The sequence below is a fragment of the Lampris incognitus genome, chromosome 2 (genome assembly GCF_029633865.1).
Source record: "Lampris incognitus isolate fLamInc1 chromosome 2, fLamInc1.hap2, whole genome shotgun sequence".
Taxonomy (NCBI): Eukaryota; Metazoa; Chordata; class Actinopteri; order Lampriformes; family Lampridae; genus Lampris; species Lampris incognitus.
In genome coordinates, this window is record NC_079212.1 from 137,966,549 (window position 1) to 138,027,496 (window position 60,948).

The following is a 60,948-nucleotide window of genomic DNA, read 5'->3' on the forward strand; positions in this document are numbered from 1 at the left end:
TAGTGTGATCCTCCCATGTGCTATATCCCCCTGGCGATACCCCTAACTGTCAGGCAAAAAGAAGTGGCTAGCAACTCCACATGTATTAACGGAGGCGTGTGGTAGTCTGCAACCCTCCCCGGATCGGCAGAGGGGGTTGACGACTCGAAGAGTGGGGTAGTTGGCCGCATACAACTGGAGAGAAAAAGGGGGGGGGGGAATCCCCCCAAAGTTTTATTTTTATTTCCTAGATAAAATACTTTTAAAGCAAGATGGCGAATTCATTTTTTTAATCGTTGTAGCAAGATTGATTTCTTGTGACTGTAGGTCAACTTGGCTTTGCTGTCATAACCCGTGTGTTCTTGGTAATACAAATGTAATGTAGTTGTGGTAGCAGTAACAATGGAAGTCAGTCAGAGATGGGGTAGCTGACATAAAGTCTATATAATGATGTCATATTAAATGCAGCGCAACATTCATGATTTTTTGAATGGCCAATGACATTTTACATCAGTTATAGAACCCAGAAAGTTGAATCAGTTCATCTGGACACAGCAAAACATTTCTGCACTCATCTAAGGGACCTCTTCAGTCTCAGCTGACTGCAGGTGTCCCCACCCTTATAAACAATATAGTGGCATAACGACTGAAACATCGATTGGTTTCGTATGCAAATTGCCATGACCATTAACTAGAGTTACAATGGCCATGTGTACTATTTACAGAGGATTTGGGAATGTTTGCAGTCACAGCATTGCAAGATGGTGACAGATGTACTCTTAGCCCCCCCCCCCCCCCCAGTTCAGGGATGGTTGTTCCCTCTTCACATAGATGGCCTCTTCGACGTCAAGAATTCATGGGGGACATTTGATTGTTGATGTTTACCGTAAACCAACACATACTGATCAGTGCTTAAGGTTTGACTCTCATCAGCCACTGGAGCACAAACTAGGAGTCATCAGGATGCTGTACCACCGAGCTGACAACGTCCCCACCGACACAGTGGCCGGGGAAGGGGAGATATCCCACATTAAACAGGCCCTGGTTAAGTGTGGTTATCCTAAATGGGCGTTTGTCAAAGCCAGGAAGACACCCAAACAGTGCACCAGCCGACTGAAGAGAGGAGAAAAACAACAGCTGTCTAAGCATAAACCAGTGGTGATTCCGTATGTGACGGGAGTGTTGGTAGAGTTGAGACACCTGTTAAGTGCCAGGAGGACTGCCGTGACTTATACACTGGGGAAAGCAAACAGACGCTGGCCAAGAGGATGGAACAACACAGGAGAGCTAACACGTCAGGCCAGGACTCCACAGTCTACACCCATCTACAGGCCAGTGGCCACTCAAGGATTAGGATGCCTTGATAGGGAGGAACACTGGTTTGAACAGGGAGTCAAAGAGGCCATCTATGTGAAGAGCGAACAACCACCTCTGAACTGAGGAGGGGGCCTAAGAGTACAGCTATCACCATCTTACAATGCTGTGATTGCAAACATTCCCCAATCCTAGTATGTAATGGATATGGAAATATGTTAAAAATGTACTCTCCTCTTACAGAGGCGTAACAAGTACACGTGGCCATTGTAACTCTAATTAATGGTCATGACAATTTGCATATGAAACCGGTTGCTGGTTTCAGTTGTGATGCAACTGTATTGTTGATAAGGGTGGAGATACCTGCAGTCAGCTGAGACTGACCAAGTCACTTAGATGCGTGATGAAATGTTTCTCCCACTAAATGTTGTGTCCAGATGAACTGATTCAACTTGCTGGTATTTCCTTTCCTGGATTATTTGTCACAGCAAGAGCACAGAGAAGGCCCAAGTGCAGACAGCGGAGACAAACTGGGCCAGAGCAACCCTTTAATTTAACAAAACTATAAACAGCAGGAACAGACGGCAGCTTCAGACAGAGGGGAAAGCTCACAACATGATGTGGCGCATCCGGCGACCAAGAGTCTCTGTAAGAGTCTCTGGGAGTGTCTCTGTTAGTGTTTGAGATGAACCGCCAAGGAGCCCAAGCAACCACGGGGCATATATACCTGGGGGGGGGGCAATCAGGGGGAATGGGCGCAGGTGCGCAGGAACCGTACGACCAATTGGAGAAAGGGGAGGAAAACTGGGCACAGGTGCACAGAAACTGCACAGCCAATGGGAGAAGGGAACAGGTGAGTGAAGCCGGGCAATCAGGGTCACTCAGGCACATGGGCGCAGATGAGCTGAAACACCAATAAGGGGATGGGGATGGGCGAGTCCCGACGACCCAAATCCCACACCCACGACATTATTGAGCATCCATCAAGACAGTTTTAGAATATTTTACACTAAAGCATACAGCAAACTTGAACACCAACATGCTGCATGTCAACGCAGTTTAGTACCATATTCAGCCATTGACATGTCGCACGCGGGATGCAGGTTTATTCCTAATCCAAAAAATTATTTATTGATGACTGAGCCACAGCTACACTATACAGGTAGCAACAGAACAAGGCACTTGAACTTTGTGACACACACACACACACACACACACACACACACACACACACACACGATCAGCAACCGAAAACAGCAATGAGTAACTCGGAACAGGCCATAGGCAGTGCTTTACCAACAGGCTTTCACTGAAGACCACCCTCCAAAATCTCTCTCTCTCTCTCACGCACGCACACAAGAACAAACATACACAGAGCAACCGAAAACATTCATATCTCTGAATTCACTGAAGACCGCACTCCAAAACGCACCTCATTCATACGTTTCATAGCATGCTGCACCACCAGACTTGTGACAGAAACAAGAAATAACGTAACTTACTAAACTAGAAGAGTGCACTCAGTAGAGAGCAGATCCCTGCCAGGTGTATCTCCCCTTCTCTGGTGCTCGGACTTAGGCGACAAACCCGCTGAGGAGTTAGCACTCAATTGCAGTATAAAACAGATTTTTCAAAGGTTTTGAATTACCGCAACCACGAAAGGACCTTGATCCTACAGTCATAACTGTGCACAGAAGTTATTAGGCTGACAGGCCCAGTAGTGTATGAGATTAGCAGCAGATCCATGTACACAGACCGAAAAAACCAGTTTTTCCTGCCATTATACCACTTCTGCACAACGCCCAAGTCAATTAAATGGAAATATGGGGAAAAAAAGTTGTTAATATGCAGCGCTCAAGCTAAAAAAAAAAATCTACATGATAAAAACAGTTTGCCTATTAGTCTGTGGGCGTACAGTCTCCTAGGTGGACCCTCGCACGAGAGCAACCAAGTCTGACATGAAATGACAGAAATCTGGCTATCATGATTTCAAATCCCTTATTAAAAGATATCAAATGTGTTTAACTGGATCGGATCGAATCAGATCCCGGTTCGAATCTCGCTGTTGCCTCCAGCTTGGTCGGGCGTCCCTACAGACACAGTTGGCCGTGTCTGCGGGTGGGAAGCTGGATGTGGGTATGTGTCCTGGTCACTGCACTAGCGCCTCCTCTGGTAGGTCAGAGCACCGGTTTGGGGCGGGGGGGGGGGCTGGGGGGAATACCGTGATGCTCCCACACGCTACATCCGCCTGGCGAAACTCCTCACTGTCAGGGGAAAAGAAGCGGCTGGCGACTAAAGCTGTATCGGAGGAGACATGGTAGTCTGCAGCCCTCCCCGGATCGGCAGAGGGGGTAGAGCAGCGAACCTCAGAAGAGTGGGGTAATTGGCCGGCTACAACTGGGGATAAAAGTGGGGTGGGGGATTTTGTTTAACAGTCGTGGTTTTCATGATATAAAATGAATAAAAACGAATGGCTGCTCTGCTGATTGACCTTCATTCATAGCTCAGCCATGGGAAATGTTTATTGTAGCTACTGAGATTATTTCCAGCTGTGACTGTAATCAACCCTACTCTTGAAACTCCATTTTTATAGCAGAGTTTTAACATTGGCGACTATGGCACTTCCACGTGGCGGCGAGGTGAATAAGGCAAATTATTTTTGGTTCATCCAGTGTTCCTCCAGTTCTCCTGTGCTGGGATGAGCAGTGAATGATCTGCTGGCTTGGGAAATACAATCGACTTCTCCTTTACTTTCAAAACTCATAGCCATATACATGTTTTGGTTTGGATCGCTGCTCGATCTGACTGGGCTGTACATGTGAGTCGTGCATGTGCACGGTTGACTCAGATCGGGCAGCGACAGAAAGTGGCGTTGGTTGAGCGAGCTAGAGAGTGAATGAGGAGAGTGAGCGGTGATAGTGAGAACAAATGTTTTCTTATGGTTATGAATCACCACAACCACAAGAGGTTCCCCATCATAGTCATAACTGTGCACAAAACACTTCAGGCTGATAGGTCTAGTAGTTTGAGAGATTAGCCCCCTGTGGACCCCAGTAAGACTAGCGGTGCTTTAGGGCACAGCTAATGGGGATCCCGATAGATAAATAAAATAAACAAATTAGCCGCAGACAGAGAAAGAGAAACACACACACACACACACGTGAGCACAACTAAATGTATAATCCCCTCCAGGCTACTGCTGGGTGGAGATAATTATCCAACCAACGAAAATGACTGAAGAGCCTTACACCTAGTGGGAAAACGATCCAAAACAACTGAGCCCACTCAAAATAAAAGAAAACGTCTGGTGAAGAATTTCTGTTCAGGACAGATCGGGGGTTAATAAACGGATTAGAAACTTACAATGTCCTCAAATACCCAACAAAAACAGACATCACCACTGGATGCACCTCTGATTACATTGGTTTGAATGAAGCCAGAGATTTAAATTTCTCTTTTCACATGTAGCCTGAGCTAGTAATAAAATATGTCTGAGAATGCCCTTTCATAGTTATTTCCATATGATGTGTTTTTTTCTACCTGCTGTTAGCTCAGTGAGAGCGATACAAAAGATGGCTAATAGATGGGGTCATTTGAGAAGGAAAACAATAAAATAGACCCCACGAGTCAGTGTCTGCCAAAATTCACTACTAAACAAAGGAAATTTGACTACATAATAAAAACCCACTGTGTTATATGACATTATACATCTTCGCAACAACTATTTTAGCTTATATGCCTAGTTGTAATTATGATAGGTAACCTATTATTATTATCAATAATAATAACAATAGGTATTTTGTACTTTATTGCTCTTCAACACAAAAAGAAAAAAAAAACTCATAAAAACACATCTGTCTATATGTCTGTGAATGACCAATGGGATTTGTCTGTACTACTGGCCATTATTCTTGAGCAGAACAATTAGTGGCCAAAAGCCACGAGTAGGGTGGATGTCTCCAAACCTTTAAAGATTACTCATGGAATTGGCAGTCTCAGAAAGGAGCGCAAGGATTTCTGCAGATGCATCATCGTATGCTACAGTAGGCACTAATAGAGAAGGAACTCTTAGCCAGCACATATTTATTCGAAAGGCCCCACCAGTAAATGTATGGACACCCCAGGGAAGTGGAAACGAACCATTTGTTTCAATCATGTCCAAGCAGAATGAGTATATTGTGCATGTTAATCAGACTGCACATATAGGGTGTGAAAAATATCTGTACAGCAGACAAGTTCATATTTTCAGCTGGCACATTTTCTTGAGTAGTTGACAACATGGAAAGTGCAGTTGAGAGCAAAGGGGCATGAATAGAGGCACATGTTGACATGATTAAGAAATCACTTCCTGTGTATGTGCTTGAAAGGACAAGGCAGATCTTAAAAGATAACCTGCAAAATCTAAACCCGTCCTACATAAAGACAAGACTAATTGATGAGCTGGGCAGAGCTAAGTGGTATGGATGGCTTCATATTCAAGGAAGTAAATTTGCTCTGGCTCCTTGTTGAGAAACGCTACAAAAGATACTTGAAGGTCACCGAGGAGAGGAAAAGTACAAGTGTAGAACAAGAGAAATAATACATTGGCTGAGAAATAACCAGGATATCAGCCACACAACAGCGAAACCGTAAGGTGTATCTCACCTACAGACCCAAGCAACAAACTTCGACATTTATGCCTCATCCTGTGCCTTATCCATCTTATCACAATGTGGATGTGGACACGTTTAACTAAAATAGGAAAAGTTGCATAGTACTGGCAGACTTATTCTTACTACCCAGAGGTGCCTCGTGCACTTTGCTTGAGATACTGTACTGAGCCCCGTAGGGAAATTACACTTTGCATTTTACCCATCCTAGCTGTGTAGCTAGGAGCAGTGGGCCGCCGTGCAGCACCTGGGGACCAACTCCAGTTCATCTTGCCATGCCTCGGTCAGGGGCACAGATAAGAGTATTAACCCTAACATTCATGTCTTTTTTTGATGGTGGGGGAAACGGGAGCACCCGGAGAAAACCCACTGCAGACATGGGGAGAACATGCAAACTCCACACAGAGGATGACCTGGGATGACCCCCAAGGTTGGACAACCCGCGGGTTTGAACCCAGGACCTTCTTGCTGTGAGGTGACAGCGCTAACCACTGCACCACCATGCCGCTACCGTGCTGCTTGCTTAGGAATGGGTATTACAATGTACAAATTATCAACTCGAGCTAAGGCCAGGAGACAAAGTCTGCCTTCCTGACCACGAAACAGGACCAGGGAAAAATGAAGAGAAATCCAGAACACGGAACAGCGCCGAGAAGAAATCATGATGATGTTCAACTTCAAACCACAGAGACTTCCACAAGGTCACGTTGTACTTCCAAAGTAACAAACACCAACCGTGGAAACGGTGATGCCAACACCTTGAACCATTGTCTAACAGCTGAAGCCAACACATATCTACAAGTTCTAGCCTTAACTAAAGTGATGCATGGTAATGGAATGGTTTTAAATGCCTTTCTTCACTGTGAGGAGCATGTTGTGATCCAAGTTGATATCAATGAAAACTGTCTTATTCCACAAGGCTGCACTTCGCACAGAACTCGGGGTTTCTCAAGGTTTTCCTTCTTCTTTATGTGTTACTTTATAGGGGGAAAGCAGAGGGAGAGGATTTTTTTTGGGGGGGGGTGTTGTGTCAACACTGTTCACCTCTCCAAAGTTAGAAAGAGCAGCCTGAAATATTACACATGGCATCTTTAACGGAAATGTAACCTGAGTTTTTTTATATATATAATATGCGGTATTCTATTTCATAATTATATTGTATAATTATGTGAGAAACTAACACACAAAGAACAAGTATATATTATTTTTTCATTTACAGTAATTCAGTTGCCTCATTCTTACAACCAACTCATAACAGTAGGGAGAAATTTCAGAAGTAAACATGACAGCTCAGATTAAATTGTAGTGGATGGCAGAATAATTACACCTGGTGTTAGTACTTTACAAAGGAAACATTGCTCTTTTCCCAGTGGCTGAATGTTATGTGCTGTGTTTATATAGGCAAAAGTCAAGAGTTGGTAAAAGCATTCCGATGATTCAGTACAGAAAAATATCCTTGGGAAAGTATTGCCCTCCCCTTTGGGTTAAATTGTCCTCATGGATTTACCCTAAGGAGTTTTTATTGTGGGGTGAAAAATTATTCCCCTGGACTGTGTATGAACAGTTTAAACTCATGACATAAACTAGCTGCAGTCTGTGGCAAAAGTATTCTGGCAATGGTTAAATTTGAACTACGATTAAACTTGAATTCTGATAATCACAAATGTCACAAATCACAAATACACCAAGACAGAACAATAACATGAGAACTTACTAGCCATTGACTCTGTGCGCTTTTTATTTATTAGTTGTTTTGGTTTTTTTGTGCATTTAAACTTTTTAAATTCATTTTTAAGATAGCCTCCATTTTTTATTTTCCCCATTAAAATAACAGGGACAGCCAACCCTGTAGTGAGTGACTACGTGATCACATAACACCTGTACTGGCCTCCGTTCATTGGCTTCCTGTCTGTTTTAGGATCCAGTTTAAGATTTTATTACTTGTTTTTTAATCTTTAAATGGGCTGGTACCATCTTATTTATCTGCTCTAATACATCATCATACACCAGTCAGAGCACTCAGGTCAACAAACCAGATGCTCTTACATGTTCCGAGATCCAGGCTTAAGAATAGGGGCGACAGAGCCTTTGAAGTAGCTGCCCCTGATCTCTGGAACAACTTACCAGTACACATAAGATCTGCTCAGATCCTAGAGACTTAAATCCTTGTTAAAGACCTACCTCTTCTCACTGGCATTCAATTCAAGTTGAGCTTGACACTGTGATTTTACTGTGCAAATATATTTTTACTCTTATGTTTTATTGTTTACATTTTATATTCTTTACCTTATTATGTCTTCTTTACATATATTTTATATTCACATGTGTCACTTATTTTATATTGTATTTTAAGCTTGTGTAGCACTTTGGTTCAGCTGTGGTTGTTTTAAATGTGCTATATAAATAAACTTGACTTGACTTAAGAAAATATCAGGATATTTACACCAAATTCCAGCAGCCAGTTTGATAAAATGAAGTTGTCTTTTGTCACTTGCTCATTAGAGATTCTATGGAAATTCTTCATACACATAAACTTGTTCAGGGCATGGACGTTTCATCACTCAAAGAGCATTTGTTCCATTAGCTGACATCTAATGGAGGTCCATCACAATAGAAGACATTAGATTTTGGACTTGGCAGACTGTTTTTTAAGCAGCGGTCTGACTTTTCTCACGGTTTTATCCATCTGAAACATGATGACGATGAAGTGATTCTTCTAGACAAACAATTAACATTACAGAACAATGTTCCGAGAAATGGACCTGTTGATTTACTTGAATTACAAACAAGGTGTGACAGCCATTGCCTCTTGAGTGCCGTCAGCTCACCAGTTGTAGTCAAATGGCTCCCTGAGGCCAAAGCTATGGAGGCAGTCTAATGTGTTACAAATTTCATCAAACTACATTGCTACATTGTTCGGTAACCCTTTAAGTTACAGGGAATTCATTACACAGAAATAACTGAATAATATACAGGTGTAAAAGACGTAGTTGAACTATGATGAGTTGTAATTATTGAGTAATATCATTAAAATAGGGGCTTTTCTATAGCTCTAGTTTGCTTCTTTGCATTTACAGTGTCTCTACATCAAACACTGATAAATTCACAGATTACATTCTGTCAAACGTGCTTTGAATCCTTTGTGTTGCAGGGATAAATTGTAATTAGCTGTTGAACTTCTATAAAACGAATATAAGGTGAGTGTCGAATGTTGTGCTATCTTTCTCCTTTGTTGTGCTATCTTTTTCCTCCAATTACATCTATTTTGCTCGTAAATTATTCAGCGTAATAAATGGCCTGTAATTTAAGGTGGTGTTTCACAAACCTTTTTTTTTTCTGGGGACCAACTTTTTTAATCCTCCTGTTACGTTGCGGGTCAAACTGACCCGAAATGACGAACCACCCCGACCCAATTCACAATAGGCCTTGTCTATAAACCATGAGAGGAGCAAATTTGTGCATAAATGCAAGTTTCCGACCATTTTTACCACCATTTCCGCATCACCTTATTTGACCTTGAATAGGTAAACCAGCCATTTTGAAGAGAATACGTTTGATAAATCACAACTTCGTTTTATGCACGTTATTGAAAACATACACGTTAAATAAGAACGGGGTTGGTAGTCACTTTTTACTTTCACTTACATCCCTAAAAAAAGTATCCTTAAAAGATTCCCTTTCAATGTGTGATGGAAGCTTAAAGTGTCAGGTAGGAATGGAGTGACCTTACTCACCTTAAACTTATTCTGTTCAAAAGATGTGGACTGTCAAATACGTCTTGTCTGCTTGTGACAACCATTCCCATCTTGGTGTTGGTAGTCACACACTACGGGGTTGGTTGTCCCTGTCATTTTAATGGGGAAAAATAAAAAATGGGGGCAAGCTTAAAAATGAATTTAAAAAGTTTAATTTCATTGAAATGCAATAACCTAACACATTTCCTGCATAAAGAGAATGTAAACAGGGAAAATCATTCCTATAAATGTATTTTTTATCCTTCTATCAGGAATCAGGAACACTGTCGTTTCATTTCATGCATTTCCCCCAGCCCACAGCAGTGCAACACAAAGACAAAAACACATATCCAAAAATTACAAAAGCACACATCAAACTACAAAAAAAAATCACTGACCAAGAGAAAGAAAGCAGGATGACTGACAGAATTGCCGGTTCGCATGGGCTAGCAGTTAGCTTAGCCTGCCCCGCTTCCGTGTTTTGTCTGACTGCCCGCGGTGATCCTTCATCGGGTGCAGCCCGGTAGGGCTATGGTCCATGGGCCCACCAGACACAGCAGACCAGGCTTCCCCAGCCAATCCAATGCCAGCTCTTCCAGCCAGACACCTTCAACACACCTCCCTGCACTCCACACGATGACACTAAACACAGTCAACGCTAGGTGAGGCCCCTGCCAGACCGCCCTCGATGTTATTGGAACTGTTGGTCTGCCATCAAACGAAGACACAAACTTAAGATACAGACGTGGACAAAAACACTGCATAGACAGTACTGGGTGAGGCCGCTGCAAACGTGAATTCGCGCCATCTTCCAATCTAGTCTGTCCTCCTCCCAGGTATCCACGGTGATGGTGGTCACCACCCGGGACACTGCTTGGCATCATCCTAGTCACTTTTTTTTTTTTACATATATCTTTTAAATCCATATCCTGTTTCAAGGTTATATCCTTCTCTCTTGCCGATGTGTAACTGTTTTTTCTTGTCTCCTCTCCTGCATATGTGATTGGTATGGTGTGAGTCTTCCCTGTGTGCATGTGTAGTCTGTCCTCCTGTCAGGTCTACATGGTGATGCTGGTCGCATGGCTCAGGTCCTGGGCTGTTCCGGTGGCATTTGGACACTGCGTGGCATCCTGCGCATCATATTCTTCATAAATTTTATAATTTCATTATAATTCTGTTATCTTCTTTCAATGTTGTATTCTGTAAATTGTGTAAAAACAACATCCATTGCATGTTGTTCATCTTGGGAGAGTGATCCCTCCTCTGTTGCTCTTCTTGAGGTTTCTTCCTATTTTTTCTCCCTGTTAAAAGGTTTTTGTTTTTTTAGGGAGTTGTTCCTTAACGATGTGAGGGTCTAAGGACAGGTGTTGTGTTGCTGTAAAGCCCCTTGAGGCAAATTTGTGATATTGGGCTATACAAATAAAATTGACTTGACTTGACCTGCCAAGCTGCCCAAGTTCAACGGGATGACACAGTACAATTAGCGGCATGGCACAGTGGATGGAGCAATGAGGAAGCTGCCATCAACCTGGCTCCGGAGTTGGAGGGAAAGGTTTTGCAGGTGCTCCTCAACCTAGTCCCAGCGGAGAAGCAGGACCTCCAAGCCCTGACCATAATGCTGGAGAGGTGATTCAGGCAATGACCCTCACTGACCAGAGCAGGGAGCAGCTAGCCAGCCGGCCGCTGCCAAGATGGAGAGAGCCTGGGTACCTTCACCGCAGATGTCCAGCCACACGCCCAACACAGTTACCTGCAGCCGCCCAATAGGAGCTGGCGCGCCACACTTTCCTGCGGGGGCTCACATCAGAGTGGTTGCGCCAGCATGTTCACCTCGCCATGCCCCAGTCCCTCAGCGGGGCTCTCTGTGAAGTTGAATGGACCGAGGTGGTACTCTCCATGCAGCCTACCCAGCAGGAGACCCTTGCCCTCCAACTGCATGTCAGGGGGGCCAAGTATGAGGAGGAGACACATGAGGTCTACCACGTCCAGCTTCCACCACAGCAGTCTCGGCGATGGCCTCCAACATCCAGGCGACGTCCACCCTGGCCGACTGACTACTGTGACGAGCCTGGTCACATAGCCCACGACTGCCCAGCACCAGCACCGAAGGCCAGAGTCGCCCAGCCAGTGGGAAACGACGGGGGAGTGGTCTAGTGAAGGGACCACCACTCCAGTCTCCAGCCCCCTTCAAGGCAGATGCACGCTGGTTGACCGCCTAGGTCACACCAAAGGACTGTATTTGGACTGCCAACTCAACAGCTGATCCTGCCGGGCCCTGGTAGACATGGGGTCTACCATTTCTCTGGTACAACCTAGTGTCCTCCCTGGTACCACTGGCCCACCCTCAGTGGCATGGTCACCAACCAACACCCAGCTGATGACGGTGACAGGGGAGAAGGCTGCCATGAGAGGGAAGAAGTAGCTGCGAGTCCCGGCTGGAGACCAGGAGCTAAAACACAAGTTCTGGCTCGCCAACATCAGGAACCCATGCATCATCTGCTTGGACCTGCTGACCTGCTAGGGAGCCCGTGTTAACATGTTAGGGGCAACCATCACCCTCAGCATAAAGACCGTGGTGCTCCAGTCCAGCTGGGAGTGGAACAGACCAAAAGACCAACGAGCCAGTCACAAAGCAGCACAGAACCTCTGTGCTTCTTCGCCTCAGCAGCCCAGACCCCCATCCAATCTGCCCGCCGGCATGCCCACCACCAGTAGCCCAGCACCACTCCAACCTGCCTCAGCCCTGACCACTGAGCCTGCCGTCCTACCCTCCACTGAGACAACTGAGGCCATACATGCCTTATAGCAGCGCGGCAGTAACGGCCTTGACCCACAGCAGCGCCACCAGTTAAAACGCCTCCTCGATGACTATGCGGACATCTTCACTGCTAGAGATGAAGACTGCAGGCAGACTGGGCTGGTCCAGCATGCCATTGAGACTGGCCCTGCCCAGTCTGGCTGGCCCTTGCTAAGCAACTTGCGGCAGAGCACAAAATCGATGAGAAGGCTGCTGCCAGGCTGATTGAGCCCTCCAACAGTCCGTGGGTGGCTCTGGCCGTCTTCGTGAGGAAGAAGGACGGCGGCTGACAGTTCTGTGTGGACTATCGACACCTTAATGCCGTCACAAAAAAGGACTCTTACCCGCTCCCTTGACTCGATGATGCTCTAGACCACATTGCGGGATCCAGTTGGTTAAGCTCCCTCAGTCTACGCAGTGGTTACTGGCAGGTGGAGCTGGCTCCCGATGCAAAGCGAAAGACCACCTTCACCATCAAACAGGGTCTGTGGCAGTTCTGCATCATGCCATTCGGGCTCTGCAACGCACTGACTACATTCAAGCGGCTGATAGAGAGGGTGCTGATGAACGTACCCCAGAGCCATTGCATCGTGTACCTCGATGACCTGCTCGTACACACCAACAACTTCGACAGAGCCCTGTCCAACCATCATGAGGTCCTCGCCTTCATCCGTTGGACCTGGCTGTGGCTGAACCCTGTCAAGTGTCTCCTGCTGATGAGGGATACCAAGTTTCTGGGCCATGTAGTCAGTGAGCGTGGTGTAGCCATCGACCGAGCTAAGGTGGCTGCCGTCTGAGACTGGCCAACCCCCGCTAACATGGGCGAGCTGTGAAGTTGCCTGGGCCTGGCGTCATACTACCACCGTTTCGTCCAGGACTTCACCACCATTGCCAGTCCACTCCACCGCTTGACCGACAAGGGCCAGCCATTCAACTGGGATGACGTCTGAGCTGCAGCCTTCACCTGACTCAAGGCAGCTCTCACCGAAGCCCCAGTCTTGGCAGACCCCGATGCCCAACAGTCCTTCATCATGGACACTAATGCCAGCAATGTGGGGAACGGAGCTGTCCACTTCCAGTGGGGAGGAGATGGGGACCATGCCATGGCCTATACGTCAGTTGCGCTCTGAGTTGGTTGGAAAAAAAACTACTCCATCACCTGATGCAAGCTGCTGGTAGTGGTTCTGGCAGTATGACACTTTCAGTCGTATTTACATGGCAGCTACTTCCTCATGCACACCAACCACACTTCACTTACCTGGTTCCTGAACTTTAAGCACCCTGAGGGCCAGGTGGCCCGATGGCTGGAGGCCCTTCAAGGGTATGACTTTGAAATCTATCATTGGGCAGGGCAACATTATGGCAATGTCGACATGCTCTCCCAGTGCCCCTGTGCTGCATTGGAGTGCCGCTACTGCCAGCAGCAAGAGGAGCAGGGCCAGATGATGTTGACAGTGGCGGCTGTCCAGACGCCAGCAATGAGAAGTTGTTCCCGTTGACCTTACAACAACTGAGGCAGCAGCAGGAGGCAGACATGACCCTGGCGCTGGTAAGGGGCTGCGCCCTGAGTGGACAGAGATGTCAGCACTGGGGCCCAAGGTTAAGGCCTACCACTCTCAATGGGGCAACTTCGAGCTCCATGACGGGTTGGCGTACCAGAGGTGGCAAGCTCCCAGATGAGGGAGTGACCTCTTGCAGCTATTCGTGCCCCATGTGCTTCATCCCCACATTCTCCAGATGGTCCATGGCTCAGTGGGGGCAGGGTACAATGGGAATGCCAAGACCCTCCACCACCTCTGGGGACAGTTATACTGACCTGGCTGTCGATGAGACATGGAGCTGCATGTGCACTGCTGTGACTCCTGCACTGCCCAGAAGGAACCGACCCAGTGCTCCCATGCTGCACTGCAGCAGTACCTGATAGGGGCCCCAATGGAGGCAAGTACGGGTGGACATCCTTGGGCCTTTCCCCCTCACTGACTCCAGCAACTGCTACATCCTTGTGGCTATGGACTACTTCACAAAGTAGCCAGAGGCGTCTGCAGTACCGAATCAGAGCACCACCACAACAGCAGAGAGGCTGGTGGAAGAGATGTTCACCCACTTCAGAGTTCCTGCCAAGCTCCACAGCGACCAGGGGTGGAACTTCGAGTCCCAAGTCTTCAGTGAGGTCTGTGAGTGGCTGGGGGTTAAAAAGACTTGGACAACACCGCTGCATCCTCAAAGTGATGGACTGGTGGTGCAGTTCAACCACACCCTGGCCACCCAGGTTATCATACTCACCAGCCAAAATCAGAAGGAATGGGACCGCCACCTGCTCCTAGCCCTGTTGTCCTAATGGATTGCTGTCCAGGAGTCCAGCCAGTGCATGTCAACTCCAGAGCGTGGCAGAAGCAGGCCAACATGTGAAGGCACAAGGTATGGGTGTATTGTCCTGTTCGCAAGAAGGGGATTTCCCCCAAGCTTTGTGGCCACTGGCAGGGGCCCGGTGAGGCTGCGGACCAGCTGTCTGAGGTGGTGTACCGGGTGCGCATGCACAGCCAGGGGTGCATGGTGGTGCTGCACCAGGACAGATTCTTCCTATATCGCGCCCTTGCTCTGCCTGTTGTTGGGGCCAGGGGCGACAGTAGCACTCTATGCACCAATCTGTGTGCATCTCCCTCAGTTGCACTTCCTGTGAGCCCCAGGTGGCCGGTTCACCAGTAACGGTACCCTGGACATTTGAGGGATTATGTATTTGGTGATGGGGTCGTTGAGGACAACTGACCCCTCAGGTGGGGGCCACGTAGTGACCGGAGGAGGTGGTCACTCTGACTGACGGCGGCTCTGTGCTAGGGGAGCACATGAGCTCATGGGACTGTTAATGTTTGGGTTAAAACTGTGTTTTGGTTATTGCTGTGTTGTTTGTTTGGGGGTTCGACTCGGACTCGGTAGACATCCATTTTACTGACTGACTGACTGTAGGACTGTGACTAAGACTGATATTTTAATAGTGACTTTGGGGGGAAAGCCATTGTTTGGCAATCATTTTGGGGGCAAAAATAAAACAGCACTCCCGGGGTCATGCAGTGTATGGGACACGGAAGCTGCCTTTAAAACAAGATCTCTGCCTCTCGCCTCCTTCTTTCACGCCAGCTCGCCACAGTATGCTAGCCTTTCATATTAGATTCAACATTATAATTACAATTATCCGAACAATACAAACATTCAGTACTATCAACAACAACAACTTAGTTTTGTATAGCGCCTTTCAAGGAACCCAACGACGCTTTACACTAGATAAAAAAAGATTAAAACAAAGTTAAAACGACTACAGACCATAGACCTTAGTAAAAAGGTAGATTTTCAGTAGTCTTTTAAAATTGTCCAAAAAAGCAGCATTGTGGATCTCTGCTGGAATAGAGTTCCAAAGGGGGGGGGGGGGCTGCCACACTAAAGGCTCTATCCCCAGAAGTCCACAGGCTGGTGTGGGGGATGGAAAGCAGGCCTGTGTCTGCGGACTGCAGATTCCAGGATGGAATATAGGGATTGAGGAGGTCTGATAGGTACTGGGGAGTATGGGCATGGCGGGATTTACAAGTGAGGAGGAGGATTTTATAAGAAATGCGGGATTTGACCGGGAGCCAGTGAAGGTGGACAAGGGTGAGAGTGATGTGTTCCCAGGGCTTGGTGTGGGTGAGCACCCTGGCAGCTGAATTCTGCACATTACTGAAGCATCTCTAGGGCTTTGCTAGGTATCCCAGACAGGACTATATTGCAATAATCCAGATGGGAGGTGATGAAGGCATGGATGAGGGTCTCTGCCACGGAGTCTGAGTGTAATGGCCAGAGTCTGGAGATGTTTTTGAGGTGAAAGTAAGCAGATATGGTGATAGATTTGATGTGTGACTGGAACGAGAGGGTGGAGTCCAGCATGACACCAAGGTTGCAGACTTCTGGGTATCAGCAGATGGAGCAGCCATCCATGTCCAGGAGAACATCTCCAACCTTCCGGAGCAGTGCCTTGGAAGCCACAACTATGAGCTCAGTCTTATTGGTATTTAGCTTGAGTAGGTTTGATGACATCCAGATTTTTATTTGGTGGAGGCAGTTAAGGGATTGTGGGGGGAGCTGAGAGGATGATCTAGTGCTGAGATAAAGCTGAGTGTCATCAGTGTAGCAATGGAAACTTAAACTATGGTGGTGGATGATTTGACCAAGGGTGATTGTGCCACATTATCAAAAACATGTTTCTTGTCGAAGGTTTTATGAAATGCTCATGCCTACTATCAGAACAAGTAGGTTTGTGTTTAAGTGCAGCTTTAGCTATCAAACCCTCAATCAATTACTTCGAACAGTCAAAAATCAATTCGTTAATCATATATGGTCTATTCCACATCAAATCTCATTAGGCCCATTATGTCCATCCATCCATTATCCAAACCACTTATCTTTACTCAGGGTCACAGGGATGCTGGAACCTACCCCGGCAGTCACTGGGTGGCAGGCAGGGAGACACCCTGGACAGGCTGCCAGGCCATCACAGGACCATTATGTGCTATTTGCTTATCCTGAATATTATCATTTTAGACCTACTCCAAACATCTAACTGTGCATATTAATTGTACTTACATCTTGCTAATGTGATATGTGGGCCTGCTTGCTTTTTAGTATTGTATTCCAGTCCTGTGTACAAGAGGAGAGCGTAATGCACATATCCAGTGCAACATTCAGTCTATTTATGGCAGAAACTGTGAGTATGGTAGAAGTACCAACAAGCTCCCACATGTGGCTCAAAGGTATACTTTAGATATAAATCTTAAAAGACTATGGAAGAAATTCCACAAATTTATTTGGCGATGCAAATAAAATCTTCTGATTGTTGAAATTGAAATCTCCTGATGGTGATTTGGTAAATTAGCAGTGGTTAAGGTTACTTGGGGAATTTAATTTGTCACCCAATGCATCTGTGCCTTTTTTGTCATCTCCATTTCCTTTTTTTCCCTTGCGGTGTGATTACTTATTTACAAGCTACTTTGGTTTCTTTACTTATTGCACAAAGTTTGTCCTTTACAAATCTAGAATTAAAGCTTGGTTAGGCGAACTGCTTTTGAATTGATATGAAATTAACTAAACTGAGCTATTTGAATTGGATTTCAAAGGAAACAACCTTCACTCCGTTGCCTCAATGTGAATGACGCAATGAGTATGGATAGTTACATACCCACTGTGTTTATAGTAATGAAAGGTGACTTTGTGTGTGTGTGTGTGTGTGTGTGTGTGTGTGTGTGTGTCAGCCTCTAAGGGGGCATTGGCCACAGCTGAATACACGTTGACTGAAATACCCCACCACCACACTTTTTTTCTTTATCTCCCTCAACTCCCCCTTCACTTCCTCCCAAAGCAACCGCTTCTCCATCAAACCCATCAACCGTGCAAATGTTGCAGCCAAGTGAACATCAGGGGTTCATTCTTCCACTGGGACTAGTCTCAGAGTTCGTGGGACAAAGCACACAGAGGAAGAAGTGGGGAATTTGGACACTTTATAGAGAGTAAGTGGAAACTTTGCTGTAAGTATTTTGGGTCATGACTTGTGCTTTTAGTTTTCCTTTTGTCCTATGGGAAACTTAACCAACTGTCACTGGATTGAGTGCAGGATTACAAAAGAACAAGTGTTTTGAAATACATCAAAAGAGTTGTAGTAATGATGAAATTCTGCTTTGGGCATCTTAGCTATTATCCTTGGGTAAAAGGCAACAAATGTCTGTGGTTGAACATGTGCCAGCTTGCCTATTCACCTTTCCCAATGCCTCTATGGTATCATATAAAACAATTGTTACGACTTCAAGAACTTGTGGTGGGTAAATGTAAAATGTGATCACAAATGGAAGTCCAAGATCTTTCTAACTGCTAACAGTTTCCATTGTTAATTACATTGGCATGTAGCATTTTAGCGATGGCGGAGGCTCGCAATGGGCTCAAGGGATATACCTAACAAACGAAATGAATTGTTGAAGCTGCTGGGAACTTGTATTTCGTTGTTACTGGCACAAGTATCCATATATGATTTATTTCATAAGTGTTGTTTTAAAATTTTTGCTTTTCTCAGGAGTACCGAGTTCTAGAAATATTTCCTAGTAGACCAAAAATCCAAACTAAAACACTCTCACGTTAGCTTGCTGAGTAAACATTCCATTGACATCCTTCCTGAAAAGCCAACATGCTAATTTGGCTCGGTCCCTATGACTCTACCGCTTTCTCCCAAATGATCTGAGTTACGAAACATGATGAACGATTCACAAGTCACACTGAGGAAATGTGGTGAGAGGCTCACAATGCAGCCGCCTTGAAGAGCTATGAAAAACAATCAGTATTGTTTTTCCCCCAACCTGTGCTGTTGGCAGGTTTGACACACAACACAGGGAATTTGTACGCCAATGTGTCCTAGACAGAGTTAATCTGCAAGTGGGGTTCAGATTCTTCACCTGCAAAGGCAATCTTTATTAATGATCAAGAACCGCTTATAATAACTCACAGGGTGTTGCCAAAAATTGCTGGATTGCTGGCACTACATCATAGGTATTTGATTGGTTTAGTGGTTTTAACTCGAAGATGATTTGAAGGACAGGCTTCGTCTCAAAACCACATTATTCCCATTTCCAAACCAAGAGAAAGAAAAAAGTTATATTTCCAATAACTGCTTATAAAACCCACTATCAATTTGTATTAGGCCATCAATTTATTCAAAGGCATCCCAAGGCAGCTGTTACTATTGCTGTTCAAGATTAAAAAAATAAAGGTAAGACAACAAAAACAAAAAAATATAAAGAGATTGCTATATGTGATATGAGGAAAAAATCATGAATTAAAACATTTTCGGTAACTTCCATTGAGCCAAATACTTTGACTGCACCTCACAAAAAAGATCGAAATTTAGATTAATGCAGTTATCATCAAAACTGGAGAGAGTAAATCTGTAAATTGTTCAATTGATCACATCAACCAAACCCTTATGTACACCCCCACCACATACTCATTACAGATCTGAGTTTAACAAAGAGAAAATGAAACATAGGGAAGTATACTCTTGCCAAACACCCCTAATTTAAACCAGGCTAGGGATTAATGCTCCAAAAAAGACTCCAACATCACAATTGGTTCTAAGTAAAGGCTCATTTAATTTCACATATAGTTGAACAAAAATATTTCTAATATGCAAGCACCATTTACACCCAGATTGCCTTGGTGGTGTAATAAGCCTCCGAGAAAGCATGGACGACCCAAAACTCAATTTAAAGTAATACTAATATTTTTGTCTTTCTTTCTTTCTTTCTTTTTTAACACAGGGTTGTTCAACTCGTCTATGCAATGCTGCAACACTGGAATGTACACGCATTGCAAAACGTTGTAAAGTTGAGTTTGCTGTTCATTGTGCGTGATGAATGGTTAGGTAAAGGAAATCTACCACAGCATTCTGATTAACTGGTCTGGTGCAACGTCAGAGACCAAAGAATCATCGACCAGAGCCAAAATGTAGAAGATGGTCATCCAATTTGAATGACTGAAATTCATACACCATTTATTTAGAGGGACCCAAAAATGTCTATGAGCTGTGACACTGACCACTGGGAATCCCAAGACACCCCCCCCCCCAACCCACAGCACAGCCCAGCTCAGCAATTAACTAAATGATGTCAAGCGTGTTAATGAAACACAGTAAAGATTAAAGAGTATTTTACTGTAATCATGAGGTTCAGAGGTGTCTAAAGTGCTCGAGTGACTATTGTGCTGCAAACCAGTCAAGTCAATTTTATTTGTATAGCCCAATGATCATTAATGTTACATTTTAAATAACTACCAGGATTTCATGCTAAAATCTTCCATCCATTATCCAAACCACTTATCCTGCTCTCAGGGTCGCTGGGATGCTGGAGCCGATCCCAGCAGTCATTGGGCGGTAGACGAGGAGACACCCTGGACAAGCCGCCAGGCGACCACAGGGCCGACACACACTGGGATTATGTTTATTATGAAATTACCGCAGACACTACTTGTAATAAGATCGTAAAGATAACATTCAGTAAGCAACCTGTATTGCCTGAAAAGATCTATCTGATTTATGGTGATCAGGCTTACAGCGGTTTCCTCGTATGGTATATACGCAGCTCAGGGAGCGAGCATAAGCATGAGTTTTTCAGCACATGCACAAAACAGTAAGAGAGAAGGGGGGAGCAACAGTCCCCCACCGCCACACAGACTGAAACTCCAGCTAATTTCCAGAGTGTTGACTCAGAAAGGGATGGCAAATGAACAGTTATGCCAAAAACAGGCCTCCTTTCCTGTATGATTTTCTGAAACATTACATTTGTTCTCTATTCTAAATATGGATTTAAATGTAATGCAAAGCACTGCCAGTGTAGAATAATAACATTCAGTCTTCTAAAGATGACTCGGACAACGGATGTGATTTGAAAGCTTTATTTATTGCACATTGTCCATCTTTGGAGAGAGATCCCTCCTCTGTTGCTCTCCCTGAGGTTTCATCCTATTTTTTCTCCCTGTTAAAGGTTTTTTTTTAGGGAGTTGTTTCTTATCCGATGAGAGGGTCTATGGTCAGGATGTTGTGTTGCTGTTAAGCCCACTGAGGCAAATTTGTAATTTGATTTGATTCAAAAAGAAATCCTTGAGGTTACAATATTTCTTAACACAATAAATTGGTACAGACATGCAGTCTCTCGTTTTGTCTCTCTCTGACTTCACCTATTCTTCTTCGTGGTCAAGATACCTGGATAACAGTCACGTGACACTTCCTGGTATGGCTGCTTAGTCTGAGAGCTCCTTTATTTAACCTGTGGGTGGCCTGGCGGCAGTTACATTATCGCCGACATACATGCGACCATGTCACGTCAAAGTCCAAAGGAGTCATGGAAACAGACCAGAAAGACAAAACAAAAAAAAACAACATTTAACACGCTAGGGAAAAAGACAGTAACAAAGATGGCGCCCCCAGCTCTGAGGTCACACTCACTGCTGAAATTGCAAGCACGCACCAGCTACTAAAGCAGATGGATGCAAACCAGAAAACATAGTTGGCAGAACTCAAACCGTCAACTTCAGCAATTGAGGAGAAATTGGTAGTCATTTCAGAACGTCTGGATAATGCCGAGGCCCGGCTTTCCTTCCTGGAAGACATGGCCGAGGCTGCCAAGGCTAACCCTCCGGTCCCCACATCTCAAATTGAGCAAATGCGCAAATGGGTCGACGATTTGGAGACCAGAGGGAGAAGAAACAACCTGTGATTTCGAGGTTTACCTGACAGTTGCAAGGACCAGAATGCTGTTGGGAGTTTCTGGAGAAAATAATGCCGAAACTTCTGGGAAGTGACTTCCCGAAAGGACTCATTGTTGAGCGGGCACATTGCACACTGGCCCTGCATCAAGACCAGCAAAGGCTATCATCACAAAGCGCCTATGTCCTCAAGACGTGTCTCTGATTCAACACTCAGTAAGAGAGAAGCGGGGCATCAACTGGAAGCGCCACAAAAAACTTTTTTTTTTCTCTCTGAGTATGCCAGAGCAGTGGAGATGCAGCATCAAATGTTTAGAGAATGCAAGAGGCTCCATGAGTGAGGTGTTAATTTCGTACTTGTGTACCGGGCCACTCTTGAAATCTTCCCAGGCAACGGATTGGAGCGGAGGCTTGAGGACCTGAAAAAGGCCCTGGTCTTTATCAACAAGATGTGACCATTGGACCTGCATCACATTCTGAAGGATGATAGACACTTCAACTTATGATGGATATCTCTTAACTACCTGACCACACTTCACCAGATGAACTGACTATTCAAGATTTTACTGGTCTTGTCTGGAATAATGTTCAGGTGAAATGATTGTTGTGACAGGATATTTCAAACAGTTAGGTGATGGTTAGCTTTATTTATCTTTTTTTTATAAATTGGATTCAAACTGAATAACAGGACTTATCTCCCTCGGTTGTCAGATATAACCAACTGTGTTAATTTTCTTATTCAGTGTTTATTCTTTCAGGCTGTCATTAGTTTACTCAGCTAATGATAGACAGGCATTGTTAAAACTGCCCTGCGGCTCTATGTTTAAAGTTGTAATTGTACGGGCAAACGTGTTTTATTTGGGACTAAACATATATGACTTATCGGCAGTGCCTGCAGTTGTTGTGCAATAAGCTCATTATTGCCCTAATCTAAGGCACCTGTGTGGGTGCTTACCCTGGCTCATCTTCTCCAGTCACCCCTCATCAGCCTTAAGGTTAAATATTTGTTCATGTTGCTTTGGATCAGGCTGGACCACTCTGTGCTTTCATAGCTGCACCTGCTGGGGAGCAGGATGGCGGGGGGGGGGGGCAGATTCTCACACGGCAGCATTTGTTCTGGTGCTTTGTAACTGTACAAGCGCTTTGTCGGTGGTGCCGCTGCTGCAGTCTAGTGGCCCTGAAAGTGAGCGATTTACAGACCTATAGTTCTTTGTTTTAGAGTGCCAGCTGTTAATGCAGTCTTAATGGAGCGTTTATGCTTCAGGGTTATTTTGGTATATTTGTCAGGTTGGCATTTGTCTTTAGTGTTGATTTTTATTTATTCATTTATTTTTTGGACTGTGATGTATCCAAGTTTTGAGAGCAAGCATGATCACAATAGTGGGCTAAGTTTCTGTATTTCTGTAGTTGGATGACATAGGGCATGGGCCAATTAGTAAAGAGGAAGAAAATATTAAATACTCTCACAGCAAGGAAATATTATATGGTCTTCCTCCAAGAGACACAACTCTCAGAAATAGAGAATAAGAAACTGTGCAGGGATTGGGTGGGGCAAGTCTTTTACTCTGTTGGCTCAAGTAATAGTAAGGGCATAGCAATTCTAGTTCACAAACACTTACAGTTAAGTCAAGTCAAGTTTATTTATATAGCACATTTAAAACAACCACAGTTGAACAAAAGTGCTGCACAAGCTTAAAATACAATTAAGAGCAATAGAATTTTCTAAGAGCAATAGAATTTTCACCGCTGATAATGGCACATTTGTTTTTTATTGAAGCCGAAATCCAAGGCCACCCTATGATACTTGCTAACATTATATGCCCCCTACCTAGATGATCCAATTTTCTCTGGTATGTTAGAATGTAAAACAGGAGAGGTTGAAAATGGGCACAATTACCCTATAATCCTGGGAAGAGACTTCAATCAGGTGGTTGATGAGGTTTTAGACCACAGCACCTTTAATGATTAAAAAAAAAACAGAGCTATTGACATCTTGAACATTTGTAAAGATTTAGGCTTATGTGATGTATGGAGACTATTGAATCTCACCAGTAGGGATCACGCTTTCTATTCTCCTTGCCATCGTGTCTTTTACTAGGATAGATTATTTCCTGACATCCCAGTCTCTCCTTTCATACACGACCTCATATATAGGGTCCATTTTAGTATCAGATCATGCAGAGGTAATGCTTCTTATGCTGCCGCTAGGCAATACTGGCAAACCACAACGATGGGTGATTTCAAGTTTACTACAGGATAAATGTTTTCATTATTATCATTATAAATGATTAATACAATAACAGATTACATTATTCAAGGAAACCAACATTCCTTCGGCTCCATCCCTAGGGATAGAGCTCTTTAAACTTGAAAAAGAGGTTAAGATAGCAGAGAACATCTTCAAAGCTAAACTGTCTGATGATAATCTGTGAGAGTTGACTTGTCATTGTTTAGGGCTCGACAGTGCTTTTTTGAAGAAGGTGATAAGGCTGGGCGTATGCTGGCCAATTATATCAAGCAGCAAGAGGCACACAGTGCTATCCCTGCAGTACAGGGCCAACTGGGAGCACTATATAAGAGCACTACATAAGAGCACTACTGACATAAATAATACTTTTAGAGTTCTACAAAAATCTGTATACAGGGCTCGAAATTAATGATGTCCCAATGTCCCGGGGACCATAAAAAATCCTACTGGGACACAAATATATTTTGTCTGGGACAATTCCGTGACAATGAAAAAAATGTCAAAGTAAACTTCGAAATAGGTGTTATTTGCAAAGTCATTAATTATGAGTATCTAGACGTTACTTTGTCGTTTGAATAATTTAATAAAAACGTGTGAACGGCGAAACTACAGAAGGCTTACGTTCTTGCGGCACCTCACGATAGGGCAGTCAATCGCCTGTTCGTGCAAATCATAGAATGCATTCTACGTCATCCACTCTGCCAGTGGCTGCTGCTTGACTCGCGCCAATGCAACATTCATAGAGCCAGCGCGATAGACCATCATCAACGACAGTTAAAAGAAGAAGAAGAAAGACATGCTGAGGTGGTTGAATAAACAGCCCCCTGATGCAAGCCCCAATACTGCCGACTCCCGAAACGACTGCCGACTCCCGAAACTAATTTTCATATGTTTAATAAAAGAATAAGTATTTTAAACTTATATGGTGGACCAGAGTCCATGGTGTGATGATTAAGTGACAAAAAAGGATCAAATTATATGTATTTTACATAATTGGGGGGGGGGGGGGGGCGACGACAAGAATTAAAATTTGGGACACTGTTGGTTATATCCGGGACAATACAAAGTAGAATTCGGGACAGTTGTGGGACACTGAGGAAAAAAGTTAATTTCAAGCCCTGTCTGTATAGCTCTGGACCAGAGGCAGGGAAGACAGAGATTGGGGCATTTCTTTGTAACCTAGATCTCCCAACTCTGTTGACAGAACAGAAACATTTACTGGACGCTTCAATAACAACTGAGTAAATTTTGGAAATTATACAAACTTTACCCATAGGCCCCTGGCCCTGATGGCTTTACAGGTGAATTTTACAACCACTTGGCTCCTGAACTTGCCCCACTGATGCTTGATATGTACATCAATTCTCTTAAAACGGGCACACTTCTGCCAACACTCTCAAGCTGTAATTACTCTCATTCTGAAGAAGGATAAAGAATCCAGACTGTTGTAGCCACAGACCCATCTCTTTGTCTAATTATGATAGCCGTATCTTCTCAAAAATCCTTGTCAATAGATTAATGAGGTCCTGCCCTACCTGGTCCACCCTGATCTGGTGGGATTTATATGCAATCGCCACTCCACAGATAATATACAACATCTGATAGATGTAATGTGGGCTGTTGGGGATGAAGCCGCTCCCACTGTGGCCCTGTCTTTAGATGCAGAGAAGGTGTTCGACAAGGTTGAGTGGGAGTACTCATTTTTAGTCCTTAAGCGCTTTGGATTTGGAGAGGTTTTCTTAACTTGCTACATTTAATCTATAGGGAACCTAAGGCAGTTGTGGTAACTAACAGACTCATTTCTCCATACTTAGTGCTGAATAGAGGTACCCGCCAGGGGGACCCCGCCTCCCCGGCCATTTTTTGCCCTTGCCCTAGAGCCGTTAGTGGCGACTAAACACTTACTAGTCTTCCTCTGCCCACTCACACAAAGAAAAGAAAAAAAAGGGTGAAAGAAGGGTTGGAAATTAAGGAGTGATGGTTGTATGGGTTAGGCTGAAGGTGGCAACAGAACGCCATTTCCCAGCTTCTCAAAAGTCTACCCTGACGGTTTAGTTGGCTAATGCTGACATGCCACCTTTCTAATTTGGTCATATTTCATCAGGAGTCAGCCCTATGTTCCCTCATTATTTGATATAGTTAGGTTAGGGTTAGCATGAGGGAATATATGGTGGAAGGAATATCACACTGGAGGAACATAGGGCTGAAGAAACAGACACAGTCTAATGTGCCGGACCCCATGTGCGTCAACAACACAATAAATGGTGGTGATGTCTTTGATGCCCTCATTTGATGTTGGAAAATCCGGGGGGCTTGATTGAAATTCTCCCTCAAAGCAGTCTTGTGATCCGGTCTCAATTTTTGATGAATTTATCTGGTATCTCATGCATTAGGAGACCCTGGATGAGTCACATAATTCACTCCAAGTTTTCTGAAAGGGCAAAAGGGACAGCAATTGTAATCGGCAAAAGTGTAACATTTGAACCTTCAAAATCTATTGAAGATCCCAATGGTCACTTTGTTGCCGTCTCGGACAGGTTGTTCAATATCCCTGTGATTTTAGCATGTATCTATGCCCCCATTTGGGATGATGACAGATTTATTACCTATTTTTTTTCCTCTTTCCCTGAGATAGACAGTCATTATCTGATTTTAGGAGGTGATTTCAATCTTATTCTAGACTCTGAACTTGATAGCTCTTCCTCTAGACCTTTCACTTTGTCTAATTCTGCCACAGTACTTTGAGATCCACCCATCCGCCTGAAAAAAGCTTTCTCTTTTTTTCCCTACGTGCATCATTCATACTCAAGAATTGATTTCTTTCTTATTGTAAAGACTTTTGCATCCCAGTATAAACATTCCAGTACATTTCAGTATTCCAGCACGTACCATAGCATAGTGATATCAGATTATGCCCTCATGTCAGTTGACATATGTTACCCTAATCACAGCTCTTCATCCAGACAGTGGAGGCTCTCCATTCCATTTTTAACCAACATGCAATTAAAAAAAAAAAACTTTTCTGATGAAATCTCTCACTTTCTCCAGATGAATGATACTCCCAACATTGCGAGAGGCATCCTGTGAGAAGCGTGTAAGGCTTACCTGAGGGGAAAAGTTATTTCTTTTGTTTCCCATCTGAAGAGTAGAAACGGCCAGGCTGGTGGGGATACCAGAACAGCTCCAGAGGGTTGATATGCAATATCACTGATACCCCCACCCCTGCACTTTACAGCCAATGCCTTAAGCTTCAAGCTGAGTTTGATCGCTTGTCAACAGCTAAGATTGAAAGACAGTTATTACAATCAAACCAGCAATACTTTGAAATGGGAGAAAAAGCAGGTAAACTTCTTGCTCACCGGGCCATCACTATAGCTCTCTCAAGACTGATCCCTTGGATAAAATCATCACTGTGGACCATCATTTCCCACTCAAAAAAGGTGAATGACATTTTTCTAAACTTTTGCTCTGATCTTTATTCCTCAGAGTACCTACCTGAGGTCTGGAGTGGCCACAACCCTCTGGAGCTTATCCACTTTCCCGAAAATCAGCAACAACCTCACTAACAGTTTAGCAGCCCCGATTTCAACTGTTCAGGTACAAGAGGCAGTCAGACTGCTACAAAATGGTAAATGTCCCGGCCCGGATGGATATATAATAGAATTCTATAAAGCATATTCATTTTAACTTCCCTGCTTCTAGCAAAAGTTGACAATGAATCCTTCATTAAGGGCCTTCCTCTTTTCCTCTTCCCTGGCAGCTCCATATTCAGCATCCTTCTCCCAATATACCCAGCATCTCTCCTCCACACATATCAAAGCCATCTCAATCTTGCCTCTCTTGCTTTGCCTCCAAACCATCCGACCTGAGCTATTCCTCTAATATACTCGTTCCTAATCCTGTCCTTCTTCGTCACTCTCAATGAAAATCTTAGCATCTTCAACTCTGCCACCTCCAGCTCCACCTCCTGTCTTTTCATTAGTGCCACTGTCTCCAAACCATATAACATAGCTGGTCTCACAACCGTCTTGTAAACCTTCCCTTTAACACTTGCTGGTACCCTTCTGTCGCAAATCACTCCTGATGGTTGATTATATTTGGAAAACGAAAGTAGGACTTGTTCCGCTCTCTGTCAACCAACAACCAAAAGCAGCGCAGAAATTACCATGGTAAAATATTAAACCACGATAGCTATTCTGTATGAATCAAACCTTGAAACAAATTCTGTCCACTCTGACTGTTTAGAGAACGTTTAGTATCGCGCAGTGAGGGCAAACAGTATCCTATGGATTGGAGCCGTTGTCCCAACATGGCGGATGTGTTGCCGTCACGTGATGTGACGTATTATTACACTAGAGCAGTGGGCGGGGCCAACTCCAGTTCCAGATTCCGTCAACTATTAGCCTAAGTCTAACGTTTTACAACCTGAACTCAACAAGAGTCAGAGATACGAAATACGCTTATTTCTGTTATAATAACAAAGCTTTTAATGAGACAGCCGTAAGAAATTATTATTAGGCTTTTTTTAGGCCAATTCCTTTAGCCCCAGATGATCCCACATTACTCCTTATGTTTTATTTTAACTATTCGGATCAGTTGCAACTGTTTTCCAAGCAAAGTAAGTGTATGTGTAGTGTTGCTATTTAAACGGCGGATAAAAACTGCCGCCCAATGACTGCTGGGATAGGCTCCAGCATCCCGCAACCCGGATTTGGATAAAGCGGCTTGGATAATGGATGGATGGATAAAAACTGCTTGATAATGGTGACTGGAAAACAGACGAGTTAAACTAAGTTGCTAGCTAGTATAGGCTCGGGTTTTGTTTTTGTTTTCTACACCGTATAAGAATAGCCAAGTACTTACAGTATTCAGGTGATTTATCATGCTTGTGCCGCCGTGGAGACCAGTTTCAAATTGCATATTTGGCACAATGCCTTGTCATTGCTCAATTCAAAGTGTTGCCAGACAGCTGAGGTCTTCGGCATTTTGTCTTCCCTTTAACGGCCAAGGTGAATTGGAGCATGGCATCACTGCTGTGAGTGAGAGGGATGTTAGGCGCCGCAGCTGAGACAGTATATATTTCCACGTTTTAACAGTGCAATTAAAAAGTATAAATATAGTACAAGAATGGGCTGACAAATGTTATTTTGCAGTTTGCCTATCCGAATCCCAAAATTGAAACCGAATACCTACCCAGCGAACGAATATCCGAACACTCAGGTATTCGGGTCCGGCCTTAGCCCGAATCCTAATTTTTCCATTTCCTTGAAACAAGACTTAAATCCCAAATCGCCCTCCTGGGTCCCTGATTGACCCTCTTCTCGCTTTGAATCCTGCCCAGAAACACTCCACCTCCAGAATGTATAACTCCATTGACTCCCTTCACTCTGATCTGACAACCCATCTGAAGCAGATTTGGGAGCAGGAAATTGCAGTGCCAATACCCGAAAACCAGTGAGACCATATCCGTGTCATCCATTCTTCTTCTACGTGTGCTAGTGTTACAGGTCCCTGGGGTTTGGAATCCCATGAACAGGTAATAATTGCGAACAGCCCGTTAGGAACAGGGGAAAAGAGAGATGACGAGGAGGGACAGTGTTTGCTGTGTTCTTCAGCTCTGCTCGTCAGCATCTTTCATTCAAACAACAATTAAATTGAATTAAACAATTACAACAGAATACTATACTAGCGTTTGACGTACTAGCTAACCAGCATGCTAAGCTACGATCAGAAAACCCAAATTAACGTCACAGTGAACAGTGAATATTTACACGCTAATATCACACCAAAAACATACTCTCAATGACTGCGAACAGGGTGGTTACCTGTGCACCCCCTTTAGATATGACTGGGAGCCATCACTTTGTAAAACAGGTTCATATGACCGAGTTTGAATCACTAAACTACACAAAATAAAACAGTGAAACGTGCGGGCGGCCATCTTGTCTCATTGACTTCCATTACAACTTGCTAACAGTGCTCTAGCTAGCCCCCGTCCACGAGTAGAGTGATGTAACTTTTGGTCATTCGACATATTTAAATCACACTTCCTATATTTTACACCAAAATCAAGGGCTAATATGTTTGAACTATTCGTAAAACCATTACACAAGAATGTTTACTCACCGACCTGCTAGCAACCGCGGAAAAGAGAAATGACGAGGAGGGACAGCGCCGGCTGCGCTCTTCAGCTCTACTCTTCAGCCGCTGAAGCAAGAGGGCAGTTTTCTACGCTACATGGCGTGAAACTCCCTCTCAGACAGCGCCCCCGTGAGGCGAAAACTGGACTAGCAATGAAACGCAACAATATTCAAGAAAATAAAAAGTAAATGAATTCAGTATATCACAAAATTGTGGCCATACATTTAGTGGGCGTCACATTTGGCATGGTTTATTGCACTGTAGGGTTCTTTTCAGAGTATACAATAGACAAATGCTTGTAGGCAAAAAAATCTAATCAGTTACCAGTGATATTTGCAATAGGTGCAAATAGTCCCCAGCTAATCATACTGGGCGGCACGGTGGCCCAGTGGTTAGCGCTGTCGCCTCACAGCAAAAAGGTCCTGGGCTCGAACCCCGGGGTTGTCCAACCCTTGGGGGGTCATCCCAGGTCGTCCTCTGTGTGGAGTTTGCATGTTCTCCCAGTGTCTTTTTCCAGGTGCTCCGGTTTCTCCCACCATCAAAAAGACATGCATGTTAGGGTTAATACTCCTGTCTGTGCCCCTGACCAAGGCAATGGGAAAAGAACTGGAGTTGGTCCCCGGGTGCTACACAGCGGCTGCCCACTGCCCCCCAGCTACACAGATGGGTTAAACGCAGACAAGAATTTCCTCACGGGGATTAATACAATATATCAACCCCCCCCCCTAAATAAATAATGAAATACTCACATGTTCTGGTCCTGTCCAAATTTAACAGATTTCTGGTGTCAAATATTTAACACACTTGGGACAGGTTTGGTATTTACTTTAACCCTGAACCTCTCACGGCCCAATTTGGAGCCCCAGCACCTACGGCACCTGATCTCCCACTGATAAAATGGCATGTTCCGGCCTTTACAACTCTATAAGCTAGATGCCTCATTTTATTCAAATGGAAGCATACTCCTCCCCCCTCACATAACAGTTGGCTCAAAGATTTCCTAAACCACATCAAACTTGAAAAGATTACATTTTCACTTACAGACTCCAGTAAATTCTTTGACAAGACCAGAAAACCCGTTATTGAGTATCTGAATAAGGCTACCATCCATCCGGATGACAATTAGATGCCCCCCCCCTCACACCTTATTTTTCTCCCTCCCTCCACTGGTGCATAATTAATGTACTTACTTTCCTGTCACTTAATATTTGTATTTCCATAGCCAGTGGGGGGGATTTGGGAATTTGGGGTGGATGGGTTAATGGGTATGTGAAAGGTTAGTAGGCAAATAGACGTGAGGGTTGGTTAGTGTTTTTGTTATTCTTTAATTCTTGTCTGTAAAATCAGAGACTAATTCATTCAGATGTCTTAGATATGTAGCTTTATTGTCCTCAATACTGCTATAAAATCAATAAAAAATAAAAAGAATCAGTATTAGTGCAGACGAAAAAATTCTATATATCTGTTGATCCCTCTGGCTTTTACCCCTCATTTTAGCCTCCATGTCCTGCTATTTTTGGTAATAACAAGGTTTATTTTTACTTTTTTGTTTTGCCTATTAGCCAAAGTTTGGAGGTGTTGCAGTGATTTTAAAACTGTGAAATCCTTTTTAATTGATTGGTTTCATAATATCAGGCTTTACTTCACAGATACCAAATAACACCTTTTCAATGTGTTTCATCCAATTGCTAAAATTATTGTTTCAAATCTCATACACAAGTCAAGTCTGGGGTGGATAAAGTATTGCTCAAAAATGTAATTGATTTGAGACAAATGTTTGAATTGTGTGCTTTGTATGTGCAGGAACTCTGAATAAAACAAAGCAAAAGTTCAGACATTGCAGATATTGTCTTTAAACTGTCCCAGCACTGAAAAAAAAAAAAAGTTGTGTAGGCACAGTAAAATTGCAATGAACATGAAAAAGTATTTCTTAACCTGAAACTTCACAATGAATTACTGGCTGCTGAGTTTCAGTAAAAAACCCTGGATGACACTGTAATTCAAGTACAGTTGCACAGTGTCCTTTTTGACAGTAAAATTTACCAAAATGTACAGCAGCCTTTGGATTGATTATTTTGTATAAATCCAGTAAACATTTGTAATTTTTTTAGACATTACTTTTAAATAATCATTGTAAATTCTTAACAGTTAGTACCCAGTAATTTGTTGTAAAATCACAATGATGTTTTTACAGTGTAGTGCTCAGGCGAATTACTGTAGGCAAAGTACTGTATAAAACTACATGTCTGCAGACTGAGGGAAGTAAAACCAGCGCTAACCACTGGCACTCACAGTGCCCCATATCCTATGTCCCTTTATCCTGAGCTTTAGTTTAAGAAGAGTGAACATAGTAACAGAACATTAATTGTGGAGTAATAAACAACACGTTCCTGTTTGTCTGGTGAGAACACCCACCCATGGTGCTTGGGAAGGGTAATAAATACAGTTATCAGAGTCTAAATGCAATAGCAAGTTCTGACTCTCACCTCCACACTCCTACCCTTCCTCCTCTCCTGCTGTCTCTGGACATGCCTTCCCCCTCTCCTTCTCCTTTGCCCAACAGTAGCATAGTTTCCACTGGCACACCCGGGCCTCGACCGATGCGGTATGGAAATCTGATTCATGATCCGCATATTTGATTTGAAGACAAAAGCATAGTTATCATGTGGAATTGGAATAAGAAGTCCCTGCATAGTCTACATAGTCTGTACTGGCCCTGTGATGGTCTGGCGGCTGTCCAGGGTGTCTCCCCGCCTGCTGCCCAATGACTGCTGGGATAGGCTCCAGCATCCCCGCAACCCTGAGAGCAGGATAAGTGGTTTGGATAATGGATGGAGGGATGCATGTCTTCCTCCATCTGATGGCAATGCTAGCAGTCCTGAACATCCTCCTGGCTCCCTAACAGCCCAATGAGAAAGCAATGGCAGTATAGTTTCCCACAAAGATCACCAAAGGCTCCATTAGCAATAATGGGCACCATGTGAGACAGCTCACGTCAAACAGAGTTTATTATGCATTGGACGGAAGCGCAAGGCAAGGGGTCTACAAAATTCAAATTAAAAGCATGCAAATGCAAATAGGGAGCCCAAACCATATGCAGAGGAGAGAGAAGCGCTCCCTTGGGGAAATTTCCACTCAGTAACTTGGCTCGTTTTGCCCCAGCCTATCATTCTTTACATTAGGTCCCCTACTTAACATGTCGCGTATTAATTTTTCTAAAATGAATGAAATAAAGAAAATGTTCACTTTAGCCAAAGTCCCCAAATATGGGGGGGGGGGATTAAACAATCCAACAAGCAATCAAAAATGCATGTAACAACATTTAAATATGCCCTTATAAACAAAGATTTTTTTTTAAATTTCTAATCAGTGCCTATTACTGTTATCTCGGATGTTCTTCTTAGTATACACCAACTAGTGATTACACCTTATAAAAGCAGTCATTCCCAGAGACTGGGTTGTGAACCACAGGTGGGTCGCCAAATAAAGTTGCAGAATTTCTTCCATGTTCTTTAGTCTTTCAAGATTTATATCTGCAGTACACCTTTGAACCACATGAGGAAGCTTGTTGGCATTTCTACCAGACTCACAATTTCCACCATCATAATTACCCAATATGCGCGTTGCCCTCTCCTTTTGGACACAGGACTGGAATGCAATGCTAAAAAGCAAGCAGGCCCACCCATCATATTAGCAAGGTGTAGGTAAAAAATAAAACGCACAATTGGATAATTGGAGTAGGCCTAAAAAGATAATATTCAGGTTAAGTAAATCACACACAATGGGCCTAATGAGATTTGACGTTGAATAGACCTGATGTGGTTAACTAATTGATTGTTGACTGTGCGAATTGGTTGAATGGCTGTTTGATAACAATAGTTGCACTTAAACACAAGCCTGCTTGTTCTGATAACAGGCATGACCAGAGATCTTCAACAGGGGGTCCGCGACCCCTAGGGGGTCCTCACATTTACTGCAGGGGGTCCGCCAAATTATATGATCCCAAACTTTTTTGCTTCCAAAAATATGGCCGAAAATACACATTACCATAAATACAACCTACAATAAGCAAAGATAAATCTTCTTAGTTGTTAAATTGCAACACTGAAGATACTCATGAATCCTCGTGCAATAATGTGATTGATCGCCCTGAAAGCTGAGCCCCAGCTAGCTGACTATTAAAAAAAACACATTTCAACAAGAAGCATGTTTTTGATCGCACTGAATGTTCATATTGTTCTGATAAGTGTACTTGTAACAATGAATCTAATATGAAAGGCTAGCGTACATTCTGTTTGTTTACTGAGAGCAAAAAAAGAGAGAGAGCCCGTTAACTCCGGCTAAATTGACTTATTTTGTCACATTTATGCAGCATTTAAAATGAGTATATTGTTTTACTGATGAAAGGAACTAAAAACAATGAGATAGCCTGTTAAAGACGCCTAAATGCATTTATTTGGTCTCATTGTGATGGCCTGGCGGCCTGCCCAAGGTGTCTCCCCGCCTGTCGCCCAATGACTGCTGTAGGCTCCAGCATCCTGCGACCCCAGTTGGGATAAGCAGCTTGAATAATGGCTGGATGGATGGATGGAAATTTTTTCAATAACATACTGGCTGGTTTACCTATTTAATATAATATAATGTGATGTGGAAACAGCAGTAAAAATAGTCAGGAATGTTCATTTATGCGCACATTCACGCTTCTCATGATTTCTTGATAAGGTATATTGTGAAATGGGTTGCGATGCGATGGTTTGTCACTTTTAAAAGGAGAGTCCCTAGAAAAAAAAAATATGGGAAATATTGTTATGAACTTATGAATGAATATGAATCCAGTTATGTTGCTAGAGCTCAGATGCTTGATACACTTAACGTTAGTGCTAACAAGAGGTCGCAACTTTCTTTACAAAGTTGATTAAAGTGGCTGTCCTGGGATGGAGAAAAAGCTGCAGTAAGTAACATGAACTTTCCAATGCAAAACGTTCTAAGCCCCTCACAGCAAATGACTTCCGCATCGCTCTTCAGCACCTTACTTTCGTGTACAACCAGAAAATGTCAAAGCGAGTCTCATGAAACTTTTATCATAGTTGATAATCTATCCATGTAAAAAAAAAAAAAAAAATTCCAGGGAATCTCGTAGTTACACTAATATTGTTCATGTGAGGCACCCATTTCAAGCTGGCCTTGTTGATTTATAGGGTTAGGGTTACAACCACAAGCAACCAGCGTGGCAGGGGAGATGCGACTTGATCACGTACACTCACGTCTGCATTTCTAGAACAACCAATAAGAATGCTCTCTCTCCGAAATGACCCGTGATTGGTTAAAATCTTCCATCCCCAGGCTAGATTTTGATTGATTTATTGATTGACTGATTGATTTATTGGTTGGTTGGTTGGTTGATTGATCACTATACTATTAGATAGAATAAATTATAATTTTGGTGTCTCTGCCTTAGCTCTCGGATTAAGTCCTGCTTATCTGGAAGAACACAGTGTGTCTGCTATAATATTACATTGTAGAGCCGAAGGAACGGAGAAGACCGTAGGTTCACACTTTAGCCGTGTAGGCAACTTTCTTTAATCCACGGTAAATCAGAGAGCAACCAAACCACAGCTCGACTGAGCGGAGGTGGCAAGAATAATCAGAAAACTGGCTGGACAACCATAACTTAACCCTGCGTTAACCTGCCAGGGCAACCATGACTTAACCCTTAGTTCCTGGGTTGAATTCTGTCCCCAATACGTGTCCACCACATGAGCCCCCCCAGAATTCGCCCTAGTAATCGAAGTCAGGCAGGCGCGGGGGGACAACAGGCCGTCCGCGGCGGCTCCGGATAACAGGGGCCGGAGTGTCTCTGGGAGGCATTGACGCGGGCCTGTGGAGGTCGGCCTGAGGAGCAGAAGAGGCAGCTCGGGCCTCCACGGGGGGAGGAGGCGGAGCTGGGGGACGACCGCGACGAGGAGGTTGGGCTAACTCCAACGGCTGCGTCAAGTCCAGGTGTGCGGGTTTAACTCGGTCCACTGAAACATGCTCGGCCGTGCCCCCAAAATCCACCACCAGGTGCTTAGTTCCCCGTTCCAGGACGCGGAAGGGGCCGTCATAAGGGGGTTGCAGAGGGGGGCGGTGTGCGTCGTGACGGATGAACACGTAGTCCGCTGACTGCAGACCTGGGGGCACCTGGGACACCGGCGCGCCGTGTTGGGCGGTAGGGACGGGTGTGAAAGCTCTGACCCCGTCCAGCAAGGAGGCTCGTTGGTCCACAGCTGACCAGGGACGCGTTGCATTGGGCATGAAATCGCCTGGGACTCGCAGCGGCGTGCCGTACACCAGCTCCGCAGAGGAGGCTTGTAGGTCTTCCTTCGGGGCGGTCCGCAGGCCCAGCATGACCCATGGGAGCTTGTCGACCCAGTTGCAGTCCTTGAGAGTAGCCCGAAGCGCAGCCTTCATGGACCGGTGGAAGCGCTCACATAGGCCGTTCGCCTGAGGGTGGTAGGCGGTAGTGCGATGAAGCTTGACGCCCAGAGCCTCACCCACAGCACTCCATAGCTCTGAGGTAAACTGTGGCCCGCGGTCAGATGAAAGGTCGGAAGGCGTACCGAAACGTGAGACCCACGACCCAATAAAAGCCCGGGCCACATCAGCAGACGTCGTGGATGCCAGGGGAACAGCTTCAGGCCAGCGCGTAGTCCTGTCCACCACAGTGAAGAGGTAGGTGAACCCATGGGAGGGGGGTAGGGGACCAACCAGGTCGACGTGGACATGGTCAAATCGTCTCTCCGGCACTGCGAAGCGTTCCAGGGGCGCCTTAATGTGGCGGTGTATCTTAGCCCGCTGACAGGCAACACACGAGTCGGCCCACGCTTTCACGTCTCTCTTAAGTCCCTCCCACACAAACTTAGCAGAGGTCAGGCGCACGGATGGCTTACCGCCTGGATGAGAGAGGCCGTGCACAGCTTCAAATACGGGGCGTCTCCAGCTGTGCGGGACGATGGGCCTGGGCTGTCCTGTGGAGACGTCACACAGGAGGGTGGCACCTGTGTCGCTGAAAGGAACGTCCTGCAGGCGGAGCCCCGTGTCGGAGGCCCGGAGACGGAGGATGCTCGGGTCCGTGGCCTGGTCAACGGCCATCTGTGCATAGTCAAGGCCTAGGTGGACCGCTCCAATCACTGCCCTAGAGAGGCAGTCAGCTACCTGGTTAGACTTACCAGCGACGTGCTGGATGTCGGTAGTGAATTCCGAAATGTAGGAGAGTTGTCGCTGCTGGCGAGCGGACCATGGCTCGGCCGTCTTGGACATGGCAAACGTGAGGGGCTTGTGGTCCACGTACGCAGTAAACTCGCGGCCCTCTAGCAGGAAACGGAAATGCCGGACAGCGAGCCAGAGACCGAGGAGTTCCCTGTCAAAAGTACTATACTTGCGCTCTCGGGGTGTAAGCTGGCGACTGAAAAAGGCCAAAGGCTGCCAAGCCCCCCCCACCCACTGTTCGTGAACCGCACCAACAGCATAGTCCGATGCATCCGTGGTTATGGAAATAGGCGCTGTAGGTGAAGGATGCGCTAGCAGGGTAGCCTGGGAGAGCGCAGCTTTAGTCTCGGTGAACGCACGGTCCCGCTCTGCTGTCCAGTCGACCGCCTGGTTGGGGGACATGCCTTTCAGCGCCTCGTACAGTGGCCGGATGATAAAGGCGGCTCGGGGAATGAAGCGGTGGTAGAATGTCACCATCCCAATGAACTCCCTGAGCGCACGAGCTGTTTGGGGGCGCGGAAAGGCCGCCACCGCTTCCACCTTTGAGGGCAGGGGGACTGCCCCGTCCCCAGTGATGCGATGCCCGAGGAAATCAATGGCTGTCAGCCCGAACCGGCACTTCGCCGGGTTGACGATCAGCCCATGCTGGCTGAGGCGTGTGAAGAGGGCATGAAGATGGGACAGGTGTTCTTCCTTGGAGGCGCTGGCGATGAGTATGTCGTCCAAATAGACGAAGAGGAAAGGAAGGCCACGGAGCACTGAATCCATCAGCCGCTGAAAGGACTGGGCCGCGTTTTTGAGTCCAAATGGCATTCGTAGGAATTCAAATAGGCCGAATGGGGTAGTCACCGCTGTCTTGGGGATGTCTGAGGGGTGCACGGGAACTTGATGATAACCACGGACCAGGTCGACTTTTGAGAAGACGCATTTGCCAGACAGGTTTGCAGAAAAGTCCTGGATATGCGGGACAGGATAGCGGTCGGGCGTGGTGGCGTCATTTAGTCGGCGGTAGTCCCCGCATGGGCGCCAACCTCCATCAGGCTTAGCGACGATGTGGAGTGGGGACGCCCACGGGCTGTCAGAGCGGCGGATGATCCCCATGCGTTCCAGGTGCTCGAACTCAGACTTGGCAATGGCGAGTTTGGCGGGGTCGAGACGCCTGGCTCTGGCGTAGACCGGGGGCCCCTTCGTAGCAATGTGATGCTCCACCCCATGCTTAGCGGTGGGTGCAGAGAAGGTAGGCTGGGTGAGGTCAGGGAACTCAGCGAGGAGGCGGGTGAACTTGTCTGCCTCTGAGAGAGAGTTGGCTAGACCTGCATAGGCCGCTTCCCTCCGCGTACATGCGAAGGAGGAGAAGGTTAAGGCATCGACCAGACGGCTGTTCTGAATGTCCACTAGCAAACCGTAAGCGCACAAAAAATCAGCTCCGAGGAGGGGAAGCGTTACATTGGCCATGACGAACTCCCACGTGAAACGTTGTCCACCAAAACACAGTTCTACAGACCGCACGCCGTAGGTGTGGATAGGGCTGCCGTCAGCCGTCGCCAACTGGGGGCCCCGCTCCCCGCCCATGATGTCGACGTCAGTAGCAGGGAGCACGCTTCTCTGTGCGCCCGTGTCACAAAGAAATCGCCGACCGGAGATGGTGTCGAGGATGAAGAGTAGCCTGCTCGTATCGCCAACACTCATGGCCACTACTGAGTGTTGGCCCTCTCGTTTCCCGTCGGCCTGTAGTTGCAGGGGGAACGGCACCGTTTAGCTTTCGCACCAAATCGAGCGTGGTACATACAGAGTCCAGAGGGCTTGTAGCGGTCTGATGCTGTGGCGCCACCGTCGGGCCACGCCCGCGATGTCGGCGGGGGGCCAGTGAAGGTAGGAGCCAGCACCCCGGCATGGGAGGAACGTTGTGTAGCGACGAAGAATCGGTCAGCCTCCTTTGCCAGCTCACGGGGATCAGTGATGGTGGAGTTAGCGAGCGCAGTCTGGACGTGGGGCGGCATGTTGCGCAGAAACAGCTCCATAAACAGGAAACATGGCTTTTCTTGACCCAGTAGGTTTAACATCCTGCTCATTAGCTCCGATGGTTTGCCATCTCCCAAGCCCTGAATTGCGAAGAGGCGACGTGCTCTCTCCGTTGTTGACAGTTCAAAAGTTTCAAGGAGGAGATGTTTAAGTGCGGCGTATTTACCATCGGCCGGTGGGTTGGTTATGAAACCGCTTATCCTGGAAGCCGTAGCGCCCCCCAGCGCTGCCACTACGTAGTAGTACCTGGTCTCGTCTGCTGTTATGTCTCTGAGCGCGAACTGTGCCTCAGCCTGCGCGAACCATGTAGCCGCGGAAGACTCCCAAAACTCCGGCAGTTTAATTGCAACGGCGTTCGTAGCCATAATGTGTGTGGTTTCAGAAAACTTATCCGAAAACCGACGTCGGGGTCACCAGTGTAGAGCCGAAGGAACGGAGAAGACCGTAGGTTCACACTTTAGCCGTGTAGGCAACTTTCTTTAATCCACGGTAAATCAGAGAGCAACCAAACCACAGCTCGACTGAGCGGAGGTGGCAAGAATAATCAGAAAACTGGCTGGACAACCATAACTTAACCCTGCGTTAACCTGCCAGGGCAACCATGACTTAACCCTTAGTTCCTGGGTTGAATTCTGTCCCCAATACGTGTCCACCACAACATCGAAATACTCTGACGTTAAGTATGGTGTACCTTAGGGCTCGGTTTTTGGGTCTCTACTTTTCTCTCATTATATTTCACCTTCTTCGACTCCAGCTACTCCTGCAGATCCTGTTTTAGTAAATCCATATCTACATAATAAATCACCAATAGTCCCTGTTATTACAGCTTTTGAGACTATCTCTCTTTATACTTTGACTGAGCTCATGTCAGCTTCTAAACCAACTACTTGCTTACTTGACCCTTTACTAGCAAAACTTTTTAAAGACCTCTGGCCTTTCCTGGGACCTAAAATGGTAGACATTGTTAATTGATCATTTACTACTGGCACTGTTACCAGCAGTTTTAAGGCAGTGGTCAAACCTCTACTTAAGAAACTGCACCTTGATCCAGGGTCTCTTGTTAACTATCGACCAGTCTCTACTCTTCCATTCTTTCTAAGTACTAAAGAGGGTTGTGCATCAACAACTTTCAACCCATAGAGATTACTGTCTATATGAACATTTTTCAATCAGCTTTCAGGGCCTGTCACATCACTCCACTGAAACTGCTCTGACCAGAGTGGTGGCTTCTAATACTGGACCTCAGTGCAGTGTTTGACACCATTGATCACTGTATACTATTGGACAGAATAAATTATAAGTTTGGTGTCTCTAGCTTAGCTCTCCCTTTCATTAAGTCCCATTTATCTGGAAGAACACAGTATGTCTGCTATAATAATATTACATTGAAATTCTCTGATGTTAAATACGGCATATCCAAAGGCTCAGTTCTGGGCCCTCTACTTTTCCATCCATCCATTATCCAAACTGCTTATCCTACACAGGGTCGCAGGGATGCTGAAGCCTATCCCAGCAGTCACTGGGTGGCAGGTGGGGAGACACCCTATACAGGCCGTCAGACCATCACAGGACCAACACACACACACACACACACACACACACACACACACACACACACACACACTTGCTTGCTTGCTTGCTGGTTGTCCATCGTGCCCGATGATGACCATCTTCTTCTATTTGTGGGTCCTTTGGTGGCTGAATAGTCCGATCCTGGATGCACAGTTGCGGTTTCAGACCAGGCATGTAAAAGTGGTACTGGAGGGGGTAGGGGTAGCTTTGCGAGCATGCCTCTTCGCACGCTTTGCTACATGGTGTTGTGTGCGCTGGTTTTCCATGTACTTCACTCCCTCTGAGATGTGAGAGCGCCAGGTTGTGCGGCAGAAAGCAAGTTCCTCCAAAGAAGAGGGGTTGATCTGACATCTTTTTAGTGTGGTCTTCATTTGGTCTTTGAACTGCTTCTTCTGCCCACCAGCAGTGCGTTGGCCAAGGTGTAGTTGGCTGTAAAGGACTTTTCATGGGAGTCGTTCGCTGGGCATGTGAATAGCATGCCCAAGCCACCTGAGTTGATGGTGTTTTAGGGTAGACTCCATGCTGCAGCTGCCTGCCCGCTCCAACACCTCTGTGTGTGGCACTCTGTCCTCCCAAGTAATGCCGAGGATCCTCTGGAGACATTTTACATGGAAGGCCTCCAGGCTTCTGAGATGGTGGCTGTAGATGGTCCATGCCTCACATCCATAGAGTAGTGTGGAGATGCACACTGCTCTGTAAACAATTACTTTAGTGTGGAGATTGAGGTTGCTGTTTTGGAAAACCCTTCTCCTTAGACAGCCAAAAGATGTTGAGGCTTGTTTGAGGCGGTGCTGAATCTCATCGTCTATTTTGCAGGTGTCGGATAGCATACTTCCCAGATATTTGAAGGCAGGAACAGTGGCCAGTTGTTGCCCTTCTGCTGTGAAGGTTGTTGGGTGGTTTGGGAGGCCGGCAGTCAACTGACAGATTACCTCTGTCTTTTGGGTGTTAATAATCAGTCCCATTCTCCTGTATGCAGTTACAACTGCCGACAGAGTGTTTTGTAGAGCTTCTGGTGTGTGAGCTACCAGGGCACAATCGTCGGCATACTGTAGCTCAATAATGGTCTCAGAGGTCAACTTGGTGGTTGCCTGAAACCTCCTGATGCTGAATAGGTTTCCATCAAGCCTGAAGTCAATGGTAACTCCAGCCTGCTTCTCCAGCCTCCTTCGTAACAGTGTTGTAACAGAGACTAAGAAGATATTGAACAGGACTGGGGCTAGCACACAGCCTTGTCTGACTCCAGTCTGCACACCAAAGGGCTCAGAACTGCGGTTCCCCACTACCATTCGGGCCATCATTCCTGAGTGAAACTGTCCAAGAATGGTAAGAAACTTGGGTGGACATCCAAATTTCTTCAGGACTTGCCACAGCAGGGCCCGGTTAACTGTATCAAATGCCTTTGAGAGGTCTATGAATGCTATGTATAGATCCTTGTGCTGTTCTCTGCATTTCTCCTGGAGCTGGCGTGTCACAAAGATCATGTCAACGGTCCCTCTATCCTTTTGGAAGCCGCACTGTGACTCTGGTATGACCTGTTCGGCTATTGCGAGTGTTAGTCTGCAGAGCATGATCTTGGCTAGAACCTTTCCTGCAATGGCCAGCAGTGAAATACCCCTACTGTTGGAGCAGATGGATTTGTCTCCTTTGTTTTTATAAATGGCCACAATGTTGGCATCTTTCCACTGTTGGGGGACACACTCGCGACTCCACACCTCAAGCATATAGAGATACAGCGTCCTCGTACAGAGGTAACCTCCTTCCTTGAGGATTTCAGCTGGAATATTATCAGGTCCAGGGGTTTTGTTGTTTTTCAGGGTCTTGACTGCATGTAGGATTTCTTTAAAAGATGGTGGGAGGTCTAGGTCTTGCAAGGTAGGCTGTTCAGGGAGTTCTGCCAGTACAGTTGAGTCCACTGGGGTGGGCTGGTTGTTCAATTCTCTGATGTTAAATACGGCATATCCAAAGGCTCAGTTCTGGGCCCTCTACTTTTCCATCCATCCATTATCCAAACTGCTTATCCTACACAGGGTCGCAGGGATGCTGAAGCCTATCCCAGCAGTCACTGGGTGGCAGGTGGGGAGACACCCTATACAGGCCGTCAGACCATCACAGGACCAACACACACACACACACACACACACACACACACATACACACACACACACACACACACACACACACACACACACACACACACACACACACACACACACACACACACACACACACACACACACATTCACACCGAGAGACAATTTAGTATGGCTGATTCACCTGACCTACGTATCTTTTGACTGTGGGAGGAAACCGGAGCACCCGGAGGAAACCCACACAGACACAGGCAGAACATGCAAACTCCACACAGAGGACGACCTGGGACGACCCCCAAGGTTGGAATTCTGACGACACTACTGCAGATTTTAAGCAGATTATAAATGAATAGAGATGCTGCTTGTAAAACTCAGAATTTTAACACATCTCCACCACCTTGTGCATGTGTGTGATAGCCGTGTGTTGTTTTCAGTTAGCATTAAGACCGAAGTTAGTGTTATGATGGGATAATATATCAAAAATTTGATTTACTGCTGAGTAAGAGGAGGCGCCATTTGTCAACTCAGATAACTGTGAGGGATCGGGTGAATGAATTCTCGAATGACTTATGCAGAGGGGGGGAGTGTTGTTCTGTAAAGTGTGTCAGCACTCGGTGGACTACCTGAGGAGGCATACAGTGCTGGAGCATCTGAAGTCATTTGAAGTCATCTCATCTCATCTCATCTCATGATCAGCCGCTTCTCCGGGATCGAGTCGCGGTAGCACAAAGCTAAGTAGGTTACTCCAGATGTCTCTCTCCCCAGCAACGCCCTCCAGGTCCTCCTGGGGGATCCCAAGATGTTCCCAGGCCAGATTGGACATATAGTCCCTCCAGTGAGTTCTGGGTCTACCCCGGGGTCTTCTCCCAGTTGGACGTGCCTGGAAAACCTCCAAAGGAAGGCACCCAGGAGGCATCATAATCAGGTGTCTGAATCATCTCAACTGGCTCTTTTCAATGTCCGAGCTCCTTACTCTATCTCGAAGGCTGAGCCCAGACACCCTATGGAGGAAACTCATTTCAGCCGCTAGTATCAGCGATCTCACCGTTTCGGTCGCTACCCAAAGCTCATGACCATAGGTGAGGGTTAGAACGAAGATTGGCTGGTAAATTGAGAGCTTTGACTTCCGGCTCAGCTCCCTCTTCACCACAATGGTCCGGTACAACGTCCGCATTACTGCAGATGCTGCACCAATTCACCTGTCAATCTTCCGATCCATTCTACCCTCACTCATGAACCAGACACCGAGATACTTGAATTCCTTCACTTGAGGAGAACTCATATCCAACCCGGAGGGAGCAAGCCACCATTTTCCGGTAGAGAACTATGGCCTCAGACTTGGAGGTGCTGACTCTCATCCCGGCCATTTCACACTCAGCTGCAAACCGCCGCAGTGCATGCTGGAGGTCGCGTTCTGATGAAGCCAACAAAACCACATCATCTGCGCAGAGCAGAGATGCAATTCTGGGGTTCCCAAAACATACACACTCCTCACCTTGGCTGCACCCTGAGATCCTGTCCATGAACATCACAAACAGAATCGGAGACAAAGGACAACCTTGGCGGAGTCTGACACCTACCGAAAACATTTTTGATTTTGTGCTGTGAGCTCTCACTTTGGTTAGACAAGGACCGGATGGCTTGTAGCAACTGTCCCGGTACCCCATACTCCCGCAGTACCCCCCACAGAGTGCCCCGGGATACACGGTCATAAGCCTTCTCCAAGTCCACAAAACACATGTAGACTGGCTGGTCAAACTCCCGTGCCTCCCTCAGCATTTCCGCAAGGGTAAAGGGTTGGTCCATTGTTCCACGGTCAGGACGGAATCCACATAATTTCTCCTGGATCCGAGGTTCAACAGTCAGTCAGAGCCTCCTTTCCAGCACCCTAGAGTAGACTTTCCCTGGGAGACTGAGCAGTGTCATGCCCCAATAATTGGAGCACACCCTCCATTCTGAAGTCCCTGAAGTCTGGTCTGAAGTCTGCATCTGAAGTCCTTCAGGCATAAAAACAGGAAAGGAAGTTGTATAGGTAAGCATAATTCCCCTATTAACCAGCTTGCTAACAGGCAAAATTCTTCTCAAAATGTTACCAATTTACCAATTCAAATAGTGATGCTTATTAGCTGCCCTAGCTAACAGTTGGCTTATCTTCTCATCAAGATGATCGAGGCTAGATAGAACTAGTCAAAATCAGGCTAGCATTTAGGTACTGGCAGTGTTGAAAACATTTCTAAATCATTGCCTTTTAGGTGTTCTGTGTGTGGATAAGGTTTTGTGGCCTTTTTGATAATCCAGTGATCAAAGTCATTCTTTAATGGGCGGTACAAGCCCGTTTCATGCCATAAGCAATCATCAGCTGTCAATAGAGCTACACGGCAAGGAACATAACATTAATTGCCTCACCATGCACATCACGTGCGCAACGTCCAGTGGGGAAGGGGGAGGTGCCTACTTCAAATACATGTGATTGCTATATAGATCAATGATAATGACAGGCATGGGTGTAAGTCTATGAATACTGGAATAGCATTCAGTGTTTCACCTGTGCCCCCATCCATATGGTTAGCGGTTGTGTCAGGAAGGGCATCCGAAGTAAAATTTTGCCAAATCATTATGCGGATTGACAAGACCATACCAGATCAGTCGAAGCTCCATACGGGATTGGCTGAGATCCGGGTTAACAACGGCTGCCATTGGTGCTGTACCCTCACAGGATACTGATGAAAACTGTACTATCCACTGTGGCGACCCCTGAGAAACATGGAACAAGCTGAAAAAAGAAGAAGAAGTGTCTTCCCCAAGCTTGGGTCCTCTACCAGAGGCCTGGGAGTTTGAGGGGTTCTGTGCAGTATCTTAGCTGTTCCTAGCACTGCACTCACTGGACGGAGAACTCAGATGTTGTTCCTGGAATCTGCTGGAGTCACTCTCCCAGTTCGGGGGTCACAGCCCCTGGTACCACTGGGACTACTGTGGATATCACCTTCCACACCCAATGTAGTTCTTCCCTCAGCCCTTGGTATTTCTCTAGCTTCTCATGCTCTTTCTTCTTGATGCTCCCATTGCTCAAGATTGTAACATCGATCACTGCTGCCATCCTCTGTTCCTTGTCAACCACCACAATGTCTGGTTGGTTAGCCAGCACCTGCGTGTCAGTCTGGAACTTGTAGTTTCACAGGATCTGAGCTATGCCATTCTCAACCAACTTTGGCAGTGTCTCCCATTTGGACTTGGCAGAGGTGAGGGACTTGACTCGAGTCAGACTTGAGTTGCAAATTTGAGGACTTGAGACTTGCTTGACTAACACTGATAAAAGACTCGACTTGACTTTGATACCTTTCCTCTTTTTGCCACCATTCGACCGCACTTGTCCAGTCTGAATAACATCCCAATGTCATCGCTGTAGATTCTGGTGAGGTGCATCAGTGAGTCAATGTCTCGCTCATTCCTGACATACAGCTTGATGTCATCCATATATAGGAGGTGGCTGATGGTAACTCCACTTCACTGTATCCATATCCATTCTTTGTGATGATCTGACTGAGGGGGTTCAGGCCTCTGCAGAACAGCAGCAGGGGCAGTGCATCACCTTGGTATATGCCACATTTGATGGTTACCTGCATGATTGTCTTTGATTTGACCTCTGGTGTTGTTTTCCACTGCCACATTGAGTTCTTGATGAAGGCTATTAGTGTCTTGTTGGCTTTGCATAGTACCAAGCACTCCAGTAACCAGGTGTGTGGGGCACTGAATCGTAGGATTTCTTGTAGATAATCCAGGCTGTGCTCAGGTTGGTCTGTCTGGTCTTAGAGTCTTGGGTGCCTGCTCTATCAACCAGTAGCTGATGCTTTGACCCTCTGGTGTTGTTCCCAATTCCTTTCTGAGTTTCACTCATGTGCCTATTTAGCTTAGCTGCTATGATGCGTGACAGGATCTTTCATATTGTGGAGAGGAAGGTTATCAGTCAGTAGTTTGAAGGTGTTGTATCCTTGTGGGGATCCTTCATGATCAGTATTGTATTGTTCTCCCCTGTGTCAGCCAGTCAGGGGAAGACCCTGATGTTAGCAGCTGGTTCATCTGTGTCACCAGGCGTTCATGGAGTGCCGTTAGCTTCTACAGCCAGTAGGCGTGAATCATGTCAGGGCCTGGCGCAGTCTAGCTCTTCATGTTTGAGACTCGTCATTGGACGTCAGCCACTGTGACGATAACTGGTTCTTGTTCTGGGATATTGTTGTGGTCTGCTCTTAGGCCAACCAGCCACTGGGCATTGGTGTTGTGTGATGCCTCCTTTTCCCATATATCCTTCCAGTATTGCTCAGTCTCTGCTCTGGGTAGATCTGTTGTTTTTCCCTTGTTACACTGCAGCTGGGAGTACACCTTTTTTCTATTTTTTTATCCTCTCCCCCTTTTTACTTCCCAACTGTATCTGGCCAATCACCCCACTCTCTGAGCTGTCCCAGTCGTTGCTCCATCCCCTTTGCCGATCTGGGGCGGGCTGGAGACTACCACATGCCTCCTCCGATACATGTGGAGTCGCCAGCCATTTCTTTTTAACTGACAGTGAGGAGTTTCACCAGGGGGGCATAGCGCGTGGGAAGACCATGCTATCCCCTCCCCCCGAACAGGCGCCCCGACCGACCAGAGGAGGCGCTAGTGCAGTGAACAGGACACATACCCACATCCGGCTTCCCACCCACAGGCATGGCCAATTGTGTCTGTAGGGATGCCCGACCAAGCCGGAAGTAACGTAGGGATTCGAACTGGCGCTCCCCGTGTTGGCAGGCAACGGAATAGACCACTATGCTACCTGGATGCCCTGGGAGTACACTTTTGATGGTACTTTGAGGAACAGGCCATTTACTCTTTGGCTTCTACTTCTCTAGTGTATCTATTCAGCCTGGTGGCCAGGGCTGTGAGCCTTTGTTTGGCAGTTTCCAAGGCCTCACTTGTGGAAAGCTTGCTGTACTTCTTCAACCAGGACCTGTCTTTAATGAACACATTTCTGCACCTCTGTTAACTGGCTAACATCTCTCCATGCTGCTTCCATCTTGGCTTCCAGCCTTCTCTTCCATGGAGGGTACTGTTGGTGACCTGTGTTGTTAATCCTGTACCCACGCATCTCCAGGATTACAAGTTAATTGGTTTCTGTTATGGTGGCAGTTGAGCTGTTGCATAAGCCTGAGTTCACAACCGCAAGCAGGTTTTGTGATGGTACTTTGTCACTGAGTCATGGAAGCTGTTTCCAGGGGTTGAGTGTCTTTATTCTGGCCATGGTTCTCATTTGAATCTCAGTAGCTTCAGCTGTTATGGCTGGTAGGCTTGTTTCAACTGGTTGGGGTCTGTCCTCATCGATCTCCTGCCTACTGGGCGGCCATTCAGGGTGCTGAACCGCATAGTCATCCTGTTTGAGCCTCTCTTATTGGATACTTGTCCCAACTGGGGTTTGAACCCCCAATCTCCGGCATGGAAAGCCGACGTTCTTACCAACTGAGCTATCCAGCTGCTACAAGTATCCAGTAAGAGTCTGTGGCTTAGACTCCTAATGCTATGCAAGCCAGCTATCTTCGATATGAGTGAGAGTAACATGAATAGAGTCATACCATATACGTATATCAGAAAAAGTAATGGACAAGCTTCTTTGTCTCTCTATCCCTGTGTGTGTGGAGTGTGGGTGTGTGAGAGGACAACAACAGAATGGACCTTCAATACTTACATAAAATATTGGGAATATTAATTCCCAGTCCCCAGTGCACATGCAGAGAGCCCTTTCTTATACAAAAGTTATATAAAAATGGATCTGGATTCAACTAATTTCCTGTCTTTATGTTCAAGCTGCCTACTTCTCATCTCATCTCATCATCAGCCGTTTCTCCAGGGTCAGGGCGTGGTGGCAGCAAGCTATATAGGGCACTCCAGATGTCCCTCTCCCCAGCAACGCCCTCCAGCTCCTCCTGGGGATCCCAAGGCGTTCCCAGGCCAGACTGGACATGTAGTCCCTCCAGTGAGTTTTGGATCTACCCCAGGGTCTCCTCCCAGTTGGATGTGCCCGGAAAACCTCCAAAGGAAGGCGCCCTGGAGGCATCCTAATCAGATGCTCAAACCACCTCAACTCGCTCCTTTTGACGTGAAGGAACAGTATTGCAGTATCTAAAGCAAAGATACAGAGTATATTGAAATGCCAACTGTTGTCTACCAACAACATTGGAAAACTAGGTTAAGTCATTATTGATCGAAAAGATGGAGGAATATTATGAGGTGGTGTTATCATTATAAATCCCAGAGTCCGCCCACCGATTTGTGTCTGGTTCATTGTGACAGCTTCGGGAACAGTGTCAATTAAGAATTAAGCATCTTTGACTGACAGGGCTGTTGTGATTTTTGCAATGTTTCTAAGATGGCATGAACAAGACTTAACCAACTTATTGAAGTGTAGGTCACAATTCATGTGTTTGTTTAAATTACATCCAGGTTTTTACTGGAGGCCTTGATATTAGGGGATAATGACTCTGTACCTCTCTAGCAAAGTGATCTGGTCTAATAACCAGAACCTTAGTTTTGTCTTAGTTCAGTCAGAGGAAGTTAGAAGATATCCAGCCCTAAATAGCAGCTGATTAATTGCAGAGAATGGCAACATACCTTAAATTGTTCAGTTTTACAAGTAAGTATGGCTGGATATTATTGGCATAACAATGGTAACCATAGCTATTAAAACACACAATAATATTAAAACACGGTATGTATAATGCAAACAAAATAGGCCTAAGAACTGAACCTCAGGGAACCCCATAATACAGGGGAGTAGAAGAGGATGTGAAATTACCAATAGAAACATTAAAATGTCTGTTGGGAAGATAACCATTTCAGAGCATTACTAGAAATGCCAACTCATTCACATTGCCTAGCCATTAGGGTTGTGTGATCACTTATGTCAAAGGCGGGACTCAAGTTAAGCAGCACCAAAATGGAAGAATTATCTTTGTCAGCATGTAAAAGAATGTCACTGGCAAATCTTAGTAGGGCAGTGTCAACTGTTTTCAATGAAAACCAGATTGAAGTTTATTGAAGATGTAATGTCCTTCGATAACATTTATGAGCTGCTCAGTCTCAAAGAATGGCAACTTGGCATCTAATTTGGCATTTTCCACCACCCATTAGCAGGTAGTCCTATGTGTGACATGAGGATGTCACTCCAGCCTCAGGTGTTTGCCGTGGCCCTGGTCTTGATCTTCTCCAGCCCCTATTCCAGCATGGGGTCCCCGCAAGGTGGACCAGGGTTTGATGATGGGATTTTTGACTTGGAAAACTACGATGACTGGGACAGCCTGGACCTAAACGGCTTTGGAGACAACTATGACTATGATGACCTGGATGGAGAGGTGAAGAAAGAGGGGCTAGAAGAGGAGAAAGAGGGAAGGGAGGGTTGGCATGGGAGTGGGATGAGTGAGTAACATTAAAGGGAAATTACTCCACTTTTCGAGCTTATTTTGATGTATCAATCATAGCAGTGGCATATGTATAAAGTACACAATACTTATCAATAATAATAATAAGATAACTATATCACCGTAAAGTACACAATACTTATCAATACTAATAATAATAACTATATCACCGTATGGACGGCGGAAGCAAACTGGTTTACTTCCACCATCCATTGACATCAGCAGATGGTGGAAGAGCTGCAAGAGAGATGGCCGAGATGATCGCTTTCTAATCGCCGCTTTGAGAAACTCTTATGCAGCTCAAACTGGTACATGGCAATGTAGAACAGCTCTGTTGGCACCAGGACGTCAATTTTGCACTGGAGTGGTTAGAGTATTAGAAGACCAGATAGACTACCAGCACATACTGAACATGCAGATTTTCAGCTGTGAATTTTCCCTTTAAGATGAAAACTAATAACAGGTTGGAATGCGAAGAGAAAAGATTAGCAGGGAGACGAGAAAGCATGGAAAATGGATGGGGGTGATGAGATAAGTAGGGTAATGGGGTGAACAGAAGATAAAAAGAGAAGAAAAATTACAGAAAGAAAGGTTAATAATGAAGAGAAGACAGGGATGGAATAAGTCCAGGAAAGGCGATGAGGCAGAAAAAAGCATTAAAGACAAGCAGGAGAAATAAACACAAAGGGGGAGGTTTGAGTGAATACAATATGGTGTATTGTATAATATGTCTTATGGTGCAACATTTTGGAGATACTCCAGTTTGACTTGATGTCTGTAAACCCTTGTCGTTGAGCTTCAAGATGAAATCCACGCAGTTACATTTATCAACATATTAACAAAAAACGTAGGGAAATGTGTTTTATAAGGCTCCTGGGCTCTATTTGTTTTATCCAGAGAACTACACAAGGTCAGGATAGCGGGGCGAAGAATCAGGAATCAGGAGCACTTTCACAGAACTCCTCTTTTGCACAAGAATGTGCAGTTCTCTTTTGCACAAGAATGAGCAAAAGAGGAGCACAAAAGGGAGAAGGGAGCTGCTGAATGAGGAGGAGTTAAGATTTCAGGAACAGAAAGCTGCAGGAGGGGGAAAGAGATGGTCAAGATCAATCTGTCAGTATAAACAGAGGAGGACTGTTAATGAGGTGGCTACACAGTGTGAGCGTATCAGCAGGTAGGTACATTATTCTGCAGCCAGGGAATGGGTCACGACTCCCGCTATGTGTGAGAATGAACACAGACAAACACTTGGCTCAGTAAAGCAGAGTTGATTCACTCATTAATCAAAGGCACTAACATGAGTAGACAACTAACATTAGTTTTACCATTGGAGGAAGAGTTAAGATTATGAACTCTTTCATGAATTCCATCCCTTTTTATCACGTGGAACAATAAAAATTCTAAATTAAAAAAAACAAACTAGAAAATACACAATTTTAATGGTTGTGTAAACAAATTGCTTTTGCCTTTGCAAACCATGAAACAATATTTTTGCATTTTAGGGCAATAAAAGTGCAACGACAATTTTATTTCATCATTGGTATGCACTGGTACGACACATTTCTCATCGATTTTTTTGTGCACTTTATATGTGATCTTTGTGTTGCTTTTAAAGGCATGAGATGCACATTTCATTTGTTTCCTTGTTTGAAGAGCAATAAGTGACTAAGGCAGGAAAAAAAAACCTCATTTAAACTCTTACCAGTTGTGTATGTCTATTCTTGGGTAAGCAGATTGAGGTAGGCATGGTGGTGCAGCCCACACCAGAGCCTGCCAACACAGCTAATGAGCACCTGGCTGAGTTCAAGATGGAAGTGACTCCTCCCCCCGCACCTGTAACCTTAGACTTCAAGGGACCAGACCTTTTTGGCCCCGAGACCAGCCTGGGTGAGTAATGGCGGGTGTATGTGTGTGTTCGTTTAAGTGTGTTTGTGAATCTTATGTCCTCTAAGCCCTCTGTGTGTGTGTGTGTGTGTGTGTGTGTGTGTGTGTGTGTGGGTGTAGGTATGCCTACATGCTTGCTGTGTGTGTGCATTAGTGGGAGTATATACTGTGATGACTCCAACCTGGAGCAGATACCTCCTCTGCCCAAAGACACCACTCATTTCTATGCACGCTTCAACAAGATTCGGCACGTCAAGAACACCGACTTCATCAACCTCAGTAAGATATCACTTCATGTATTACCTTAGTGTAGACACACAAAGAAGAAAAATGATCTGCAACCTTGACATGATAGGCCAGAGTAGCAGGCTTCACAGAATTTTGAATCTTAGGACGAGTGCAGAATGTACGGAGCCCCTGAGTGGTCACAACATTTTTTTCTTTCTAGTTCCTGTGCTCGTTGTACTAAATTGTGTGCACGTTTTATTACAAACCCCAATTCCCATGAAGTTGGGACGTTGTGTAACACGTAAATAAAAACAGAATACAATGATTTGCAAATCCTTTTCGACCTATATTCAATTGAATACACTACAAAGACAAGATATTTAATGTTCAAACTGATAAACTTTATTGTTTTTTTGCAAATACTCACTCATTTTGAATTTGATGCCTGCAACACGTTCCAAAAAAGCTGGGACAGGGGCATGTTTACCCCTGTGTTACATCACCTTTCCTTTTAACAACACTCAATAAGCGTTTGGGAACTGAGGACACTAATTGTTGAAGCTTTGTAGGTGGAATTCTTTCCCATTCTTGCTTGATGTACGACTTCAGTTGCTCAACAGTCCGGGGTCTCCGTTGTTGTATTTTGCGCTTCATAATGCACCACACATTTTCAATGGGAGACAGGTCTGGACTGCAGGCAGGCCAGTCTAGTAAACGCACTCTTTTACTACGAAGCCACGCTGTTGTAACACATGCAGAATGGAGCTTGGCATTGTCTTGTTGAAATAAGCAGGGACGTCCCTGAAAAAGACGTCGCTTGGATGGCAGCATATGTTGCTCCAAAACCTGTATGTACCTTTCAGCATGAATGGTGCCTTCACAGATGTGCAAGTTACCCATGATGCCATGGGCACTAACACACCCCCATACCATCACAGATGCTGGCTTTTGAACTTTGCACTGATAACAATCTGGATGGTCCTTTTCCTCTTTAGCCTGGAGGACACGACGTCCATGATTTCCAAAAACAATTTGAAATGTGGACTCGTCAGACCACAGCACACTTTTCCACTTTGCGTCAGTCCATCTCAGATGAGCTCGGGCCCAGAGAAGCCGGCGGCGTTTCTGGGTGTTGTTGATATATGGCTTTCGCTTTGCATGGTAGAGTTTTAACTTGCACTTGTAGATGTAGCGACGAACTGTGTTAACTGACGATGGTTTTCCGGAGTGTTCCTGAGCCCAGTGGTAATATCCTTTACAGGATGATGTCGGTTTTTAATGCAGTGCCGCCTGAGGGATCGAAGGTCACAGGCATTCAATCTTGGTTACCGGCCTTGCCGCTTACGTGCAGATATTTCTCCGGATTCTCTGAATCTTTTGATGATATTATGGACTGGAGATGATGAAATCCCTAAATTCCTTGCAATTGTACGTTGAGAAACGTTGTTCTTAAACTGTTGGACTATTTGCTCACGCAGTTGTTCACAAAGTGGTGAACCTCGCCCCATCCTTGCTTGTGAACGACTGAGCCTTTTGGGGATGCTCCTTTCATACCCAATCATGACACTCCCCTGTTTCCAATTAACCTGTTCACCTGTCGAACGTCCCAAACAGGTGTTTTTTGAGCATTCCTCAACTTTCCCAGTCTTTTGTTGCCCCTGTCCCAGCTTCTTTGGAGCGTGCTGCAGGCATCAAATTCAAAATGAGTGAATATTTGCAAAAAACAATAAAGTTTATCAGTTTGAACATTAAATATCTTGTCTTTGTAGTGTATTCAATTGAATATAGGTCGAAAAGGATTTGCAAATCATTGTATTCTGTTTTTATTCACGTTTTACACAACGTCCCAACTTCATTGGAATTGGGGTTTGTCAATTGAGTGGACATTTTACTCACTATGTGTGTGGTTACATCATATTTTATTTTCTAGTTCGTGCGCTCGTTCCGCTAAATCACACGTCCTTGGAGTTCGGTAAAGTTGGAAATATATTTACAGAGTCGACCTTCCCGGATCAATAACTCAGAAGTGAAACGTTGTTGAAACACAAATGACGCTCCCTTCCTGCCGTATAAGGTAACTGGACAAATAACATTGGTCTCTATGTACAGCCGGCTTTGAGACGAATGCGCAGGGACCGTCAAAAAAGTGTAGCACTTTCTAGCAAATTCTAAATATTAAGCAAAATGTCCATCCATCCATCCATCCATCCATCCATTATCTGAACCGCGTATCCTGCTCTCAGGGTCGCGGGGATACTGGAGCCTATCCCAGCAGTCATTGGGCGACAGGCGGGGAGACACCCTGGACAGGCCGCCAGGCCATCACAGGGCTAGACAAAATGTAATCTTTAATATCACTAGAACGACCGGGATTTCACTCCTACCTAAAACGACCATGGGCGGTCAAAATGACGGCCAATTTTTAAACTCTATATTCTGTCAAGATAAATACCCAATTGAGATATTAATGCATTACATATGTTAGTATGTCTGTGAGGAAACGACTGACACCAAAATCAACATTTTAACAACTATAATACTATTTTTAGTATTATTTTACTTTATTTTTATTTTTTGTAGTATTATTTACTATTTTCAATATTCTTGGGAATTTTTTTTTGCAAATAAAAACAATCTCTCAATCATTTTGCAGACAAACTGAAATACATCGATCTAACAGCGAACCAGATTGCAGGAATGGATGAGGATGTGTTTCACAACCTGCCACACCTCCAGGACTTAATATTGGCTAATAATCAGCTGCAGGCCCTGCCTGAGCTACCGATCAATGTAAGGTACATCGATGTACGCAGCAACAAGCTGATCAGTGCTGGGATACACCCCGATGCATTCAAGGTAAACACTAATATATGATAAACAGCCACAATAAAAGAAATATCAACCTTAAGGTCAACAGTGATGATCAGATCTCTTTTATGGTATGGCTTTGGTTCACTCCCTTCATAGAACCAGGAAGTTTAAGTTTGGTTAATCTCACAACTACAGTTATGATTTTTGGAGGGTGACAGTCAAAGTTATTCTCATCTGTGATAGCAGAAATAAAGTGGTGTTTGCACAAGTTTATATCAGGTCATACCTAAGCCACTAACATGGCTTTCATTATCATGGTTTTGGATGAGGCTCACATTGTTAACAGTGTTGACTGTGATGATGAAATCGATCAAGAGCTGATTAGAATCAAATTGGGGGGGATGTGAAAAAAATTGCATTTTTTTGTCAAAATTGAAAAACTGCATAACTAATGTCCATTTGGTTGAAAAATAAATTTGCCTCTGATCGGTCTCTTGGCATTAAGTAGATCTATAAGTAGATCTATAATGGATATAAATCTTGACCCTAAACGCCCTCTTCAGAGACAGAGTATTACAAATCTACTAAAATAACTCACCTTAAAGTGTTTCCCAAACCAGTCCTCAAGGACCCCCTATCCTGCAGATTTTCTTTGCAACCCTGAATAGGTACCGGTTTGTAGTTATTCAACCAATCAGCAATGATTATGTCAGATTTTGTACACCTTGCATAATTAAGTGCGGTGAGATCATTGGTTGAGTAAGTACATGTGCTACCTATGCAGGGTTATAATGAAAATCTGCAGGATAGAGGGTCCTTGAGGACTGGGTGGGGGGTAATTGTAAGTAAACTTGCAAGTCATGAAAGCTAGCAGATACAAACGATTGGATCTGACAGGTATAGTTAGCGCCAGCCAGCTATGGGATATGAGAGAGGGGAGAGAGAAGTTAAAAATAACCTTGCATCTGAGCTGGTGATGCTGTCTGGATGCATGCTGAATAATCCAGGCAAGGAAATCCTGGAAAGTTGAAGCAGTTCATCTGGACACAACATTTAGTGGGGGGCGGGGATTTAATTTCCATCTTTGTGTAAACTACTAATAAGACACGTTAGCCCCTAGCTAACGGGTCAAAGCACACCCCGTATCGAATCCCGCACCGGGCAAGAAAATAACCGGTTATACTTGTTTGAGTAGCTCCTGCTTTTTCTTCCTGTTGTTGAAGCGGATATAGCTGGCGTTGCACTTTTGTTTTTTGCTGGGCAGGGTGTGCCAAGCCTCGACAGAAAAGCCCTAGCTAGCTTGGAAACCGGATGTTCCAGCAATTCCCTCTCAACCTTGGCGGCATCGGCCCCACTCAGGGCGCCATTGTCCTTAGAGGCCGCTGCTGCGTAGGTCCGACGTCTGGTCTTCAGGCCGGTGACGAGCAGATCATTTATCCGGGAGTCCTACTGTTCGAGGCCAGCCACTCGGCTCTCCAGAAATTTGATCTTTCTGTCTTTTTCTGCGTTTTGCTTCCTGAGTGACCGGACTTCGTCCGCCAGCTCCAAGATCCTCTTCTGTTGAGCGGTGACCGTCGCCATCTTAGTCGACAAGAAGTCGAGAGTTTCCATAATCCCCTCAACCTCGTCTGTAACGCTAGCGCCTTTCGTTTGGCCCGTTTCGCTCCGAAAATTGATTCGGAAATAAACTCGGGATAAACTTTCCCAGAACTAACTAGTAAACAAACTCTTTTAAAGATTAATCTAACGGAGTTGCTGGAGCAAACATCTTAGGCAGCCGTCTTGGTCTTCGCTTCCGGGTCCGTGATACTGTAACGTGCATGGATAAGTAGACACGTTGGCCGCTGGCTGACGGGTCTGAGCCTTTAGTCGTGCGGTTAGCGATGCGTCCCGCGGCGCGGGAGATACGGGTTCGCGTCCCGGCCGCGGCAGTTCCTGTGGTTGCCTTCCGAACTCGCTACAATATGAAAAACCTGTCACAAGCTGTTAAGCCAAAAAACAAATCAAAACAGCAACACATTATGATAACAGAATCCTTAGAAATAAATGCCCGTACCGAAAGACACGTGTTGCAGCGCTATGCCATCCATCTCTGCCAAGAACGGAGACATGTCTGGCGGCGTCCTTCCCGAGTCATGTTCAGCCCCGGCCGAAGCTCCGAATATTCACTTTTGATTACTACCGAAGCTCCGGAGCCCCCCCCCCAAAAAAGGACAGCCCTACCTCTGTCAACCCTGGCAGATGAGATATTGGGTCACTTGGGCGTCCTACATATTGAGTCTCGAACGGCAAAAGCCTTAAATATGAATGACTTGGTTGCAAGAAACACACAAAAAAAGGAAAAAAAGGAAGAAAAAAGAAACGCAGATTAAACCCATTGCAGGCATAGCCTGGTTTTAATTATTTACTTATCTTTGCATTTTCATCCCACATTTATTCCCAGAGGGGGGGAACCTGTAATTACTCATGGGCAGTGATAAATACATTTTTTTTAAACTAGACTGTTTAACACAATCTTGGAATGAGAGATGATGCTTGAGGAGTGGAGAAGAAGCATACTGGTGTAACCGGGTATTTGCTTGCCCGGTGCGGGATTCGATACGGGCTGTACTGCACCACATGGCGACGTCACTAACCGCTCGGCTAAAGGGTCAGACCATCTTATTTAGTAGTTTACAGTCGTCACCCTCCCCGGAAGCGCGAGGGCCGATTTTCAAGAGTAAGGACGATGTGCAGAACTGTAGCAACTACAGAGGTATGAAGTTGATCAGCCACAGCATGAAGATTTGGGAAAGAGTAGTAGAAGCTAGGTTAAGAGGAGAGGTGATGATCAGCGAGCAGCAGTAGGGTTTCATGACACTAAAGAGCGCCACAGATGCGATGTTTGCTTTGAGAATGTTGCTTGAGAAGTATAGAGAAGGCCAGAAGGAGTTAAATTGTGTCTGTAGATTTAGAGAAAGCATATGACAGGGTGCCGAGAGAGGAGGCGTGGTATTGTATGATGAGTTGCAGAGAAGTATGTCGGAGTGGTGCAGGATATGTATGAGGGATGTGTGACAGTGGTGATGTGTGCGGTTAGAAAGACAGATGGGTTCAAGTTGGAGGTGACCTTACATCAAAAAGAAGAGAAGAGGGAGAAGGATGCTGAATATGGAGCTGCCAGGGAAGAGGAAAAGATGGAAGGCCAAAGAGGAGGTTTATGGATGTGGTGAGGGAGGACATGCAGGTGGCTGGTGTGACAGAGAAAGATGGAGAGGACAGGACGAGATGGAAACGGATGATCTACTGTGGCGACCCCTAAGGGGAACAGCCGAAAGTAGTAGTAGTGATAAATAAAATGTACATTAACACCGAATAAGTACGTTGGTATTTTGGAGAACTAAACCTATCGGGATGGTGGTGGTATGTAACAGTTGTGCTTAATATATTTGGTACCCCTAAAATCGCACGTGCCCCCCCTCCCACTGTTTGATATGGTCTAGAACCGCCCCTGGGCAGGGCAGACGCGAACTGATCGCATGCACACGCATCTGCATTTGAGCCAATAGGAACGCCCTATCTCTGAATTGACCCGTGACTGGCTAAAATCTTCTGTCCCGGGCTTGATTTTCTAAAGCCTGAATACAGAGCCAAGAGGGGTGCAGAAGTGGTTTTTTCTTTCTCTCAGACCACTTGAATTACAATATCCTGAAAGGTTATTATGGAACGTTTGCCCAATGACGCCATAAAAAACAGCCTACCCCCAATTTAATGTGGAAATTTTTCAAGCTTCCTCAGAGGAAATTCGATACCCCTTATCTGAACTACGTGAAGAGTCTGGAATTCAGCGAGACACGTCATTTATTACATTTTGGGTGGTTGTACTTTTTTCCATTTTCATTTATTTGTTGTATATTTTCATCCAGTAAAGCACTTTAAAAACTAAGTTGCAAAGCTTTTGAGTACGCCTCAAACGCTTAGTGGAGGTATAGCCCCCTCTCCTGGCCGTTTTATGTACTGATGATTTCTTTTTAATTCTTTTTTTTCCTTCTCATTTAATCTGTATGTGCAACTCAATGTAGGATTTGAGCCAACTGGAATTCCTCTACCTGTCCAAAAATCATCTGCATTCCATCCCTGCACCGCTGCCTGACAGCCTGAGAGTGTTACACCTGCAGGTATGGGCTAACGTATGGATTGTTTGCTTATTTAAGCCTGCATCATCTTATTTAAAAAAAACAACTTTTGGAGTGGATGATGTAATGACTGAAATCATGTCCTCTATGTGTAAAAACCAGGGATGATCACTGGATGCAAAGTGAAGTCTATAATTGCCCCTGGTTTTAAGCAAACTTCCGGAAATTACTCTTGTGGGACACTGATGCTTTCTCTCTCTCTCTCTGTCTGTCTCTCTCTCTCTCTCTCTCTCTCTCTCTCTCTCTCTCTCTCTCTCTCTCTCTCTCTCTCTCTCTCCTTGCCTTCACCCTTCCCAAACTCTCTTTTGATTTTTTTTCTTTTACTATCACTGTCTCTATTCTTATCCTTGTCTTTTTCTCTCCTACTTCCATTCCCTCCCATTTGCTCCATCCCTCTACCCACTCCCTCTTTCTTCTCACACGCGCGCGCGCACGCGCACGCACGCCTTTGAGCAGAACAACGACATCCAGAGTCTCCACGAGGACACCTTCTGTAACCGCCACGATCGTAACTACATAAGGCGCAACCTGGAGGACATCCGCCTGGACGCCAACCCCCTGAACATCAACCTGTTTGCCCACGCCTACGTCTGCTTGCTGCGCCTGCCTGTAGGCGGCCGTTGAGCGCTGGCGCTCCGGATGGCCGAGTGTTCACTGGGTATAAATCATAATAAAAGGCAGGTAGTCTGTTTGGAGCTATGTCCAGAGCCTGTTTTATGGAAGCAAAATGATCAGATTTTCAAATGTAAAATTTTTTTTTTGTTTTTTTTCAAAGCGGTAGACATTACATGTCGGAGTGAAACTCTGTTAAGACACCGTAACGGCCACAATAACACCTTTGACCCTGTGTCAAAAATACCGGACAAAATGACCACGTGGGACACTTGCAGCTACACCGTCAAGCACAATGATGTTGCCTCAGATGTGGCTTGTGAAACATGTCCTCGTGTCTGTGGTTGGTCCATTGGCCCCTCTTACCAGTTGTCACACCGGGATGAGAGTGCTTATAACACGGACGCCTGATTAATGCAACACTGAAACCGGTCCGCAGTAATCTAGTAGCTTCATTTAGAGAGGAATCTGTACAATGGCTAGTGTTAATGATGTTTTGTTTTTGACAGAGTGGCATCATTAAAGGAAATTAAACTGTCTTAAAAACAATTTTTTTCTGACTGCAATTGAATCAACTGACCACTGGGTGGTAGTATCTCTCCACTCAAACTACTCATGCCACAAAATTGTGTCGGTACATAAGGCAACTTCCAGGTTTCCACCAGCCTAGTCAGAATCTGGGCACAGAATGAGAGGGGTCATATTCATTTGAGGGTTTTCAGTGGAGGGGGT

At 45.3% G+C, this 60,948-nt stretch overlaps 1 protein-coding gene across 1 annotated transcript; it reads left to right on the forward strand.

The window, feature by feature from the left end:
- The first annotated feature begins 17,964 nt into the window (after positions 1-17,964).
- Positions 17,965-60,228, forward strand: optc (opticin). Its single transcript, XM_056301778.1, has 7 exons — positions 17,965-18,004; positions 50,220-50,440; positions 52,240-52,393; positions 52,511-52,669; positions 55,272-55,474; positions 59,491-59,586; positions 60,061-60,228. The coding sequence occupies exons 2-7, from the start codon at positions 50,231-50,233 to the stop codon at positions 60,226-60,228; spliced, it is 990 nt and encodes a 329-aa protein (XP_056157753.1). The 5' UTR covers positions 17,965-18,004; positions 50,220-50,230.
- Positions 60,229-60,948: the final 720 nt, after the last annotated feature.

What these genes read in the sequence shown, in the direction of transcription:
- optc (XM_056301778.1), top strand. Translation starts at nt 50,231, where the DNA reads ATGTGTGACATGAGGATGTCACTCCAGCCTCAGGTGTTTGCCGTGGCC. An exon ending in ATGATGACCTGGATGGAGAG is followed by an intron (nt 50,441 to 52,239) that starts GTGAAGAAAGAG and finishes TTGGGTAAGCAG; the next exon opens with ATTGAGGTAGGCATGGTGGT. An exon ending in CACCGACTTCATCAACCTCA is followed by an intron (nt 52,670 to 55,271) that starts GTAAGATATCAC and finishes ATCATTTTGCAG; the next exon opens with ACAAACTGAAATACATCGAT.